The 68,426-nt window shown below is 34.0% G+C and overlaps 4 protein-coding genes and 3 long non-coding RNA genes across 18 annotated transcripts; 4 read left to right on the top strand and 3 right to left on the bottom strand.

Moving 5' to 3' along the window:
- Positions 1 to 24,996: 24,996 nt before the first annotated feature.
- On the top strand, positions 24,997 to 26,613 carry LOC150034551 (uncharacterized). The gene is made up of 2 exons (XR_016531447.1): positions 24,997 to 25,785; positions 25,866 to 26,613. It is a non-coding gene; the product is annotated as an uncharacterized LOC150034551 (long non-coding RNA).
- A 10,077-nt stretch (positions 26,614 to 36,690) lies between these two features.
- Positions 36,691 to 42,356, bottom strand: LOC120083544 (heparanase-like protein 1). Of its 3 annotated transcripts, XM_039039341.2 has the most exons (11): positions 41,849 to 42,356; positions 41,385 to 41,529; positions 40,496 to 40,754; positions 40,374 to 40,410; positions 40,106 to 40,289; positions 39,261 to 39,409; positions 38,948 to 39,181; positions 38,273 to 38,462; positions 38,043 to 38,168; positions 37,824 to 37,923; positions 36,691 to 37,280 (listed from the first exon to the last, which is right to left on the bottom strand). In XM_039039341.2, exons 3-11 carry the CDS (start codon positions 40,703 to 40,705, stop codon positions 36,900 to 36,902), a joined length of 1,611 nt encoding a protein of 536 aa, XP_038895269.1. In that variant the 5' UTR covers positions 40,706 to 40,754; positions 41,385 to 41,529; positions 41,849 to 42,356; the 3' UTR covers positions 36,691 to 36,899. The 3 variants fall into 3 exon arrangements, with proteins under 3 accessions (XP_038895269.1, XP_090172592.1, XP_090172593.1); XM_090316466.1 differs by lacking the exon at positions 41,849 to 42,356 and having other exon boundaries at positions 41,385 to 41,592; XM_090316467.1 differs by lacking the exons at positions 41,385 to 41,529; positions 41,849 to 42,356 and adding an exon at positions 41,170 to 41,274.
- A 3,832-nt stretch (positions 42,357 to 46,188) lies between these two features.
- On the top strand, positions 46,189 to 48,160 carry LOC120082729 (uncharacterized). The gene is made up of 6 exons (XM_039038007.2): positions 46,189 to 46,335; positions 46,592 to 46,686; positions 46,847 to 47,113; positions 47,193 to 47,334; positions 47,485 to 47,566; positions 47,641 to 48,160. Exons 1-6 carry the CDS (start codon positions 46,310 to 46,312, stop codon positions 47,839 to 47,841), a joined length of 813 nt encoding a protein of 270 aa, XP_038893935.1. The 5' UTR covers positions 46,189 to 46,309; the 3' UTR covers positions 47,842 to 48,160.
- Positions 47,115 to 48,290, bottom strand: LOC150034550 (uncharacterized). The gene is made up of 2 exons (XR_016531358.1): positions 48,156 to 48,290; positions 47,115 to 47,733 (listed from the first exon to the last, which is right to left on the bottom strand). It is a non-coding gene; the product is annotated as an uncharacterized LOC150034550 (long non-coding RNA).
- A 2,022-nt stretch (positions 48,291 to 50,312) lies between these two features.
- Positions 50,313 to 51,572, bottom strand: LOC120082730 (uncharacterized). Its single transcript, XR_016531357.1, has 3 exons — positions 51,431 to 51,572; positions 51,221 to 51,259; positions 50,313 to 50,450 (listed from the first exon to the last, which is right to left on the bottom strand). It is a non-coding gene; the product is annotated as an uncharacterized LOC120082730 (long non-coding RNA).
- Positions 51,141 to 55,504, top strand: LOC120082727 (transcription factor PIF7-like). 3 transcript variants are annotated; one of them, XM_039038004.2, is made up of 6 exons: positions 51,141 to 51,582; positions 52,274 to 52,778; positions 53,809 to 53,907; positions 54,084 to 54,149; positions 54,683 to 55,066; positions 55,151 to 55,504. In XM_039038004.2, exons 1-6 carry the CDS (start codon positions 51,389 to 51,391, stop codon positions 55,262 to 55,264), a joined length of 1,362 nt encoding a protein of 453 aa, XP_038893932.1. In that variant the 5' UTR covers positions 51,141 to 51,388; the 3' UTR covers positions 55,265 to 55,504. The 3 variants fall into 3 exon arrangements, with proteins under 3 accessions (XP_038893932.1, XP_038893934.1, XP_038893933.1); XM_039038006.2 differs by lacking the exon at positions 51,141 to 51,582 and adding an exon at positions 51,585 to 51,841; XM_039038005.2 differs by lacking the exon at positions 51,141 to 51,582 and adding an exon at positions 51,622 to 52,146.
- Positions 55,505 to 57,923: 2,419 nt separating this feature from the next.
- On the top strand, positions 57,924 to 66,050 carry LOC120082748 (uncharacterized). 8 transcript variants are annotated; one of them, XR_016531069.1, is made up of 5 exons: positions 57,944 to 58,222; positions 58,344 to 58,425; positions 62,343 to 62,382; positions 62,503 to 62,657; positions 62,778 to 62,965. XR_016531069.1 is itself a non-coding variant. In XM_090316082.1 (4 exons), exons 3-4 carry the CDS (start codon positions 65,103 to 65,105, stop codon positions 65,971 to 65,973), a joined length of 795 nt encoding a protein of 264 aa, XP_090172208.1. In that variant the 5' UTR covers positions 57,924 to 58,222; positions 58,344 to 58,425; positions 65,025 to 65,102; the 3' UTR covers positions 65,974 to 66,050. The 8 variants fall into 8 exon arrangements, 3 of the variants coding, with proteins under 3 accessions (XP_090172208.1, XP_090172209.1, XP_090172210.1); XM_090316082.1 differs by lacking the exons at positions 62,343 to 62,382; positions 62,503 to 62,657; positions 62,778 to 62,965 and adding exons at positions 65,025 to 65,417; positions 65,494 to 66,050 and having other exon boundaries at positions 57,924 to 58,222; XR_005483264.2 differs by lacking the exon at positions 62,343 to 62,382 and having other exon boundaries at positions 62,508 to 62,657.
- The last annotated feature ends 2,376 nt before the right edge of the window (positions 66,051 to 68,426 follow it).

Here is a 68,426-nt window from a genome sequence, read left to right as displayed (position 1 = left end):
TTCAAACTACTGCTGCTTATGGAGATTATCGAGTAATCAAAGATAAAAAAGAAGATTTGGAATTCACGACCAACTACTACCAATATTAGTGTTTATTAGAGTTGAATATAAATGGGGCGTGGCCAAGTGGTAAGACAACGGGTTATGGTCCCGCTATCCTCTTCGGATAATTTGTCCAACCCAAAGATAGCTATAATGTCTTGCAGTTCTTTATAACGTTGTAAGGCTTGTTTAATTCTTTGTACAGTTCCATAATGTTCTTCACTAGCAATTCGAGGTTGTAGCATAGCGAAGGATGAATCTAAAAGATCTACTACTGAACAGATACCTTTGTCAGCTAATCCTCTTGATAGTACGGTAGTAGCATCCAAATGTGCAAATGTGTTGGCAGAAGCAGGATTGGTCAAATCTCAATTCTAACCATCCGTTAGGTTGCAACCAAAGTCCTATATTGACTACATAAAATTAAGGAACATCTATGGTAGATAAATCCAAACAACTATTTCTAATTAATGGTATGAGGTCATTTGGGTGAAAAAAAAAAAAACAAAGTCACCAAAATGAATAATATCAAACCATTGTAGAGATATTAAGAGAGTCGTTATCCTTAACCTAAGCATCAAAATTCAATCTAGTATTGGCCTAATAATAGTTTTCTATATGGGATCAAAGTACGAATTAATAAACATAGTTTTTGTTTTCTAAAAAATTAATTTTAGAATTTCAGCTAAAACCTAACAAGTTAAAAAGAATGAAAAAGGAGTTAGTGAACTGATTTGAGATTTTATAAGTACAGATTTTGAAATAAACTTGTTAATAAGTAGTACCTTTTATATTCAATAGGTATCATATAAATTGAAAATACATATATATGTATCTAACTTGTAGACATATCACATTAGGGTAACCATTACAATTTAAACAATATGACGTTGTTCAATGTGCAACAAATATTAAAGTAGTAAATTTTTCTCATCGTCCAGGATAAAATTACTGACTTAAGTTAAATTTAAATAAAAAATTTGAAAATTAATTTTCTTGATGGATCAAATAATATAAAAACCATTTTAGACATTCTTAATTTTAAAACTTTAGGGATGAAAAGGACTAGAAAGTAATTTTTCTATGAATTAAACATTTAGAGTAATATTATTTTAACCCAAAAAAAGTATGTAGGGGCATAAAGGTAATTTGATAAAAAAATTAATACTAAAAATGGATTTCAGAAAACAGATTGTATTAATTGTAAATCTTACCATAGTTATGCTCAAATAACCGATACAAAATTATGGTTTCGTGTTTCGTGTGAGGATGGAGGAGTTGCAAAAGCTAAGTCAGACCATCGGATTAATGTTATGTGGCAATAGCTTGGCTAGCTGCGACTCCGCGTGAAGTCATAATCTGAATGATCCATGTTTATTACTTTATCGACAATGTATGACATCATTAGTCTCGTCTCATAAGATTCGACTCTTTGAATACTTCAAGATTTATTATTTCATTGATAATGTATGCTTGCACTTGGATCATATTTATTTCCATTTTCATCATAAACATTCAATCGATCATCTTCCCACTAACTTGTTTTTCCTCTTAATTAGCCATTAGACTCTCCATCTCTCTATTTTAAGCACTCTTTATTTGGTGCCTACTCCATTATAACCACTATAATAAAGAGGTGTGTAAATTTTTAGAAACACACCTCTCACATTTTGAGAATAAAAAGGGCTCTCTCCTTTACTCCTAAGTTCTTTTGTGTTCTTGTTCTTGTTGCTTTTATAATAATTTAGTTTCATAACACGCTATCATCGCGAAGCTTTACCCTTTTCATGTTGAGCTAAAGGTAGGGATTCTTTTTTACTTATTATTCATGGCAATCGTCTTATGTACGTTCCATATATATGGCCGTATATATATAATATACCTAATATATACCCTGTGTATTGAACATTGATAATATATAGCCTATATGTGACTTAGTATGACCAACTTGTTTTTATTTTACATGTTACGATTAGTATCTCTTATTTGTTTGTGATGATATGATGCATGAATTAATTGTTTATGATAAGTCTAATTTTAGATTTTGAGCACGGTATACTGAATTCAAATGCTCTTATTCATTTTTTTATCCTCATGAATTGTTTGATGGATTTAAACCATTTGATACGTATATAATGTTGAAATTGTTATATTGCAATATATTTTATACATACCATGTATTTATATTGCAATTAATATGTTTGCATACGAAGTATCCACTAATTAGATTCATTTATATTTAATGTTGTTAAAATAAAATTTGACTATAAGGGAACTTTGTCTAAGGATAGTTCTATTTAGGCCTGTATTAAGTTGATCAAAAGAGATTACCTCTACTTGAAAATTAACTTGGGAGTTGAATTGATCAAATTTTATTTTATTTTATTTATGATCATATGATGGTTAGTTGAATTTCTTCTGAAAATTATTTATTAATCATTTATATATTTCATATAGAGAGAATGTATACACATTTTTATAGTTGCTTTATGGTAAAGTTTAAAAGATATGTTCTCCTAATTACCACTTCTAATTTTTCATTAGATGAACTTGAAATTGCATAAATAAATAAAAGCTCATTTCGATAAGAAGCACTTGAAGTGTGTTATTTTATATAAAGAATGACTCAGTTTAATTATATTGACCAGTAGTTACATGGTTTTAAAGCATAAACTAATGAACATATAACAAATAAGACATATTATGTTGTTCATATATAAAAAATGCTCTTGTAGTAGCAAGATCAAGAAAATTGTTTAATATTTTGATGAGTAATATCATGTATTCATAACATAATGAGCAACTTATAAAAATCATAAATCTCGATCAATAGCTAGATATATCATTTCTTGAAGTGAATCATATAATATTTAATAATTTTGTTTGAGATTGATGTCATGATTACAATAGAGAAAGAGGTATTTACACATCTCATAGTAATTATAGATCACTCAAATTTTCAAGAAAGCCACATACGTAACTGAAAAGCATCTAAAAATGGCTTTTATTACCTTCAAATTTAGAACTAATATTACTAGTTTTGTTTAGTTGACGTGGTTTATTGAGTAATTTCAAGAAACTAAGCATCAGGAGCAATTTATGCGAAAATGATAAAAAAAAAAAAAAAAAAAAAGTTTAAGGCAAAACTCCAATTTTAAGCAATTACGGGTTGGCTATAGGAGTGTACATGGGTTGGATTGGGTTGGGTTGAGGGTATTTTTTGGACCAACCTGAAAATCTGAGTTGGTTTGATTGATAACCCAAATGACCCAAATAAAGTTTCCAACCCAACCCTTAAAATTCGAGTTGGATTGGGTTGGGTTGTCGAGCTATAACTTTCTTTTTATTTTTAATGAAAAATATGTAAATTTATATATAATACATGACTAATAACTAAAATCTCATAAAATTAAGATGCTAAATACAAATATCTATGATATTTATTGTAAACTTTAAACAAAGATAAATATCATAATAATTTTAAAAAAATATTAAAAATTCAAAAATTAATCAATACAAAGAAATCAAACTTTAAACAAAGAGGAATATATATATATATATATATACAAAATTTGCATTGGGTTGAGTCAATCCAATTTTTAACCAACCCACAACCCAACTCAACCCAATAAAAATAGAAAAATTCAACCCAACCCAATCCAAAAACAAAACTAACTCAACCCAACCCTTACATTTTTGGTTGGGTAGTCCGGGTTGTTCGGGTTGTCAGGTTATTTGAACACCCCTATTGGCTATGGAATTAGGAAGAAACTAAGGACCCAAGATCAAGAAAAGAGACAAATTTGGAAGGCAATTTGAAGGGGCCAGCGATGGAAGAACGTTGCAACACTGCTCCCTGACACTGTAGACCCGAGAGTAAGTTGGAACAGGGCAACGTTGAAACGTTACGACTTTGACCCGGGTGGCATGATGCCAGCGTCGCAACGCTTCGAGTATACTATAAATAAGAACGTGCGTCGCCAGATCTGGATGGAGGGAAAAAAAGAGAAAAAATGAGCGCCGACTTTGAGAGATTTTAGTCTGTACAAGAGCCGAATTAGAGTGATTCTATTTGTTTTTGGTTGAAGACTCAAGATTTTGATTGAGAGTTGATCCAAGATCTTTCTTGGTCGATCGTGATGGGAAGATTGATCGTTATTGTGCAGTTTTGTTGAAGAATAAACCGAGATTCGTGGCGAGAGTCGAGGAGATCATGATTGGGATTCAGACCTATTGAAGGGAGATCGTTCTTCTACGTTTAATTTACTTTTTTCTATAATTGAATTTTGTTATCGAAATCATGTGTGACTAAACTCTTTTATTCTAAGGTGTTTGTGGATTTTAAGGAAGTTACTTTGAATATTGAATTTACAACGATTGATTTTACATGGATTTCTAAATTATTTGTGTTTAATGCTTTTGATTAACTGGTCATTAATTGAATGAACTTAAGTTAATTAGATGTCTCGAGAGAAAGTTTAATTCATTGGACTCAATAATTTAGATTGTTATTTAAAATTGCATGAGAATGAATTTAGAATAATAAGGGGTGCAATTGAAGGGTCTTAATGTTGTAACTATTCAAGCGATAGAAGTGTTTCAGGTCGATGGGTAGTTATTAGGATGGTTTGAGCTCGAGAGACGATTTCCTAATTTTAGAACTTCTAGCCTCAATCTATCAATTTCAATCAATTGCATGTCGTATTCATTGTATTTCCTAAATGAAACAACACTCTAGAATTGTTGTTCTCTGAATTTTTCTTGTGTGTGATTGAATTCTTGTTAGTCATAGTTATAGATGAAAATCATCTTTTATTTGCCTGAATAAAATTGACAAGGAACTGTGATAGCTAAGTTTAAGAAAATTTTTCTCACACTGGTCCCTGAGGACGATACCCTATTTGGGATTTATTACTTCGATTGTGTATGCTTGCACATACACCACATAAGTAACATAATGTTTAAAAGGAAAGTTCCATGCTTTAGATGTAATATAAATGAGGTGTATGTCTTGTACTTGTCATACATTTATTTATTTATTAAAATGCCTCCATTAATGAAATTGGAACAATATATGTTGAAGCAAACTTTGAAAATCTCTTGAAGAGATAAATTAATCTTGAAAAGATGAAATATTTAGATATTACAAATTCATTTAAGTCTCCTGAAGAGAAAATGAACATCATAGTAGAAACAACAAATGTTATTTGAGATCAGGGAAATGTCTAATATTTTGTTATGTTTTATTGCATATTTACTTGTTCAAGACTATGTTACATTTTCTATTATGTTTATTACTAGGGCTCATTACTTATTATTGTTATTATTTTTTTCATGGAGAAACATGAATATTTCTCAAATTTTGGTGATTCTAAGATGAACAACAAAGATTTTTGTTTGGCAGATAGTGTAACGATGTACACTATACTAAAAACCATAAAATATTTCTCAAAATTGACAATGATGAAAGAAAAAGTCAATGAAATATTAGGTCCTACAGACTTGATTGAAGGCTTTGAAAAAAAAAATATAATTTTACTTAGAGGAACAAAATCTACAATTGATAATGCTTTGTTCTCTAATAAGTCAAAAAGAAATTTACTAAGTTTTAAGAATATACGTTCTAATAGTTATCATATAGAAACTGGTAGTGTGAATAATGTAGAGTATCTCTATATTATATTAACTGTCTCACATGAAAAATGTATATTAGAAAAATTGTCTACTTTTTTCTTTTGGATTATATTATATTCACATTAGTGCTATCGAAGCTTATGCAACTACCAACCTGAAGTTCATCAATCCAAATATATTTTCTATTTGGCATGATCGATTAGGTCATCCTGGGTCAATAATGATGAGAAAAATTATTGAAATTCACATGGACATCTGTTGAAGAACTAGAAGATTCTTCAATCCAATGAATTTTCTTGTACTGCTTGCTTCAAAGGAAAATTAATTATTAGACCTTCACCAGCTAAAATTGGGATTGAATCCCCTACATTTTTTGAACGAATACATGGTGATATTTTTGGGTCTATTATTTTATATAGTAGACCACTTAGATATTTTATGGTTCTTGATAAAATATAGAAGAGGAAAAGAGAATAACAATACACAGTTACGTGGAAACCCTAGTATAGGGAGAAAAACCACGGTATAGAATCTTTCTTATTAGTTAATCTGATACACAGAGTACATAGAGACATAACATATAAATAGACTCTAGGAAACCCTAGAGGCCTACAAAATTACATAAATGCCCCTAGGTTAATAATCCTTTTTTCAACACTCCCCCTCAAGTTGGGGCATAGATATCAACAAGACCCAACTTGCTTATACAATAGTCAAAGCTCTGTCTTAGTAACCCCTTTGTAAGCACATCTGCAACTTGCTGATTTGAAGGAATAAAGGGATGCATATATTTCCACTGTCCAGTCTCTCCTTAATGAAATGTCTGTCAATCTCTACGTGTTTAGTTCTGTCATGTTGAACCGGTTATTTGTAATAATGGCAACTTTGTTGTCACAAAACAATTTCATTGGAAGCTCATTATCTTGTTGGAGATCAGATAACACTTTTTTCAACCAGATTTCTTCACATATCCCTAGACTCATGGTCCCATACTCAACCTCAGCACTACTTCTAGCAACGACCCCTTGTTTCTTACTTCTCTAGGTGACTAGATTACCCCAGACAAACGTACAATACCCAGATGTCGACTTTCTGTCAACAACAAAACCTGCCCAGTCAGAATCAATGTAGGTTTCAATAGATCGTTTATCGGACTTTCTGAACATCAGTCCCTTGCCAGGGGTTCCTTTCAGGTACCGAAGGATACGCTCAACCACTTTCATATGATTCTCAAAAGAAGCCTGCATAAACTGACTGACAACACCTACTACACAAGAAATATCTGGCCTTGTGTGGGACAAGTAGATCAACTTTCCGACTAACCGCTGATACCTCTCTTTATTAACAGGAACTCTATCATTTTTCTCACTGAGCTTCGCATTGTACTCTACAGGTGTGTCAACAGGTTTACACCCAGTCATGTTTGTTTCTTTTAGTAAGTCCAGAATGTATTTTCGTTGAGAAATTGAGATACCTTCCTTTAATCGAGCCACTTCCATTCCAAGAAAGTATCTTAGCTTACCAAGGTCTTTAATTTCAAACTCTTCGGCCATCTTTGTTTTGAGCCTCATAATCTCAGTATCATCATCCCCAGATAGAAAAATATCATCAACGTAGACAATAAGAACAACTATCTTCCTTGATCTCGACCTTTTTGTAAATAGATGTGATTAGAATGCCCCTGAACATACCCCTGTGCTTTCACAAAGTTTGTGAATCTGTCAAACCAGGCCCTTGGAGATTGTTTCAACCCATATAGCGACTTTCTCAGTCTGCACACCCTATTTTTGAACTGACTCTCGAACCTAGGAGGAGGACCCATATAGACTTCCTCTTCAAGCTCCCCATTCAGAAATGCATTTTTAACATCAAATTGGTATAGAGACCAATCCTTATTTACGACAACCTACAAAAGCACTCGGATAGTGTTTAATTTGGCCACGGGATAAAAGGTTTCAGAGTGGTCCACTCCATAGGTCTGAGTAAAGCCTCTTACAACATGCTTAGTCTTGTACCGGTCGATCGTCTCATCTGACTTGTATTTTATAGTAAACACCCATTTGCATCCAACTGTCTTGTTCCTTTCAGGTAAAACCACCTATTCCCAAGTTCCATTCTTCTCGAGAGCTCTCATTTCTTCTATAACAGTAGACCGCCATTCTGGTTTTTCCATCACAACACTTATGTTATTTGGAACCATCACAATGTCCAGACTGGTAGTGAAAGCTTTGAACTCAGGTGCCAGATTGCTATACGTCATGTAACTGTGCATAGGATATTTAGTACATGAACGAGTTTCTTTCCTCAGAGCTATAGGAAGATCGAGCGAGGCATCACGATCCTTCAACTCTCTAGACTTCTCACCATGATCGGTTATCTGTGTATCAGGAATTTCAATAGTATCCTCCACATCATCATTAACTGGTATAATTTCATTCACAGCTGTCTCCTTTTCTACCATATTTTCAGTATTACCAATTCCTTCGCTCTTATCCTGCCTGCAATTGTCAGTCTTCATACACACATCAACATCATTAGTTTCAGGAATACACGTTCCTGGATTTGATGGCGGATCTGATTCATGTATTGGAGTCGGCGGTTCTGGTTCGACAGGTGATACTACTTCTTTCCTGAGATTCTTCCTATAGTAAGTTATCCAAGGAAATTGGTTGGTAAGAAGGATCGGGTCTTCATTCTCAGAACTGGGACCATGCGAAATATGAATAGGAGCTGACTTTAAGGGAATAACATAAGAGGACCAGTTAGTCTCTTCACTCATGTTCTCCCCTTGAAAATGACTAACAGGGAAGAACGGCTGATCCTCGAGAAAGGTGACGTCCATTGAGACATAGTATTTATGAGATGATGAATGATAGCACTTATACCCACGTTGATGAAGTGGATACCCAACAAAGACACACTTTTAAGCACGAGGAGTAAATTTTTTGTGGTTTGAACCATGTGAATGAACAAAGGCAATGCAACCAAAGACCCGAAGGGGAACATTGGAGATTCGAGTGGTTGGGAAGGACTCTTTAAATAGATCCAATGGGAGTATGAAGGTTAAGGACACGAGAGGGCATCTGATTAATGAGATGGGCGGCAGTAAGAATGACATCCTCTCATAAATATGACAAAAGAGTGGCAGATAACATAAGAGACCGGGCTACTTCCACCAGATGACGATTTTTCCACTTAGCTATTCCATTCTATTGCGAAGTATAAGCACATGAGCTCTGGTGGACAATCCCTTTAGAGACAAGAAAATCCCTGAAGAAGGTGTTGAAGAACTCTCGCCCATTATCACTCCGTAAAATTTCAATCTTCGCATTGAACTGAATCTCGACAGTTGTATAAAATTGTTGGAAGATGGATGATACCTCATATTTGTCAGTGAGGAGAAAGGCCTGTAAAGCAAGTGTGGTCGTCTATAAACGTGACGAACCAACGTTTACCAGTAGAAGTGGTAACTGGTGAAGGGCCCCAAACATCATTATGAACCAGAGTAAAAGAACTTGAAGGTTTATAAGGCTGAGACCGAAAAGGAACACGAATTTGTTTGGCACAAATACACACATCACAATTTAAAAAGGGAGTATTAACATTACGAAATAAATGCGGAAACAAATACTTCATATATTGAAAATTTGGATGTCCTAAACGAAAATGCCACAACATAAAGTCACTTTCAGAAATAGAAAAATTTAATGACATAAAACCAGTTCGATGATCATCTTTAGAGGAAGCATCTTCAGAAAAGAAATAGAGTCCCCTATCGTGTCGGACAGTGCCAATCGTCATCCCCGATTTCAGATCCTGAAACACAACGGAGTCAAATGAGAAAATCGCCAAAACGAAGTCAGGTGAGAAAATCACCTTACACTTTAGATCCCTTGTAATTTTACTGACAGATAACAGATTATAAGATATTTTAGGCACATGCAAAGTATCATGCAAAACTAAACCGTCAAACGGAAAGATATGACCTTTCCTTACAACTAGGACAAAGGAACCGTCTGCAATTTCGAATACGCTCATTTCCAACACTCGGGTTGTAAGAAATAAACAGATCTGAAGAACTGGTAAGATGATCTGTGGCCCCTGAGTCCACAATCCAAGGATTTTACCATTGATACTAACAAGGCCAAATGAAGGAAAATTACTTGATTGTGTAATATCACTCACCTCAACCATACTTAAACTGTTCTTACTGTCGACTGAAGACTGCTTCTGAGTATGTTTATCTATTGAGTCACTCACTAGGGCATGACCAGTGTTTGATTTGTCATGAGACTGTCGTCGTCTACTGTTTGGAGGTCTCCCGTGTAATTTCCAAAACTGGTCCTTTGTGTGTCAGGGCTTCTTACAGTGCTCACACACAAGAGGGGATTTTTTATCGCCATCAACACTAGGTGAATTTGCAATGAAAGCAACTGCATCAGTTGTAGTAATAGGGTTATTCATGGCGCATGATCGATCCTCTTCCAGCCATATTTTGGAGCAAACTTCTCTAAGAGAAGGTGTAGAACGTTGGTCCAATATTCGACTACGGACACCATCGAATTTAGTATCTAACCCTGCCAAGAAAACATACACACTATCTTCTTTTTCAAGTTTCAAGTATTGAGCCCCGTCTTGCACGCAGTTTTAGACTCTCTCGACACAGATCCATCTCTTGCCAAAGCATTGATAATTTGTTAAAATAGGATTTAACATCCATGGACCCTTGTTTGCATTCATGGACCTGCTTGTGAAGCGTATATAGCTGAGAAGCATTCTGTCTCTTTGAGTACAAATCTCATGCAGCCTCCCAGATATCCTTGGCGGTTCCAGCATACAACAATGGTCTGCATATTTGTGGTTCCATACTATTTATTCACAAGGACAGAACGTAACAGCGAATATTCCTCTTTCCAGATCCGTTCTCTGCCTGGTACCGGCTTTGGAATCTCCCCCATCAAGTACCCAAATTTGTGAGCCCTTCCAAGGCCATTCTGATCGATTGCGACCAGAAGAAATAATTCTGCCCATTTAATTTTTCTCCTATAAGAAATCCTGCAGAGTTGCCTATCGAGCCAGATAAATAAGAAGCATTTGGCAAAATAGAGAACGAATTTACCGGATTCTTCGAGTAGACTGGTTGAATCAGTTGAGGATTTGCACCAAAAATCGTATCCAAGTCTGAAATTTGTTGTTGGAGATAAGCCAACCGCTGTCGAATGTCATCTAGGCATTGGGTCGTGTCACATCCCACCCCAGATTACCCTCTAAACCTGGATAGAATGGTGACTGCAGCAGTTACCAACCCTTTTGCTGGTACTTACCGCCTAACTATCCCATGAACCTTTACTCAAATCCTGAATACATACATATCATCAATATACCAACATATTAACTCGAAACTTAACACATTTACATTACAGGGTTTCGCAACATTTTCATACATGAATATTACAACTTATGAGCCCCATCTAGTATACTAGTCACTAGACAGACACATGTGTACTAACTAACATAGGTCTTTAATTACGCTTCCTTCAACCTGTTTCTTTGAGTGGCAGAGCAGCAACAGAATAGTCTTTTAGGAATTGACCACTACCTGAAAGAAAACATTTGAAAACGTGAGCTAGAAGCCCAGTGAGTGACTTAATAAAAATATAAATCTCATGCTCAAAATCGGAAGCTTGAAACTATAATACTGAAACTAAAGTATACCAAGCAAACGTGTACATAAAACCTTTAAACCACCATTAAACATCATTATTCCTTAGTTGAGAATGAGCATACATCGCTCTAGCTCTCAACGTCTGTTACCGGCCAAAAGATCCATACTTCGGACTCCTTTTGCTGGTGTATAGCCTAGGAGACCCATATTTCGGCCTCTCATTCGGAACTACCTACGACACATGGAGTTTTCTATATACCGTCAACACCTTAGGTACATTTATTCAAATACCTTCCTTACCTTCAGTATCTGGCTCACTTAAGCTATCAAGTTCTCGAATATAGCATATAAAACTCTTTAGGATACCTATCCTACCTTTAGTATCCCTTTTCATTATGTTTAGGAATACCAACGCATGTATTTTGACAATCTTAGGTATTTAAAACATAGTACATCAAGCTTCATTCAACCTTAGCTTTAACCCTAATGCATGCTTCATACTTTGTAAAATAAGTTGACTTAAATCATGTTGAACTAGCTTGTAAAAACTATTAGCATGCATTAGATATGGAAAATATACTTGGAAAACTCATACATTAGTAACATCATGCGTTGATAAACATTCATAAGCATTAGCAATTCCAAACTATCCTTCTAGCCTAGGAGAAGATATGACTGGCCTTATCCTTAGTTGAGAGTGAACTATTAGATCTAACCCTCAATGTCAACCTTGGTAGGGAGAACCCTTTTACTCAATCCCTCGACGTCGTATTACCTACGTGCATGTGGTTATAACTGAGTACCGTCATACCTTAGGTACTTGACTAGGATACCTTCTCATTGTCCTTCAGTATCCTTAGGATACCTTCTCATTGTCCTTCATTATCCGTCATATAACTAGTCATAAACATTTAGTTGAAAGGATACCTTCTCATTGTCCTTCAGTATCCATTATATAACTAGTCATAAACATTTAGTTGAAAGGATACCTTCTCATTGTCCTTCAGTATCCGTCATAAACATTTAGTTGAACACTAAGGCTTAGTGCTCAAATCATCATACTAGTTCATCCATCATACTGGTTCATCATAAAAATGGAGTTACTTAAACATACTGATAGTATTTAGACAAGATAACATATCTAAATCATGTAAATTCCATGGAAAACATGCTTTACTTAACATGAGAAACAGTTTCACAAATATATTGCTTGGCAATCCATTTAAACACTTAGCATGGGAAATATCTTCAAGAAATCATAGCTTCTAAATCATTAAAACAGTAAGTCATCACATAGTCACTCACAGTTCGTTGGCCTCTTAACAGGTTATACGCCTCTCCTAGGTTTTCTTGGCCTGAAAGGACATAATTCCCGGTTAAACTACTCAGAATTCTTAGTAAAATACCTCAAATAGTTCATTTACTAAAGGAACTTTCATCAACAAAGACAGCTTTACTAGCGAGATCCTCCTCATGAGCGAGATCAAGCTTTTCCTGGCAACTGTCATCCTAGCGATACTAACCTTACCAACGAGATTTAACCAATTTCTAGTGAGATTCCCTTCTAGAGCGAGATCCTCATCACAAAATTAGCGAGATTTCCTTCATTAGCGAGATCCTCAGCACAAAATTAGCGAGATTTCCTTCATTAGTGAGATCCTCTTTCTCCATATGAGCTGTTTGCTTGTTCTTCCCAAGCAGCTGTTTGCTTGTTCTTCCCAAGCAGCTGTCTGCTTATGTACAGCTTCTCTGTTACAACTTCAAAAATTCATAACTCAAAATCCAGCCCTCTTTTGAAGAAACTTCCTTCTACAAACATGTTTATAATTGAGTTAACAACATTACCTTAAAATTTCAGCTCAAAATTCCTCGTTGTTTAATTTAGAGATTCAAAATTTCATCATTGGCCCCAATTTAAGCAGCTGCCTACTTGTTCAACAATTTCCAGTTCAAACTTCAAAATTATATAACTCGATTTCCAGGCCTCATCTTAAAAAGTTTCATTCTACAATATTTCCTCAAATTTTTAGCTCAAAACGCTTTGTAATTCGTCTTGGAGCTTCAATTCTTCACTGATGGCCTAGATTCACCCGAGAAACGAACCCTTCGTCTTTATTTTGCCCTTCCGGCCTTATTCCGACAAGTTTTCCTTTCAGCAACCCAGCCACAAAAAATAGACACACACAGCTTTCGAATGCCACTGAAATTACACAAATAGCCTAAGTAGTTTGTCCAAACCGACCCAATGAACTCGACCTTCTTGCTTATATTACTGCCCAAAATCCAGCATGAACTCTCCTTGTGCCACCTGGCCCACTATTGGTGGTGAAGAGCTAGATTTAGCAAATTTCCTTTTGCTAACTTCACTCACAATATTACTTCAACACCACACCTCATTAGATGACATGGTCTCATTCATATGCTTATTATGCATTCCATCATCATGCATGACCTTCCTTAGCCTAGCCGAGTTTTGTCCTACTTTTACACTTAGCTACCCAAGAGTCTATTTCTTCTTGCTTACATCTTCTACCCTTCCTAAGACATGGCTTCATTTAGCTCATTAGAAGACATCACATTACTTACTCTTACTTGAAGTAATTAGGGTTCGAGTTTTATAGGTCGAGCCACGAGTAGCTGGAAAAGAAGTAGCCACTGACGGCTGGAAAGATGTTGTCGACGGTTGCAGGTGGTGCTTGTATCTGCCTGGCGCACGAGGTGGAATCAACTGGTTTGAGTGGCTGAATGGGTCTATCGACTCCTGATTTGACTAGCTGAAAGGCTCAAACGAATCACTAGGTGCGGACGGCAACACCCCATTGCCACGGCGATTGATCAGACCTGGCACGGAGGACTCGAATGGTGCGATCGGCGCGGACGACAACAACTCATGGTTGGACTCGATCGGCTTCATCTCCGTCCAACTGTCGAAGGCAGTGCCGCTCTGGTTTTGGTCTCAGATCGTGGCTTCTGTCTGGCACAGCGGCTCCCATCGACTACGGTTCCCCATTGACGGTTGGCCCCAACTCTCCATCGACTGTAATTAAATGGCAGAAATCAGCTCTAGTAGGGCTGTTTGAAGATATTCCTGCACGGTCGCTCGAATGGTTGTCTTCATGTCAAAACTTGAAGTTCCATCGGCTAAAGAAGACTGTGATTGGTTCTCTTCCATAACGGCTAGGGTTTCATCGCCTAGTTCTAATACCATGATAAAATATAGAAGAGAAAAAGAGAATAACAACATACAATTACGTGGAAACCCTATTACAGGAAGAAAAACCACGGTATAGAATTCTTTCTTATTAGTTAATCTGATACATAGAGTACACAGGGACATAACATATAAATAAACAGTAGGAAACCCTAGGGGCCTACAAAATTACATAAATTCCCCTAGGTTAATAACCCTATTTTCAACAGTTCTAATTATGCACCCAATAGATGGTCACATGTATGCTTATTATTAAGTTGAAATCTTGCATTTACAAGACTACTGGCTCAAGTAATTAAGTTAAGAGCACAATTTCTTGATTATGAAATTAAGAAAATTCGTCTTAATAATGTTAGTGAATGTACGTCCCAAGTATTCAATGATTATTGTATGTCAATTGGGTTAAGTGTTGAACATTCTGTAGCTTATGTTCATACACAAAATGGTTTAATAGAATCATTTAAAAAATGTGTACAATTAATTGCTAGACCAATGCTTATGAGTGCAAAGCTTCCAATATTTGTATGGGGTCACAATTTTGCATGCATCAACACTTATACGAATTAGGCCAGCAACTTATCATAAATATTCATCAATACAATTAGCATATGGCCAGAGCTTAACATTTCCCATCTGTGAATTTTTTGATGTGCATTATATGTTCCAAATACTCCACCACAACGTACTAAGATGGGTCCTCAAAGGAGGTTAGGAATATATGTTGGATTTGATTCCCCATCAATCATTAGATATCTTGAACCCCTGCCAGGTGATGTATTTATTGCACGTTTTGCTAATTTTCATTTTGAGACAAATTTTCCAATATTAGGGGGAGGAATTCATAAGTTGGAAAAAGAAATTATATAAAACACGTCTTCACTGTCTCATTTAGATCTCCGTATAAATCAAAGTGAACTGGAAGTTTAAAAGATAATTAATATGTAAACTATAGTAATCAAATACCAGATGCATTTATATATGTTAAGAAAGTGACTAGGCTACATATACCAGCTGGAAATGTACCCTCTACAATTGATATCCTAAAGCAACAAGCTGTCATAACTAATGAGTCAGCAACACGCCTGAAGTAGGGTAGACTAGTGAGTTCTAAAGATAAAAACCCTCGAAAAAGAAAATTGGTCAATAACTCGATTGAGAATGTGGATATTCTAGACGAAATCCAAAATTTGACTCCTCATAAGGATATTGAAGAAGACCAAACAATTAAGAATAATAATGAGATTTCGATAAATTATGTCATTACAGAAAAAAGATGGAACTGAACTAATATAATTGTGGACAACATTTTTGCTTATAATGTTGCTTATGATATTATTTCTGAAATTAATGATTATGAGTCGAAAGCTGTCAAAGAATGTTGAAATCTAAAATTGTATTCTATCAAATTATAGAGATCCTTATATGGATTAAACCTGTCAATATATTTATATGGATATTTAGATTATGATATTTACATGAAAATCCTTGAAGGAATAAAGTTACCAGAATCATATAATTAAAATGCTAGAGAATTGTATTCTATCAAATTATAAAGATCCTTATACGGATTAAAATACTAGACAAATGTGGTATAATCATCAAAGTGAATACTTGGTGAAAGAAGGGTATAAAAATAACCTTATTTATCCATGTGTTTTTATAAAGAAATCACAGTTAGGATTTGTTATTATCTCTATATATGTTGATAACTTGAATATAATTGGAGCTCTTAAAGAGCTCTCAAAAGAAATAAAATATCTTTAAAAAAAAAATTGAGATGAAAGATCTTGAAAAAACAAAATTTTGTCTCCTCCAAATTGAACACTTAGAAGATAGGATATTTATTCATCAATCAACTTATATAAAAGATTTTGAAAAGGTTTTACATGGATAAAACACACCCATTGAACATTCCAATGGTAGTTCGATCATTGGATGTGAAAAAGGACATATTTGGACCTCGATAAGAGAATGAAGAACTACTTGGTTTTGAAGTACTATATCTTGTTGTAATAGATGCATTCATATATCTTGCTAATAATACACGACCTAATATAACATTTTCAGTGAATTTATTAACTTGAAATAGTTCTTCTCCAACAAAAAGACATCATAATGGAATTAAACATGTACTCCAATATTTTTCGAGGGACGATTGATATGGGTTTATTTTTTTCCAAACAAATCGAATTTTGATTTAGTTGGTTATGCAGATGCAGGTTATTTATCTGATTCACATAAGGCTAGATCTCAAACAAGTTATATGTATACATATGGAGGAACAACTATATCATGACGATTCATAAAGAAAACCATTACAGCTACCTCTACAAATTATGCGAAGGTTTTTGCAATTCTTAAGGCTAGTGGAGAATGCTTATGGTTGAGACCAATGACTCAACACATTCATGAAATATGTGGTTTGTCTTCTAACAAAAATCTTCCAACAGTGTTATATGAAGACAATACAACATGCATAGCTCAGATCAGGGGAGAATATATTAACGAAGATAGAACAAAGCCACCAAAGCTCTTCTACACCCATGGTCTTGAAGAAAATGAAGAGATCATTGTTCAACAAATTTCTTCCAAGGATAAATTGGTTGACTTATTCACGAAAGCATCATCCATCGCACCATTCAAGAAGTTGGTGTACAAAAATAGAATGCGACGACTCAGATATCTTAAGTGATGTCTTTATGAGGGGGAGAAAAACATTGCACTCTTTTTTCCTTTACTAGGCAAGGTTTTTAATGAGGCAGTTGTTAATGTACATATGCTATGTACTCTTTTTCCTTCATTAGGATTTTTTCCATTGGGTTTTCCCTAATAAGATTTTAGTGAAGAAGGTAACTTATACACAATGGAAATCTAAAAGGGAGTGTTGTAAATATCATGACTTTTATTAGATTTTCATTTAGTTACATAGTCTTCCTACTAACTTGTTCTTCCTTTTAATTAGCCATTAGACTCTCCAACTCTCTATTTTGAGCACTATTTATTTGGTGCCTACTCCATTGTAAACACTATAAAGAGGTGCGTAAACCTTTTAAAAACACACCTCTCACATTTTGAAAATAAAAAGAGCTCTCCTTTACTTTCCATTTCTTTTGTGTTATTCTTGTTCTTATTGTTTTTATAATATTCTAGTTTCATATTAGAGACAGATTTCTGAAAGCTATTTAACTTTCTCCTTTTATTTATATTTTGATTTTTTAAATGAACTAAAATTAGAAAAATTTAAAATTTGATTGATTAGAAAGAGTAAGTAAAAAAATTAATGGTAAATGCGACTTTAATTTTTAGAAACAATGTTAGCCTTTTTATTCTTTAGTATAAAATTTCATCCATTTTCAAGGGTTTATATTCAAAGCCAAAGCATCGTAAAATATTGATTAATTCTTAATACTAATGTGAAACGTTTTGATTTACAAATATATATATATATATATATATATATATATATATATATATATATATATAGAAACTATCAATAAATATTATATAAATCTTTGTCCAAAATTTCATTAGAAATAATTTTTAAAAAAATTGCAAGGATGGCCTGTAATTTGATCATATTAAAGGCAAGATAAATCATATATCGAAATTTGAACTCCAAAAGAAGAAATATATGTCATTTATCATTTGAACAATGTTTATTGTCATTTATTGGTATTGGACTTATTTTTAATTAATTTGAATAAATAGTGTCTTATGTATTTATTTTCACATCATTTTTATCAATTAAATTTTAATGTCATCCAAGCATGATTTGTTTCTCAAAATTTTGATTTTTTTTTTTTTTGTTTTTATTAAACAAACTTAATTTATTTGGAGTAAAAAGAAAAAAAAAAGTATGAAAAGAGAAAATTTCTTAAATTGTGGTTAGGTTGGCCAAAAGCTGGCACTCTTTTTTGGACTTAGATAAGTATAGTATCGCTTTTAAATCGAAAATTTTAGGTAATAAAAAAAATGAACAAATGTAGAAGTATTTTGGTTTTTATAAACGGGGAGTGATTAGGTTGGCCAAAATCAGGTTAATTGGAGAAATAAGATGGTTTTTGAAGTTAATTAGGAAAAAATTGTTGATTTCAAACTATTTATGAAAAATGGGCAAAAATTTTGTCTTTTATCAAGAGACGCATATTACCATTTTTTTTATATAATATAAAAAGAACAAAAATTGATAAAGATGAGACTTTTTTTTTATAAGTTTTTAATTCTTTTAACCATGAAATTAACAATAGAAATTTTTAATTCTTTTAACATGAATAATAGAAATTTTAATTCTTTTAAAATAAAATTAATCATCTCATTAGCCTCGTTTTTTATAGTGATAATAGTGTTACTCATTTTAATTCGATATACACAATAACCTTACTTTGATTAAGATTCTCTATTCTTTGATTAACTTAATATACTCGATATTAATTTTAATAATGTTCACTCCATTTAATTACAAACCATTGTTATTGTGTTATATATATATATATAAAAGATAGTGTTCAATATTTATGAAGTATATACTTTGTTCCAAAAATATTTTTTCCATATATATACTATTTTTTTTAAACGATTATAGTTAATATTTATGAAATTTGTACTTTATTCTAAAAGTAATCTTAAAACTTTTAAAAGCTCCACTAATACCTTTAAACCAACCAAAAAAAGTATATATTTCAAAAATACCTTCACCAACTTTGTTTTTTTTTTTTTTTCTAATTGTTAGGAACTTATGAAAAAAAATAGATATTAATTTTCAATAGTTGCATTAATAATTTTTAAGGCTTTTTGGTTACAAATACAATGTTCTTTTTCATTACCAGAAGAAGATCGTCTATTACGCCTAAATCAATCTTGTTGAGTCACATAGTGTCTAGGATCACTATGGTCTATAAAGTTAAAACCTCATCATTAGTGATAAAGCTCATCCTAAGTCTTTTTCCCTAGTCCCCACAAAATAAGCCCTATTTTTGGCAATTTTCCAGTAAACTCCCACTTCACATGTCCTAGCCTCCGTTTCAACCGTTAGTATTGCCGCCACCGTCATCTTTCTTCCAATCCTGGCGTCATAGCTTCTGGTTTGGAAAATTTCACAAAATGACCCAAAACCCAAAAACTTTTCTACCAATGACCTCTTCCTAAAAACTTTTCTACCACTGACCTTTTGTCCATGCGAAATTCCAAAATTACCCCCAATTTTAAAAAAACCTTCAGACCGTTTGGTAAACACGTGTATCTACGAATACTTTACAACGATAGGGTCTCCCTTCATTTCGTTCATTTCCTGCTCAAAGCATTTCTCTTCGAAACGTTTTCTCTCAATTTTGCTCCCGTTTTTTCACCGAAGTCGAGCACTCCTCACAGGTTTCTCGCTGGTCGTCTTTACGCACTTGCCACTGTCGTTGTGATCTGAAAGGTATGAGATTCTTTTCCTTGAAGAATCCATGTTGATATTTGAGGTTTGACTATCTTTTAGGGTTTAATCGTGTGTTCGTTCGTAATCGATCGTTGAGAGAATACTAACCGATCAGATAGAGAATACTAAGTGAGCATTTAGAGAATATTAAGCGAGCGATTAGATATTACTAAACGATCGAATAGAGATTACTAAGCGATCATATAGAGAATACAGACGATTGAATCGTTTAGGTTTATATCTTGCGATCGTTTAGCTAACTGTTACGCAATCGTTTAGATATCTATTACGTGATCGTTTGGCTAACTGTTATGCGATCATTTAGACATTTGTTATGCAATCGTTTAGCTAATTGTTACACAATCGTTTAGACATCTGTTATGCGATGGTTTAGTTAACTGTTATGCAATAGTTTTTGTTATGAAATCATTTATTGTTTGTTATACGATTGTTTAGATTTTGTTATGTGATTGTTTAGTTTTTGTTATGAGATTACTTAGTTTTTGTTATGCGATTACTTACTAATTCTTGTAATGTACACAATTGTCAGATTGGTAAGATGGCCGACCCTGCTGAGAATATTTTCCTACTATAGTCGCTCCAAGTCCACAAAATTGCCCCTGTTATTAAGAAAAAGTTGACAGAAGAACATAGAGACTGTATAGGAAAATGACCTTTGGTCCTTTGTTGGATATAGATTTTGTTTTCAATGGACAACTTTTGCACCGCTTTCTGCTAAAGGAGGTAGTAGATGCGAACCCAAACGTTATTTAATTCAACATTTTAGGGAAGAAGGTAACATTCTCCCAAGAGGATTTTAACCTGATAACTGGATTGTGGCCAACCAAGGAAACAGTGAAAAGAGAAATAAGTGGTGGAAGGCTGTGAGAACTCATTCTTAGACCCAATGAACCAAATGGAAAGGATAGTTCTTACAAGGATGTGGAGATCACCTTCGATAATTTCAATTTTACTAATGACGAAGATGTTGTTAAGGTTGCATTGGTATTGTTCATTGAAACGGTGATGATTGGAAAATATAAGAAAACCCAGTTCGATAGCAATATATTTAGGATTGTCGATGACCACGATGTCTTCGTACATTATGACCGGTCTTCCTTCTTCTATGGACATACATTGAATAGCATGAAGACTATCATTCGCGGGAAGAAGGAGGCATATGATTCAAAGAAAGCAAAAGGTGATCACCATGCCTCACATTACTGTATAAAGGGATTCGTACTTTCTTTCCAGGTATGTACTTTTGTTTTTAATTCACTTTAATATACATTGAACCTGTGTGTTATATACGTGTAACAAAGTTTCCATATCGTGGATTTGGACTTATGAAATTTTATCCACATCAAGTAAGTTTATAGCCACCAAAGTCAATAAGGATGAAATTCTTAGAATTCTTAGATGGACTTGTTCTCGTGCTCCATCTTATAAATCATTGAACAATAAAGTTTTCCACCTAAAAAAGTAAGTAACCGATCACTTCTGACTTGCTCATTTGTTTATAGTTTCATGCATTTTGACTTGCTCATTTGTTTATGTACAGACTATTATTGTGTCGAGACTTATACCTAGTATAGAGGAGTTAAGGTACAAGAAGGACCGACTTGAAGGACTTAATGTGGTTTCTGTTGTTGGAGAAAGGAGGATTGAAGGGGTTGAAAACTCCATCGACACTTGCGAGTCCTTTAAGGGGCACGAAGAGCATGAACCCCATGTAGAAAGCTCTGTAAATGTGCAATGTATAGAGCTAGAACCACATATGCTAGTTCAGATTAACCAAACAGAGCCGAAACTATGTAAGCAACAAAAGTCCTCCAAACATCATCATTCCAAATCGTATAAGATTCTTAGGGAGGGAATAAAAGTTCGGAAAGATTTGGCAAAATTGACTACCATGGTCCGTCAGATGACAGATACATTTACTGTCCAACATCATCTAATGGGTCAACAACTGAATGGGATAAAGATGATGGTCCATCGTTAGTGTAAGGTATGTATTTTCTAGAAGATCGCATAGATTGTCTAAACGATCATTTATATTTTCTAGACGATCATATATATTGCTTAAATGATCGTTTATATTTTCTAGACGATCATCCATATTGTCTAGACGATTGTTTACATTTTCTAGACGATCGTTTACATTTTCTAGATGATCGTCCATATTGTCTAGACGATTGTTTACATTTTCTAGACGATCGTTCATATTGTCTAGATGATCATTTACATTTTTTAGACGATCTTTTAGATTTTCTAGGCGATTGTTTATATTTCATAGATGATCGTATAGAGTTTCTAAATGATCTTTTACATATTCTTAGACGATCGATCATCTCCCTTGACAGAATAGTTCGTTTGATTTGTTCAGGATAGTAATAATACAAGGATTCATCATGATGAGGGACCTCGTGATGATAATAATGGTGATGGTCACAATAATCAAGAACCTCATAATGATGATGATCCCCCATAGACCGATGCACAAGTCCCCCTCACACCCACCAAGAAACCCACAGTGAATAACCAGCTAAGACGATCAGTGAGCAGTTCAAAACTATCAACGATCAGGATCCAATATCTGAGTTGGAGCTGGTTTTGGGAATGTCAACTGAAGCATTTAGTGTTAGGGTCCATTTCAATTCGGGGACGTCAACTGAAAAAGATGCCATTAAAGTCGAAGTACGACTATTGCATGAATTAATATTCTTAAAATTGTATTGCCACTAACTTATAATTTAAATATAGGAAATAAATGGCCAAGAGTGCCGAAAAAGGAAAAAATCAGTCAAGTTCACACCTGAGTGTTTCAAAAGGGAGAAGAAGTTTAAAACTCAGCCCCAATCTTCTCAGTCCCAACATTCTTAGCCCCAATCTTCTCAGCCCCATTCACCTCCAAGATCTTCTCAGCCCCAATCTGAAGAAGCTAAACCACCTATAGTGGCACTGAAATCGGCAACTAGTGTTATCAATCTCAACCCCTTGGTCCCTGTACTTGAGTTCCCCATAAGGACCGTTCGTTCCTATGACCCATGCTTCCTAGTTCCTGGTGTTCTGTGGAATGCATACAATAAATGGAAAAGTCATCCTAAAACAAAAAACGAAGAGCGGACGGTAGTATATACATTCAGGGCTAATGATTTATTCAAAATGCTTGAGCAAAACACGTGGGTGCTTGGAGATGTGAGTATTTTTGTTAATTCATTAACCAAGATTGATCGTTCAAAAAATTCTATACGATCGTTCAGAAAATTCTAATTGATCGTATAGAAGTTTCTAAACGATTGATTAGAATAGAGTTCTAATAAACGATCGATCATAATTTTCTAAACGATCACTTAGAAACTTCTAAACGATCGTTTAGAAAATTCTAAGTGTTCGATTAGAAGTTTCTAAACGAACAATTAGAATTAGAATTCTAATAAACTATCGATTATATTTTTCTAAACAGTCACTTAGAAACTTCTAAACGATCGTTTAGAAAATTATGAACGATCAATTAGAAGTTTCTAAACGATTAGTAATTTTTAAGCTCAACTTATACTTTTCTTTGTTGTATCAGACTATGGATCTTCTTTTAAGTCACGTGCATCAGAAGTTGCACTCGACACCTGACCTCTGTACAATTCGATTCACGGTCATTGATTCGAGCTTCACGGTATGGAAATTTCACATATCTGTTGAAACTACTCTTAACTCAAGCATGTATTTACATCTTGCCTTTCCCAGGATGCTTTGATAGAGCCAGAGTGTTTTTCTTCTAAGATCCGGCCAAACGGTATTGAAATAGAGGATGAAAAAGTGGTAGGCTGGTTGGATCAAGAAGCACACATGAGGTTTTGGGCGGAGTCTCCCTTCTTCCTTAACTATGTATTTGGGCCAATCAATATCAAACAACACTGGCTTATGCTTGCCATCGATCTAAAGGGTACACAATCTTTGTATTCGACTCCATGCCGAACTACATCGGTGGCGACATAGTTGAGGGTCATCTGATGCTCGTGGCCAGAGCAATACCATCCAAGTTGATTTCTGTCGGATTCGACAAATAACATAAGAAGTTCAAGTACGGGCAATGGGAAGTTAGAAGATCGAATGTGACCCTCCAAGAGGGCAAGTCTCTGGATTGTGGAATATTTTATGCTAAATTTATAGAATATTGTATAACTGGGATTGATAGAGTTAACTTAACACAGGTGAGTATGGGATTGTATAGGAAACAATATGTTGCCCATTTGTGAGAAAATAAATATTTATGGTAATATTTTTTGTGATAAATTTGTGTTAAATATGTAGAATATAATTGGTGTTGTACATTTAACTAAGCAAATAAATAGCTAAGAAAATAAATAACTAAACAATCGCGCAAAACTAAGTAAAAGATCATTTAAGATTATGTGCAAGATCGTTTAAGAATATGTAAATGATCGTCTAGAAAATCTAAACAACCGTTTAGAAAATTCTAATCGATCGTTTACACGATCGTGTAATACTACCTAAACAATCGCGCATAATTAGCTAAACGATCGTACATAATTAACCGAGCGATCACACACAAATAACTAAGCGATCACTTACAAATAACTAAGCAATCACGTACATTTAACTATGCAAATAAATAACTAAGAAATCACACAAAACTAAGTAAAATATCATTTAAGATTATGTGCAAGATCGTTTAAGAATATGTAAATGATCATCTAGAAATAACTAAGCGATCGCCCAAAAAAATAACTAAGCGATCGCATACAAATAACTAAGCGATCACCCAAAAAAATTACATATCGTTCAATCTAGATGAGCCAGTTCTGCATTTTTTCTCGATTTATTACTGTTCCAAACCTTATCTCGATTATCTTGGTCATCAATTACTATTATTCCTCCTAAGTTTTTTGGACTTTGTTCTTCTCCTCTCTTTCGCTTTTAGTTTATTTCTTTCTTTCACTTTTGTATTGATATATGTATTTTTGTATATGTTTCTATTATTTCGTGATGTGCCCTGTTCTTGATTTATACTAATTTCTTTATGTCCTGGTTTTTAGGATTGTAATCCTTTTGTGGGTAAAAATTTACTTCCTCTTTTGCGTTTTGAGAAAATAGGGTTAGATAAAAGTTAACAATAAGATTAGAGAAGAAAGATAGGGTTAGATAAAGTTAAAAAGAATAAGATTTTACATCTTTTTTCTTTTTGTACCTTTATACAAACCTGGAATCAGTACCCAACATTTTTCAAAAGAAGTATGCTTTGGTACGTGATTTATCGATTTTCAAGAAGGTTGTTATTTCAGTGAATGCAGGACTAGTAAAACAGAATGAGCGAGGCTGCGAGCAAGAAATTTAGGATATTAAGCGGGAAGTTAAATGTGGTAATATTACTCCTGATACTTCACTCATTAGACTCTCTGATGAAGCTCTTGATGAGTAGAAGCATAGCATCAGAATTGCCGATGAAAAGGTTCCCCTTGTTGTTCAGGCATATGATTTGGTTTGTCGAAGTGTCTTTGAAACTCTTTTTAAGTAGTGGTTGTTAACAGATTGTGTGGGTATTTTTGAACTGAGGCATAAGATAGTAGCACAACTTCAACAATATTTTTTCTTTTTAATTATCTGTAACTTAACTTGTGATAATGTTTTATGTGAGCTTTCTTTTGTTACTTCACTAGAAAAAGGATGGGCCTTCTTCTTATTGTTTATATTTTTTGACCTCTTCTGTTTATTTGTATTGTGTGCTTCACGTAGATACCCACATACAACAACTTGACCAATATCTGAAGAATTTTGATGAAAAGTCTCGTTAAGGTAATATATTTGTTTCTACATGGAATCCAATTATATATATATATATATATATAAATTAACTGTGTAACGTCTCCTTGTAGTAATCAATGGCCGCTTGGATTGCTCTCTTGCGTTCTTCCGTTGACAATATGTACGATGAGTCGCAACCTTGTACGCCTCCTTACGGGAGCTCGCCGGAGTCGCTCGGCGATGAAGACTGGTAGCACCAGATTTTCAGCTGCATTTTTGTGAAAAATTTCTTGATCAACTACATCCTTCTAACACGCGGCGGCTTGGAACCAGCAACATGCGGCGACTTGGAACCAGCAACACGCAGCGGCTTGGAATCGGCGCCACGATTCTTCGGCTCTTTTCTGAAGAATTTGGAAACAAAAAAGCATTTTTGGTGTGGGAGATGGGTAGCGGCGAAAGAGGTAGGGCGGGTGGGTTATTTTGGGAGGAGCTGTCGGTGGAGTCACGAGAGTCGGTGGTGGGGGCAGAGTTGGCGGAGGAGGATGTACTGGAGAAAGAGTGAAGATCAATGTCATAACCAAACTTGAGAGCAGCCATCATAGAGATGATAATCACCGGAATCATCTTGACCTCGAATTCAACTGTGGCCAGAGACATGGGCAATGCTACTGCCGACATAGTAATAGAATAAAGAGACAAATCAAATAATCAAGGGAGAGTGAGATTTTGAGATAGGTTTGAATAGGTTTTATAGACTAAGAATGGAATTGGAGATATTAAAATTAAACCTATCATCAATATATTTATGCTTCATTCTCTCGTCTGATTAAATTGTATCATATAAATTTGAGGCAATTTATGATTGATTAGCTGAAATGGTGGTGATGATGGCTTGTTTGGAGTTTTTGTCTAAGGATTCCACCTTGGTAAGATGCAATTTCATTTTGCACTGCAAATTCATATAATTTCAGTACCGTTATTCCTCCCCCTGCATGCAAACTCATATGAATTCATATATATGGTAAGTGTTGACCAATATTTTTCTATCAGAATTTTGAAATTTGTATCGATTTGATCATTAAGTTTTCAAATTTTTAAAGACAACATGATAAATAACAAAATTTAATTATGAATTTTGAAAAATGATTAAATTTGTTTGTTATAGTAAAAATGGAAAAACGTATTACCTTAATATTAAACAAAATTACTAAAGGATGAAAATATCCAAATATATTTAAATCTCAACCCACTAAAATAGTTAATTTAAATCTTAAATTAAAATTAAATTCCAAAACAAGATAAAAGATCATTATTTCAATCTTGAATTAAAATTAAATTTGCAAACAAGATAAAAATGAATTAATTTATAGTATTTTTGGAACCTTTTGCGTGTAAATATTCTTAAATATTTTTTTTATATATTTAAAGAGACCCCGATTTTAATAAGTTTTGGAAGAATTGGAAAATTTCACAAAATGATCCAAAAACTAAAAACTTTTATACCAATGACCTATTCTTAAAAACTTTTTTATCACTGACCTTTTGCCCATGCGAAATTTCAAAATTAGCCCCAGTTTTAAAAATCTTTCAGACCAAAGCCTTTCATCTTCTTCCTTCAACCATTCAATGTGTATTCAGTACAACACCAACATTCCATCAAAGCATTTATTCCTAACTAATATTCTACCAATAGCATTTAATAATATTGGTTGTACCAGAATGAAAGGTCACTCTTAGTATTTACTTTCTGTTGAACTCCCCACGAAATTCTCCCATTGTTCTCTCGAAGTGTTCTCTTAGAGTTTCAGTCCAACATCTTCGTTGATCGCTTTCATCGTCAGATTCAGAAACGGAGACAATGTAAGTTATATTTTATAATATTTCTTGTTCCAGATCACTATCATAATAACATTTAGTACTAAATGAACGAACGTATAGTAATATATACACAATCATTCATTACAATATAGTGTCGTTTAGCATTACTAGACAATCATATACTAAGTTGTAAACGATTGTGTAATAATTTATAAACGAACGTGCAATCATTTATAAACAATCGTGTAGTAATTTATAAACGATCATGTAGTAATTTATAAACAATCGTATACTTAGTATTGTATATGTGATCGTATATAAATTTCTTAACGATCATTTATATAGTACTACACGATCATTTATAAATATTGCATGATTATTTATAACTTAGTATATGATCGTTTATAACTTAGTATATGATTGTTCGTATATATATAAGCGGTTGGTCATAAATTACAATATTTTCTTAAGATTTGCTTATCCCATTGTAGATCAATGATGCTACTTCACATCTTTGTATGATTTGGTGGGAATTGAGATGAGTTTGGAAGGAATTATGTTGGAGGTCATATGAAAGGTCTGAAATTCAGAAATGATATAACATTTAGTGAATTAGTGAGTATGATGTGGCAACGACTAAATATTGATCCGGATATGTTTGATATACACATCAAATGTTGTTATAATTTATTGGTCCCAGCTCCTTCGATCGACATGATCAACGATGAAGACCTTAACTTTTTTTAGAAGGCAGCGATGCATACCAAATGCCATTATTTGTATCAATTCCACCTTGCGAAAGTCATGGAGTACATAGAGACAATATGTACTAGCATTGTAATCCAACCGATCAACCCATTTCAACCAGTCAAAACTTGGGAATGACCGAAGTGAAGCTTGGTTTGGTCACAATAGTGAGCCCAGATGTACTTCATAGTTCGATACTGAACATGGATATGGACAATCTTCAGGATCACAAACTTCTCCGACACTTTACATCTATATTCCAACCCCACCTATTCCCATCCCACCAGTTGTGATTGATAGAACTCATAAAATTAGATAACCAATGAGCGGATGCAGATCGTTCCAAACCCCATTGTGAAAGAATACAAACATTTACAGTCAAATAGGATCATTTATGCATCAAAGTATTGGGAAAGTCCTAGAACTCATAGTTCGTGTTAAACATTCTATTTATCAATAATAACAAATTGTTAATTTTGCATTCTATTATGAAAATCCAATAAACATATCCATGGCTATAGTCTGAATTCTGTAACTTTATGTAGTGACATAAACAAGATCAAGTTAACAGTATATAGCCTAAATGGTCTAATAAGTATATGGATGAAATTGGGTATCTCATCCTGGTAACACTATCGGATGCGGCCCACTTTATAGTTGTTATAAGAAGTTGTAAAGTGCTACAAATGATGTGATCCACAGATCGTTCATGTTGAGATATGTGAGTGGGAGCATCCTATGCAATGAGTTTGCATATAGACTGGACCACGAAAATAGTCACTTTTCTTTATAACGACCGTTTACTGTTAAAATTAACTATTTCATTTATTAAATAACCTAGGTTAACTCGATCTTAATCCTGAGCTAGCTATGAACTTCTGTTTGTTCGAGATTATCCTTTGATCTGCAAACGGTGAAAATAGTCCAACAACATTGCTCAATAAGCCTCCCATTCTGGGGATAAGACCGAATGAATAGTAAGGACATATCCCTGCAAGATGGAATTCACTCCTACTCGATTTAGGGTTAGCAAATAGGTTGTTCTCTTAAGTACTGATTCCAGGTCTTGAACAATTGAGGCCCTGCCTTCTCATGATAGAGAAAGGATTTGATTCATAGGTGTTATGAATCAAAATATTCATTAGAGGATCAGTGGGAACTTAAGGAAGAAGATGTATTCACAGGGGTAAAACGATTATATTTACTCGGCTATGATTACGAACAACTTGTGAATGATCGACTTACTGATTATGGTTATATAAAGTGGACATAATATATCTACAGTGAGAGTAGTTCAACTATGGACTATAGTGGAATGACCCATTAGTTAACGAATAGGGATTAGATCGATCTAATGAGTTTAGCCGATTAATCTTGAATCGTTGGAGCCCATGATCTGTAGGTTCGCAAGGTCCCCCTATTAGCTTGTAAATGGATAAACTTCAGAGTAGCTTGATAAGTTAATTTGAAACATTCAAATTAGAACAAAATGTTCAAATAACTTGTACATATTAAAACCAACTGAAGCGAGAGCCATTTTAAATATAAAGATGTTTAAAACGGCTAAGACTCATAATAAAAAGCGAAAAATTTCTCTTAATGCCTATCTTTGGCAGTTTAGGCTTGGTCACATTAATCTCAACAGGATTGAGTGATTGGTAAAAAACGATCATCTAAATCAGTTAGAAGAGAGTTCCTTACCTCCATGTGAATCATGTCTTGAGGAAAAAATGACAAAAATATCTTTTTCTGAATACTGACATGATCGACGATGAAGACCTTAACTTTTTTTTAGAAGGCAGTGATGCATACCAAATGCCATTATTTGTATCAATTCCACCTTGCGAAAGTCATGGAGTACACAGAGACAATATGTACCAGCATTGTAATCCAACCGATCAACCCATTTCAACCAGTCAAAACTTGGGGATGACCGAAGTGAAGCTTGGTTTGGTCACAATAGTGAACCCAGATGTACTTCATAGTTCGATACTAAACATGGATATGGACAATCTTCAGGATCACAAACTTCTTCGACACCTTACATCGATGTTCCAACCCTACCTATTCCCATCCCACCAGTTGTGATTGATAGAACTCATAAAATTAGATAACCAATGAGCGGAAGCAGATTGTTCCAAACCCCATTGTGAAAGAATACAAACATTTACAATCAAATAGGATCATTTATGCATCAAAGTGTTGGGAATGTCCTAAAACTCACAATTCGTGTTAAACATTCTATTTATCAATAATAACAAATTGTTGATTTTGCATTCTATTATGAAAATCCAATAAACATATCCATGTCTATAGTCTGAATACTGTAACTTTATGTAGTGACATAAACAAGATCAAGTTAACAGTATATAGCCTAAATGGTCTAATAAGTATATGGATGAAATTGGGTATCTCATCCTAGTAACACTATCGGATGCGCCCACTTTGTAGTTGTTATAAGAAGTTGTAAAGTGCTACAAATGATGTAATCCACAGATCGTTCATGTTGAGATATGTGAGTGGGGGCATCTTATGCAATGAGTTTGCATATAGACTGGACCACGAAAATAGTCACTTTTCTTTATAACGACCGTTTACTGTTAAAATTGACTATTTCATTTATTAAATAACCTAGGTTAACTAAATCTTAATCTGAGCTAGCTATGAACTTCTGTTTGTTCGAGATTATCTGTTGATCTGCAAATGGTGAGAGTAGTCCAACAACATTGCTCAATAAGCCTCCCATTTTGGGATAAGACCGGATGAATAGTTGGGGACATAGCCCTGCAAGATGGAATTTACTCCTACCCAATTTAGGGTTAGTTAGATAGGTTGTTCTCTTAAGTACTGATTCCAGGTCTTGAACAATCGAGGCTCTACCTTCTCATGATAGAGAAAGGATTTGATTCGTAGGTGTTATGAATCAAAATATTCATTAAAGGATCAGTGGGAACTTAAGGAAGAAGATGTATTCACAGGGGTAAAACGATTATATTGACTCGGCTATGATTATGAACAACTTGTGAATGATCAACTTACTGATTATGGTTATATAAAGTGAACATAATATATCTACAGTGAGAGGAGTTCAACTATGGGCTATAATGGAGTGACCCATTAGTTAACGAATGGGGGTTAGGTCGATCTAATGAGTTTAGCCGATTAATCTCGGATGAGCCCATGATCTGTAGGTCCACGAGGTCCCCCTACTAGCTCGTAAATGGATAAGCTTTAGAATAGTTTGATAAGTTAATTTGAAACGTTCAAATTAGAATTAAACGGAATAGAAGAATTTATATTTAAATATGATTTAAATATATGAAGATGAGTTTGTGTAAAAATTAATTTAATATTTGATATTAAATTAATTAAATAATTATTAATTTTATTAGAAAATTAATTTATGAAATTGATTTTATAAAATTAATAAAATTTTCAGTTTTTGAAAATCATTTGATTTTATGAAAATTTAAAAGTTGAAAACATGCACAAATGGAAAAACAAGTTTTTCCATTACCCATCTTCTACTTGCTCACACAAACACCATTTCCTCCTCTTCATTTACTCTAAGCATGAGCTACAACTCATGTAGTGTCTATGAAGCACAGACATAGATACGGCTACACGATACGGATACGTCTAAGGATACGTTAGTTTTTTATATTTTTTAAAAATATATATTTCTGAAAAATGAAGATACTGATATGTTGAATATACATTTTTTTCTTCAAAAAATATATGATATAGATAAATTTAGCATAAAAGTTAATAACAATAGCAAAAAATAGAATACAAACACTGAAATATAATACAAAAAAAGCAACACCTAAAATGTTAAAGTACAATAGTTAATAAAATGCAATAGAAAAGTGACTCATATTACAAAGAAGAAGATTAGAGGGAGAAGTATGAAAATAAACGAATAATTTCTTCATTGAATTGCCGAAGATATCCAAATGGTTTATATTTTGATGGACTTTGTGGGGACTCATATGTAAAGATGGAGATTATACAATTCTAGTCTAGGGTTTAGTTCGTTATTTATTATTTTTTTCTTTTAGTTTTGGACTCGAGTAGTGAGCTTTTTAAATAGGTTGCCTAATTTTAGATTAGGAAAGATTAGATGAGTTACTTGTTTTTTTCTTTAAAGAAAATTACGCATAGAAATAGATACGTCAAATCACGTGTCAGATATAGAAAGTATCTGAAAATATAGATACGTCAAATCACATGTCAGATACGTATCTGGGAAGTATCTAGAAGTATCAGTATCCGATACGTGTCTGATACTAATTATTTGCCTCACATGAAGTATCTGTGCTTCATAGTGTAGTGTTCTTCTTTGCATGTTCACTTACAATAAATAAAGAAGATTGGAGTGAATTTGAGGCATGCATTCAATAGAAATTTTAAAGAAAAATTCAGGTTGAAGAAGAGTTCTTCAAACAATGCTGGTGCAGCTCTGGTTTTCCATTTCTTCAAGCTGTTCTTGAGTCCCAAAACTTGTTCCAAAGCTCCAAGAAGATAGTGGGGAAGATCTTGAGGTGGTTCACGGTGTTCTTTGGAGAAGAAAACTTCTGCTGATCAAGATCTTGAAGAGTTCTACAAAGGTAACCCTCTTTTATCAGATGAACACGCTTTAGTTTCTGCCAAAATTAGTGAATTTGAATGCTTACTGATCCTTGTTGCTTCTGCTGCATGTTGATACACTCTTACACAAAGACTAAATTACAACATTCTTTGAAATTAAACACAAAAAATCGAGTACAATACCTTTGAAGAACCCTTTTCTTCTAGTATTTCTCTCGATCGAACACTAATGCATCCACCAGCACGAACGCAACGATCAAACCAGAAAATAGTGCGAACTGGAAAATCCTCGATCACAATCGAGTATAACTCGATCCTTGACCCTCGAAAGAAACTCGGCGCTACCACGAGGCTACCTTGGTATTCTCGATGTGAGAATCCAGAAGGTGTGGACTCTGTATGGATTTGGGTAGAGGGATGGAGGAACTAGACGATCGAGTAGGCAACAGAAGGAATAAACATATCATATAGACTTGAGTACTCGATCGTTTAGTAATGAGTAACTATCGTATAGTAAACTCGATGACAATCGTTTACTCTCTCGAATAGTAATCTGATTATTTTTTGGCCGTGTAGCATGTGGAATGACAAAATGAAAACTATTTTCAACTTTATCCCACCGGTTGCCATAAACTATCTAAAACCACCCACTAAGGTGGTTATTTGGAGAAAACGAAATCAATTATTTCATAATTAACTTATTATAAATAAATATAATAACTAATTTATCATATTATATTTATAACCTATAATTTTAATATTACGTCATATGCAACATATAAACCATAGTTCTTTTTTCTCTTTTATGGCATCTAATATAAATCATATTTATATTAGTTCCTCCAATCAAATAATGTATCAAATACATCAAATCAATTATATCATATATAATTGAATCAATTTAATTATATCATATATAATCAAATTCCCTCTTGTTAATTTGAACACATTTCAAACTAACCCAAAAACTGATTCTCAACATGAATCCATTGAGCTACCAAGGGACCTTATGGACCTGTAGTTTGAAGCTCCAACAATATGTGAATAACTGACTAAACTCTTTAATCACGATATCCACCATCCGTTAACTGCCGGACACTCCACTAAAGACCGACAACTGCACTCTTCGTACTACAGATGTATTTATATGTCCATCGAGTATAACCAATCGATAGTACGATGACCCTTCACAAATCGCTCGTAAGTACAGCTAGCCAATTTTATCTTTTTACCCCTTTTTGCTTGTCGATGATTATCCATTCTAATTTCAAGAGAACATGTATGTTCGCTTGAATATTTAGTCACTTTGAAGGAATCACTTCATTTCATTCTTTTCGCACGGACCCTCCATTTGCATTCCTCCACCGAACACTGGACAGTTAGGAAGCTCTTTGTTGAATTTTTTACATGGTAGTCAAAATTCTTTCTTATTGCAAGCATCGATAATTTAACTGAAAAATCATATTTCGAAAATTAAATTTGATCAACCTTTATATCCTCGTCACTCAGATAGTCATGAGGTATTGTGATGAGGTCGTCATACGATGGGCCCTCTGATGGTCTGGGTATATCTACAAATGGTTGGGTTGGAATGATGGAATGCATTTGAACCGAAGGCATCACAACTGGTGGGACGGGAGCGGGTGGGGTTGGAACATAGATGTAAGGTGTTGGAGAAGTTTTTGATTCTGAAGATTGTCCATATCTATGTTCAATATCGAACTGTGAAGTACATTTGGGTTCACTGTTGTGACCAAACCAAGCTTCACTTCGATCATCCCCCAAGTTTTGACTGGTTGAAATGAGTTGATCGGTTGGATTGCAATGCTGGTACATATTTTTTGTGTGTACTCTATAACTTTTGCAAGGTGTAACTGATACAAATAACGGCATCCGGGATGCATCACTGCCTTATAAAAAAAAAAGTTAAGTTCTTCATCGTCAATTATGTCGATCAGGGGAGTTGGAACCAATAAATTGTAATAACATTTCATGTGTATATCAAACATATCCGGATCGATACTCAGTCGTTAGCGCATCATACTCACTAATTCACTGAATGTTATATCATTTCTAACTTTCAAACCTTTCATATGACCTCCAACATAATTCCTTAGGGACTCATTCCAATTCCCACCAAATTGTATAAAGATGTGAAGTAGCATTATTGATCTACAATGAGATAACCAAATCTTAAGCAAATATTGTAATTTATGACCGACCGTTTATATATACACACACAATCGTATACTAAGTTATAAACGATCGTATACTAAGTTTTAAATGATCGTATAGTAATTTATAAACGATCGTGTAGTACTATATAAACAATCGTTCAGAAATTTATATATGATCGCATATACAATACTAAGTATACGATCATTTATAAATTACTACGCGATCATTTATAAATTACTACATGTCGTTTATAAATTACTATACGATCGTTTATAAATGACTGCACGATCATTCATAAATTATTACATGATCGTTTACAACTTAGTATACAATCATCTAGTAATGCTAAACGACACTTATATTGTAATGAACGATTGTATATATATTACTATACGATCGTTCATTTAATGCTAAATGACACTTATTATGATAGCGATATGGGACAAGAAATATTGTAGAATATCACTTACATTGTCTCTACTTCTGAATCTGACGATGAAAGCGATCAACGAAAATGTTGGACTGAAACTATGAGAAAACACTCCGAGAGAACAATGAGAGAATTTTGTGGGTAGTTCAACAGAAAGTGAATATTGAGAGTCACCTTCCATTCCATTAATACCAATCTTATTAAATGCTATTGGTAGAATATTAGTTGGGAATAAATGCTTTGGTAGAATGTTGGTGTTGTATTAAATACATATTGAATGGTTGAAGGAAGAAGATGGAGGCTTTGGTCCGAAGGATTTTTAAAACTGAGGGTAATTTTGAAATTTTGCAGGAGTAAAAGGTCAGTGATAAAAAAGTTTTTAAGAAGAGGTCATTAGTAGAAAAATTTTTTGTTTTTGGATCATTTTGTGAAATTTTTTTCCCTGGTTTTTCAGGAATTTTTACCCTCGCTCTTGTTCTTACTAGTATACTTCTAGTTCTAATCTCCATCACTGTCTTCTCAATAACCTAATATAGCAACGGAAAAACATCCTTGTGGCAAATTGGGATTGGGACCTGATTTGTGTTTGGTTGTTTCGATTCAATTTTGATTTGTTGCGTGTAGTCTTAAGACTTCGATCATCTATATATCTCTTTGGCCCTAACCGAAAATTCCTACGAATTTTCCAGCATCTTTCTTGTATAATCAGAGAATCAGAAAACAAGTAATCCAGTTTATTTCTCTTTCGATTCCTAGCTTGTATGAGTTATCTTGCTCGATTATATTTGTATATTCGTATATTTGTTTTCCAAGGATGAAAAAGATGGCGCAGAGGCGGAAAAGCAAGAACATAGTAAATTCAGAGCTTCCCCCCGATATTCTTCTACAAATATTGTTGAAACTCTCCTTTTCCAATTTACTCACTTGCAGGCTGGGGTTTAAAGCTTGGGCAACTTGTATTTCAATTTACTCCTTTTGATTACCCAAATTTCTCTTAGTCGTAGTCATAATCGCCTTCAATGTGTGAACTTGGATCATAAACATTGAAAGGAATGAATATTGTTGGGTCATTTAAGTTGCATTCTACATGGTCCTCCTCCACTACTATAATTGCCACTACATGGAGCTTCCAAGAGGGCGTCAGTATTTCTCATTCCTTTTGATCTTGTATGATCCCAAGACTGGAAAGCTGGAGAAAGTTCAAATTTTTAAGAAAGAAATGTACCAGGTATGTAACACAATACAAATTCTATTGTGATTGTCTACCCACACACTAAATGAAGAGACAGTTGCTTGGCAATGACACATATTATATAACTTACAATTTGACAAAACAAACCTGAAAATTGTGCAACAAATAAAAAAGAGAGGGAGACCTTTACTACTTTTTGTAAGCAGATCATTTGCAAATTGGAGCTTCAAAATTTGGGAAGACTATGAAAGCAATGGACAATGGAGCTATAAGTATTGGAGAGTTTACATCATTAAGAACAGGGTTTAGTTGTGGAATGTCTCCATCTTCAGTCAGCTCTAATGGGACATCATTTAGAACCATGGTTTGGCTTTGAAGGTAACCATCTTTTGGAGTCAAGTGGTATTCTTCTCTTGATATGGACAAATCTGATGCCTTGTTTCCAACCCAACTTACTGTTTTCTTAATACCTTGCATGAAAGAGCTCCCTTTGTAAATCCTCCTCAGCTTGATAGTTAAGCTGTTCTGAACATTTACTACGAAACGTGTCTGATTGCTTAAATTAATAAACAGTGCAGTCACACCAGCCTGCAACAAGTTGACTTCAATAGTAACCACAATTTATATTGAAAATTCATCTGTAATTCAGAGGATATAAACAGAAAACAAGAAAGAATCTTAACCGTGGAGATACGAGAACAGGATGAGGAAAACAACAATGATTCAATTGCATCCATCCTAAGACCTTGCGTCTTTTGTGAAATAATTGAAACTCAATGACGATCATTGGGATAGGTGTGTAGTTGCTGAAAGCATGGTATATACAATGATTTTGTACATGATTGGGCATCAAGAGAATAATAGTTATTTGAACCATATTTTGTTAGGATTATCAAAATTCATGATCCGAGGAGATTTGGGGTGGTGGAAAAATGGATGCGGTAGGGATTAGAAAATTTACCCATTTGACAACTTAGGCATGTGTTTACATATACAAGCTCACAAGATAAACCAGTGACAATTCTCAAATATAAGATAAGCAGTATGTATCACATTGTAAAAATTTCCATAGTTTGTCTCTAGTTATGATTCATAATAACTTGGTAGATAGAAAAAGTAGTGAAGTCTTACCCTTTCTTTTGAGCAATGAGCATAAGAGCGTAAAAAGGGAGATGCATCACTATTGACAGCAAGAACACCCGTTCCCATAAGCCGATGCCATAGAAGTGCACTAGTCATAAAAGAAAAACATTTCAGGATCTGATGGGCTGAAAATGAAGGCAAAAAGACTGACAAAATCCTTCCATCACTTTCCAAGACAAGAAAAATTTTCAATTTCTATATTCTTGCCTGTAGAAATCTGGGTTTGGCACAAATGTGCCGGTGTTTAGAAGACCATAATTTCCACCAATTAGTGTTTGTCTGCAGTAGACCTTTGTTCTGTACTTGGCTGCCATACCCAGCTGATCTAGGTACCTAAGTGATGCATCAAACACAAGAAAGAAACATGGCTTTGTCACACTTCATTTTCTGGGAAAACGAAACCACGAGTTGGAAATACTAGTTATACCAAAAATTACCAAAAACTGTTGACAAATGTGTTAGATACACTACGGCCACCACTGTTGTACGCCCCACCAGATTCCCCAACCCATGCAGAAGCCCATGGACCATATGTTTGGATGGTTTGATCAAGTTTGCTGAATGTTTCTGATACTCTGCTAAGGTATTGTGGATCAAGTATTTTTTTCACTAGATTGGGATCAACACCTAGAGTCCAGGGAATAAGATATAAAAGGATGAAATTTAGAAGACAACAAAAGTTGCAGTGGCAAGTGTTTATGATCCCCTAGTGAAAAGGTCGAAAGATTACTTAAAAATGAAGCCTACAGATACTTATCAAGAATGTTCAACATGCTGTCTTCCACTAGTTCATTTATTGATTGAAAATCAAGCTTACAGTCACTAGAGTAATCTAGACAACATGGTCATGCTCAAACTCTCCTCACATTGGAAATTGTTAACAGGTTTCAGGTTCTGAAAAAGCTTTCGCAAAGCTCAGTAACTTTCCAACCGGTGACATGAAGACGAGTATTATAAAATTTTATTACTAATCATCCTTTCAAATTCTTTTTCAAAGAGGCTGGTCCTTTACCATGAGATGTATTAAAAAAAAAAAAAAAAAAAAAAAAAAAAAAAAAAAAACGAAAAGTAAAAAGGAAGTAAAACCAGATGTTGGTTCCATATTAGCACACCTGGACCCAAGTTATATATATGATGGGTGACGATATTGACTACATTTGATCCTGAAACCTGGAGAAGTTTTGCATACCAATCCTGCTCATAAAATCCTCCAGGTGCTATAAGTGATGGTTTTGGGCTGGAATCTTGGTAGAGCTCGTTGATGATGCTCTTGAGTTGAATAAGGTCTTTTCCATACTGTACAGAATCAACACTAGCACCAACACCACTTCCACTCAATTCATTACCTACAATGGCAAAAAATCATTAACTTGGTTTCGGGTAACAAACTTGATAAAAACAGTGCAGACAGTTTACGGTATATACCAAATTCCCATGACTCGATCAAATATCCCTTGGAAATGGTGTACTTCATAAAATCGCGAGCATTACTAGAGTCCCAATTTCCTCCCCACTGAATTCTACCAATCTTGTGCCTCCCATAAAGGGCATTCAAGCCAAATGTCACAATGGCTCTGAAATCATAAGATATTAGAGAAGAATGAGATGCAAAAGCACGTAATCAAACGTTCAACTGTTTGCTGAAATAAGGAGGTTATTATACTTTCTTGTCTACAGAAAGTTCTATGAAGTCTGAACCAGACTGTAAGAATACAATGCTTGGGGAGCGTGCCATGCTAGCGTATTAGTTGAAGAGAGAAAATGTTGAAATGATTATATCCCAATCAAACAACACCAAGTGCATCCACAACCAGCATACTCATGACAGGAAAAATTGAGAATTTTGAATGAAACTTTAAGAAAACTGAATCAATTAAAATTTCCCTACTGTGTAATTCAAGAAAAGCATCAATTGTTTGGACAAGAATACCAATTTACCATCTTCAAAAAAAGAATAACAATTTACCTATAAGCCTTAAAAAAAACCAAATCCTTTATGCATAACAGCATAAGAGCCCTCACTTCCTTGTAACTCTAACGGAATCAATCAAAATACTACATATATATTAATTGAACATTTGTATGATATCATTAAGAAAGTAACTCCTGTATGCATAAGTTTCCCTTAAGTAGATACCCATTGTGAAGGACATTTAACTTTTGATCAAAAATCAAGGACAGGGACTCGGGGGAAGTTGGTCAAGTCATGTGAGGAAACAGTTTAAGGGAGCTGGTAAAGATTATAGGGATGCAAAATGAACAAACCTTACCCTGTCCTGGAGAATAAATGGTTTAGCTCATCCCACCGATTCATGTGTAAACATCCCTTTGAGAAACCAAATAACCCTGAGCTTATCTTTTGAAATGGACGGCAGGGGGTTTTCAAGCCTTCGACATCATACGATACTTGGTCTTGCAAAGAGCCACCAATTCTGATCCTTAAATTATGGAAAGCTATTTCCAAAAGAATGAGAACATCGATATTATTTGGTGCAAGAAATAATCAATAGTGTCCACTTGAAAAGATCAGAAACAAACCTTGAATTGCCTTGGAAAGAAGCGGATGAGATAGGTTCTGCATAAGAAGATTGATACACCATTAACATAAAATCGAGATCTAACAAATCAACTAATAGGCAATTCACAATGACAATCATTACCAAATTAATGACGGATGAGTACCCCCATGGACATTGGTTGTAATCACACTTATCATGAGGCCACCAATCCAAGGTAGCACAGATAAAATTATAGTCAGTTTCTGCAACTTTCTCAGTAGAATTGATTATAATTCTGGCATGTTCTATATCTTGAGCCCAGATAGCAGGTATAGAAACTACAAAGAGAAGCAAGCAGAATTTGACATCCATTGCTTGGGCAATCGATACGGTCTCTCACCAGCTCAACAAAACATACCGACTGACAAGAATCAAGAACAGATATAATAGTCATTTAAACTTCGAAAGATTAGCACAACAAAAAGACTTAAACTACACTACACTCCTGTGGTGTTGCAGATCTGAAAAGGAGTAAAAACTTTGGACTACATTTGAAAAGGAGACAGTAATTTCAAATGTTAACTATGGGGAAAAAGAAATTGAGGTGGGATATGATTTAATCATTCACGCTATCAAGAAATTGAGAGAGCCAGTTTGACCAAACAGAAGCAATGATTAAAGACCACTTTCAGCTGAGATATAACCCGGATTAACAACAAAATCACTGAAAAGCATAAAACAGACTCAAAAGGCTTGATCCGAATACGAATTGAAACTCAAAGAATTATATGTTTATCCAGAATGTTGATGCTTTTAACAATACAGTATTCGAATACCCTTGCCCTTTTCTACAACACCAGAATAACAACAACAGGAAAAGTAAACCAGCAATGCCTTCGTATTTGCTACACTATACATTCAAGAATTTAATTGATCTCCATGCTCACACTTTCAGATACCTTTTAATAAAAACCATTGACAAAATAATAATAATAATAATAATAATAATAATAGAAAACAAAAAACCACCAAAGCAGATAGAGAACCCCACCTCAAATTGGAGGCATTCGTCAATAATACAAGCAAATGAAGTGGAGATGGCCTCTGAAGCAATTGCCACACCTTGAAGTCGAGAATTTTTAGCTAAACCACCAGACTTTCCTATTCCTATCTTGGACTTTAGGCCACTCCAACAACTAGGAAAACCAAATTGCACGCCATGGGTAAGCCTTTGATACACCCACCCAGGTTAATAGTTCAACATAAATAAACAGAAGCATCAAACTAAATATGAATTCTGAAGGGTATGTGTGCTAAATGCCAAAAACTAAAAAGATGGGCATCTTTTTAGTCAAAAACTAGTTACAGTTTCACAACTAATGATAAAATACAAAGAAGATATAGTGACATAAGAGTAATATAATATCAGGGTTGTTGAGATTTCAGAATGTATGATGAAATGGGTTAGAAGAAAAGTTTGCATTCGAAAGTAAAAGTAAAGGGAAAGGCCTTCACCAAATCCTTGGTTCCTGAGAAGAATAGTTTCTTAATTCTTCAGGAAAAATGCCCATTTGGGCTATTCTTCACATGATCTTTGAAAGTGTTGACGATGGTTTTTCACTTTAGTTTTAGCAATGAAGAAGCTTCATAGCGTACTGAGATGGATAAAATGAAGATTTGGTAAGAGATTGCAATCGGTGGGCGATGGTGGGTCTTACGTCATCTCATCGCAATCCGTGAGTGCTCTCGAATAGTCTCGTTCAAAAAGTAATACCCATCGAAAGAAATATAAGTTCCATCACTCAATCTCCATTTCCCTGCCATCATACAAATAAAACAAGAGATTTCCATTTTCCCACCATATTTTCTTCTACTTTCCACTGCTCCATAACTGAATCTCAAGAAACCATATAGTTAAGGAATGTGATCATTTATGTACCAAAGGGGCGTAGCTCATCTAGTCGGCTAGATATCGATCATCAAGAGATCTTAATTCGAATTTAAAGACTTTTTTTTTCACCATAGTCATCTATGTTCATGACCTTGTTCTTAAATTTCTTTTTCATTTTAGTTAAACAAAATGTGGGATTGGTTTATTCCTTTTAGAAATCAAAACTCTTGTAGATTTCATTTTTAAATACAATAATTTAGAGGTAAAGAGATTCAAAGTTTCGATCTTTTAATGAAAAATGTATGTCAATTAAATTATGCTCACATTGGTTATGACTATTATCCCTACATTGGAAAAAAATTTAAGGTAAAATATATTTTAGTTTTGAGCTTTAGAATTTATGTCTATTTGGTCTATGAGTTTTAAGTGACACTTTAGTCTCTATAATTTAAAAAAGCGATTATAAATAGTTAAACCGGCTATTAGTTGACTAAGAAAAAAAATGACAACATATTATTGAGTTGGGAACTTTAAATGATTTGAAATGATTTTATATTGTTTATATATCATTTTACATTACTTTTTCTCTTTTCCTCTCCGCACTCTCTTCTCTCTCATTTACTTAATAAGAATCATTCATTAAAAATAAGGAATGTCATTATTCTCACGTGAAAACTATTGAGAGAATTATTAAAGGCATTGTCTCTAGAAAAATACAATTTTCTCTCCTTGATTAGTTGTAATTGTAAGAGGATAGACACAAGAAAAGTGCGTTTTTCCATTTTTCAAAAGTTGGTAAATGGATAATAGGAGCCCAATAAAAAATTGAAAAATCAAAAAATCAAATTAATCAAAACTAATTTAATGGTCTAGTTTCGCGTTTTAGTTTAGAATTGGAAATCTTGATTTGTATTTGGAGAAAACAAAAAATTATTGGTTCAGATCGTTTTTTATTAGAAAAACTAATAAAAATCGAACCAATCTAATGGTACATATACTCTTAAAAATAAACTAAGTTTTAGTATTATGGTACGTGTATATTTATTCTTTAGAAAAAAATATCAATCATTATGAAGTGTATGTTTTTTATTTAAAATAGTGCCAAGAAAAAGATTGGAGTGATTATGGATGTGGCAACCGATTGAATTTTTCTAAAAAATTTAGGTAGAAGAAGATGTTCTTCATTTGGGTTGTTGTAGTGAGCTTCCTCCAAATTCCCTTTAATTTTAGCTTATTTTGAGTTTCAGAACTCAATCTAGAGTGGTTATTTTGAGTTTCGCGTTTTATGTTTATGCCAAAATTAATCAATTAGAGTGCTTATTGATCCTGTTCGCTTTCGCTGTGTGTTGGTACCTCTCCAACAGTTGGTAAAATATAAAAAAAAATGTCAAATTTTAATTTATAAAAAAATAAAAGAAATAGACCTAATTTTAACCTTAACAAAAGTGACCAATTCAAAACAAAGTGGTAATAAAAATAAAAATTGGAAGAAAAAAAACACATTAAAAAATCGAGAACCAAACTGATAATAAACGGACTCAAATAAAACTAATTCAACGATTTTATCACCTACCGTTTAGAAGCTTATATATATTTATCCCAGAAAAGAAAAAGAATAATAAAATTAAAAAAAAAACAAAAAAAAAAAGTTGAGTGAAGATTTTTCTCAACAAAGAGAAAAGGGAGAAAAAACAAAGTTGAGTGTTGATAGAAATAGAATATTACTTTTATTTCTGTTTTCCCCATTGTTGTGCCAAATGGAGTTTTAAAAGCTTAATTAAAGGTCAAACTTTATATTATGTATTAATAAGTATATATCAAATATAGGTTTGAATTATTTAAATATAAAAAGTAGTACTGATAGTCCAATTATTATCTTATCACAACCTATATAAAATAATTCTATGTAAAGGGGATGGTGGTGCTTTGAGAACTTGTGAGGTTAGCTAAATAAAGATCTTTGCCACATAAGAGATGCTGTTTCTTCCAAATATGGTTCATCTATGGTTGGAAAAAAAAAAGTTTGGTTTGTTTATGAGAGGTACAATAGTTTATCCAAATATTAATTGGACAAATGAATTTTGTTTACTTCTTAGTATTTTACTCCAATTAAACTGATAACAAACAAATAGTTTTGATATATTTCATGTAATCATATTATATGGTCTAGAAATATGGATATCCAATCCTTAGAAATTAATCAGAATGATGCAAACAGTAAATTCTACGTGCGTGTGTTAAAGGGTTTGATCTTTTTATTCCCAACAGAATAACTTCTTATCGTGTTACAACAGATATCTTGTCATATTAGCAAATTTATTCCATCTTAGTGTTTGTTTGTACCAATATCATGCTTATCCAAATGATTAAAAAATGTTTTTTTTTTCTTTTTCATTTAAAACAAACATTCTAAACATGATCTTAAGGGATTGTTTGATATTTATTGTTCGTTCAATGAACAATTATGGAACCTTACACATCATAGAATCTTCAAAGTGTAATGTGTTATATTTTGTGTATATATATATTCTTGAAATGATACCACAGGCAAACAATACCACGGACAGGCTTATTGTCTCACGGTCTTCAACAATCATCACTGTTCTAATGGGTTTTGTCTAGACTTTTATAATTAGATTCTAAGTACTCTGTTTTAAATTTAATATGAATTATTTGATAATTAGTTTGTTGAGAAAATTGATTAAAAAGCTTATTCTCAACGTATAAAATGATTTTTGTTCCACTTTTTAAAATTTAAGAATTTGACCTTTCTGTTCATCATCAAACAAATTTACAAAATTATTTTTATTTCTTCTTCTTTTAGTGCATCCAACTTTGAAGAGACCACACACTAGTTCCAACGAGTCCATATGAGCAACTCCGATGGTCGTCTTCTTCTTCTTTCCCTCTATTTAATTTTTGTAGAGGAAGACCAAGCACCAAAGTACGAGACCAAAGAACGAGAGTGTAAAAGCAAGAGTAAGAGAGCAAGACATGAGAGAAAGGAAGAGAGAAGAGCGATCTGTGAGAGGAAAGGAAGCGAGAGAGTGAGAATAAGAGAGTGAAAAGTCTATTCCGCATATGTGAAGTTTTTTTTTTTTTGGTAATTTTATCCAAATTTAATGTTAGCAAAGTGTAATAAAACCTCATTTTTCAAAAGTGGGGCAAATCTCATTTTTCCCTCAAATTTGGATAATCCATTCGCAAACCTGATTCTAATTTTCTCACTAATTATTTTCCAATAATTTCCAATCTTTTCAAAGAAAAATTTTGAATGCATATTCAGTTCTAACATAATAATAATAATAATAATGTCTTTTTAGTTTTAAAAATTTGGATTGAATTCTGAAAACATTACTAACAATTAGGTCTAAACAAAGAAACTCATATTTATAATCTTAATTTAGAAAAGTTAAATAGCTATCAAGACCTTCATAATTTAATATAATAAACACCATATCTCATTCATATGGATCAAATACTTATCTTACTATATCTCCATTCTTGCTAAAATGGGGCAAAACAGAATCCAAGAGAATAAACAAAGGCTAAAAAAACTCTAGAGGAGACTTCAACTATCAGGAAAAGTCTGCAATCCAAAAGAATGATAATTGCTTTTCTTGAATATACTTAACACCATTCCCTCTGGGAGGGACAAGGAATAACTGCAAGTATACCTTTAGAAAGAGATATTCTTGCAATCTGCAATGTCTTCCTTCCCAAAACTTGGCTGACTGCTTTTGAGATTATGAAACAAAGAACTTCAAAAAGATGGCTTTTTGCCCAGATGGGTTTTCAAGGGGGAATGATGGGCATGTTCAAAACAGCCACTTCTCAATTAAGGCTCATTATCAAATTACCAATTGTGTTTATGTGTGGGGAAGAAGAAGATGAAGAAGAAGAATATGCCTTGTTTCTGAATGGAGTTGTGTGTAAAGAAGGCATTTCCTATGCTTCACAACTTCCTTGTATAGAGATACATATAAACTTCAGAAACAATTTCAAAAATTTGAAAGGCATCAAAATCAAACACTGTTCATTGTGAAACTCTGTTGAGAAAATTATAAGTCTAGAGAATTCAGCACATGGAAACTTTGATTAGTCAAAGAAGGTATATTTTTTCTCTTTATCCCCATAGCCTACTTTGAATATTTGATGTATCTTCATCAGTTTTTCATCTGGTTCATCATTTACAACTTAAAAAGTTCTAAAAGGGAAAAGAAAATGACAACTATCATTGAGACAGAAAAGTAATCAAATCAAATCAAGAGCCATCAAGCTTAGGTTCTAGAAGGCCAACAGTTTTCTTCTTCTTGCCCTCTTTAATTTGAATACTGAAAGTAATATAGCTATTGCCTGCTTTGTAGAGTGAGTTTTTCGGATTCAGGACAACATAAAAAGGATGCTTCCATCAAACGTAGAGATGGAATTCCACAGAAAAAAACAAGATCCTTCAAAGAGGGTACTGATATGATATTTTCACTGCACAAAATTTAATCATTTGACAGAAACATAATGCAAAGTTTCCTTAGAAAACTGCTGCTATGACTTACAATCCCTTTGGTTTTCATCAATATGGTTGTAGTGCAAAAAACTTATTCTTCTTCCCCTCAATTGTCCAGATAAAAAGGAATCCAAGAAGTTAAAATGGTATTTTTCAAACCAAATGAATGAGGATTATGATTCAAGTGATATAGAGCTTGCCACTGCAGTAGCATCAGCTGCATTTGCAATTCGCTCTCAAGAAGAAACAGATTTACAATATCAGAAAAAGAAGAGGGAAAGCCTGGAAGCCTCAATATCAAAAGTTAAAAGCAGAAAAGATAACACACCTGCATTCGCTCCCAGCATAACAAAGCGATTGTCTAACAAGGAAACCACCAATCCTGGTAAATTTAAATATTGTGCTTAGAAATTTCTTATAACTTCTTGTCACAAAAAATATCATGTTCATGTTCACTACACCAGGTCAATCTTCAATAAAGAAGCCAATGGAACAGGAAAAGAAGGAATCAATGACTGGAATTCCCATACCGCCACCGAGACGAAGCCTTGTACCAACTAGAGCAGATGTGTGGGAAAGAAATAAGATGGAGAAGATTAATAAAAGGTATATACTAAGTGCTTTATCAGTTAATATTATAGCTGCTGCATCCATCAATCTTCAGGAGTTGACAAGTTCATGAAACTCTTGCACTAAAAGATTTCTCACCTGAAACTTGCTTATAGAGTTATTTTCTATGAGAATCTCATATTTCAGGTATCATAAGATAAAAGCTTCAATTCTTGTCTGGGAGAATGAGAGAAAAATGCGTGCGAAACTTCATATGGAAAAGAAAAAGGTCTTGCCTCACCTTTTGAATGTTTTCTTTATTATACATTTGAAGGTTTATTGAGAAAAATTCTGTTAACGAAGGTTGAATTGGAGCACAAAAAGGCATTGTTTCTGCAATATTACCAGGACAACATAGCACGAATTGACCAGATTGCGGGGGGAGCAAGAGCACAGCTGGAAGAGAAGAGAAAAAGGGAAGAGAATAAAGCAAGAGAAACAGCAAACAGAATCAGATCAACTGGACGACTTCCTGTGACTTGTTTCTGTCTCCAGTATCACTAAGAATGAGATTTGGCCTTGTGAACACAGAAACATGAAATCAAACAACTCCTATTTACTTACATTTCATCTAACCAGTTCTAATCCAAAATCAATATCAAGTCATTGTGCTGTGGTGTAAACTGTATCATATGTTTCTTTCTTTGTGGCCACAAACACTAAAACAATGATAGATTTGATTGAATTTACAGAGATTAACACAGCCTTAATCTTCTACAAATTTTACATGAAACAAATTAACCAAACATTTTATATTTTAAACAGCAATCCTGCAAAAGATAATTGAAGAAAAAATATGCAGGTAGAAAGTTTCTTACATATTTATTATTTCTGCCTTTCTTCATTTATACCCTCTCTGTGTTACGATCCTAACCCAATCCACCCTTTCTGAGATGGGTCTAGTTTCATCAGTGCTACATGAAAATCTCTCTCATTTTTATTACAACTTCCACTTTGTCCATTTGAACAACTATCTTGAAAGCTTAGGTAGTCCCATTTTATTAAATTTGCTTTCTCATGCTTCCAAGTGTTCAGACTTCACTCAAGTTTACAAAAATCTTAATGGCCTCTTCTCTAAACAAAGTTCATTAACATTGATAATTCTAATTTGAGCCAAAGGGAAGATGCATGAATCACGATATGAGATCCTGGCTTGAATTTTTCCACCAGTGATGTATAAGTCTATATTCTACTCATCCGCAAGTGCAAACAATTATGTTCTAGGATTTACAATGCATTTTAACTATTGATCCAACAGTACTAAACAAGTTAAATATGTAAAATCCTACGAGAAAGGAAATGAATATCTGGATTTTCAGACTTCATTTATTTAATTTTAAAAGTTACAGCCAGTCGTTTCATTTCTAGTCGTAAATTATATGTGATGAATCATGGAAAGGAAAATTGAATCAACAAAACTTAAAATCCCAGCCAAAATTCATAATAGATAGGTATGAACAGTTAAATTTCAGAAAGGAGAGCTGCAGATGACCAGGAAGAGTAGAATGATATCGTAAAATATTTCGAAGATTTAAAAGCAAAAGGCTGCTGGGATATGTTATTTTTCCCAAGTAATTCTAAATATTTACAACCAAATTTCAAAATTCTTCCAATGTGAAAATAAATCAAAATCTGAGAAGAACAACACACGGGGAGATTTTCTAATGGATGAACAAGCCTGTCTGTTAGGACAGAGAAACCATACTGTAAATTGCAACAGAGGGACCCCAACTACAAGGCCAGCTTCAGTGAAATAGACACTAAACTATGTCTGCCTAATCTGTCATTGGTTCAGTAACTTATTTCACAATCTTTTATATTTTTTTTACCAAGTGAAGGGTAATCCATGATGTCAGATCTGATTTTTCTATGAACTTATAACCAAAGTGAACCTCCATGCTTAGAAGTTAGAGGAAATATGGTGGTCATATCTTAAATTATCATTTTTAAATTTCTAACTAAAGCGAAAATCTAAAACAATTAAGCATAAATGAACCATAAGCATGCAATCATCTATCCAAGAATGGCAAAGTTCATGTAACTTCTCAGCTGCAATCTATGAAACTACTCCACATAAACTCTTCAAAATTTTGAAGCCAGAACTGAATATCACATAAGATAATTGGGTATATTTCATTTTTGGCTGGATCAGATCTCAGTCGTCCTCGCTGGATCAGTGATACATTATATATACAAATATGTGTTTAGGATACACCAAACTTGATTGGGGTTTGTTAAATTAACTTCCAAGCTCCCATCTAATCTATCATTTATGTCTTCAAGAAATCTTTCACTCATAAATATAGAATACATGTCCTTGTGGTTTTAAAAATTCTTCTACAACTCTAAATACATAAATGCTAATGCATTAATGCATTCAGTGACATCACATGTTTGCACCCAGATCATACATTCCGCTGTCGGATGATTTTACAATCTCCTATTGAGGCATTATATGTTTCTCAGCAGTGCAGTTCTAGCCAATAGCTGAATAAAAACTCAATAGAGAAAATTGATGACAATGACAACTTCTAATCAAACTTGGAAGAGAATAGAACCTGTGGTGTCAAGTTCAAACCTAGCATTTAGTCTATTTATTCACCCAACTTCATTAATGTTCCCAACCTACTTTGTTTTAATATATGTAGATTAATTTCATATAAAAAAAAATCCATCATAGAATTCCCGACTTCAACACTATTAGAGAACTAAAGAAACCATTCTCCAATAAATACGAAAAATGGGGAATAACAGTGAACTAAAATGATTGTTCTCAATCGTTCCTTTTAAAAGAGTACCTTGCAGAAGAATCATAAAGAAAGTTTATTGCCAAATTCAAGTGATCCAAATGAATCAGTTAGAAAAATGATTGAATGAACCATGTTTCTTTTATTATTTGTTTTCAGCTTCTCCTTTCTGAACAGAGGAATAAAAACATTATCCTATATTCATATGTATCTATACAATATAAACAGAGAACATAATGATTGTTCAGGACTTAGAAAAGGACAAGTTTTGGTTGAAGGCTTTCATTTCCCTCGAGTCTAGATGAATGGGATGCAATTGAATACATGATTTGATGCAAACTACTGTTATCTTCTTGAGGATTATTTCTACAAAGAAAAAGAAAAGCTTCAATTTTGACATAAATATGGTCCCTTTATCGATCAGGTCTATGGTTCCATTGAATTTGAGGGGTTGATAGGCTTTGGACCCTCATGAGAGACTTGCATGGCTACCATTGGATAAGTACAAAACTGACAATTGTATTATTAAATATATAACGTGGACATGATTTGAAGGAGTTTGTACGACTCCTACTATTGTGATAATGATTTGAAGTAAATTCCTATGCTATCAAATTAATTCACTTCGTATTCTCACACCCACCAGAAATGAAAAACTTCTCTTTCCACCATGCTATTCTTCTACCCACTTCATGAATAAAAAATTATTCTATTTACAGAATTTTTCTTTTCATATCCATGATAATTCGGACGTGCACCTCGACTAATTTCATGGGACAATTTGTCCGACCCTATAACATTTAGGTATAAAAGAACTCATAAGATATTATATTCCAAATAAGTGATCACAATGGATTTAACCCATCAAATTAAAGTTTAAAAACAGATGCATAGACTTGACCAGTTTCAAATTCTGTAATTAACCATCAAATTAAAAATTAGAAACAGATGCATAGAGTTACTTAAACTGTTCATCTCCTCTCATCTTATGGTATATTATTCCTTCTTTTCTCCCCTCAAAACCTACTTTGAAGAGGCCCTCTTTTACATTTTTTTTACACAAGTAGTGAATTTGACTAGTGGGTAGTGAAGGAAAAAGGGAAGAGCTAAACAAAATAAAAAGAAAGAAACCTTACCATAACTCAGCAATGAGAGACATCTCAGGTTTCTGCTTGCTGCCACAAATAAAATGGTTGTTGTAAAACCTCAAGTTCAGTGGCTATTATTAACACAAGAAAGGGACCAGGTGACAAGGATATAACAGTGTCCAAAGTTGAACCCTAAATCTCCTGTTCCATTTGTTTATGTGTTGCTTGAGAGAAAGAAAGAGAAAAAAGAGAGCCTACATGAGTCATTGTGTAGTTCCAAAATGGAATCTGAGCCACGAAAGACAAGAGCAAGTCGAAGAAGAGGAAGAAAAGAGATCCTTTCACGTGCCTGCTGAGAAGAATCATCACAGTACCACCACTAAACCTCTTGTCCCCTTCTACCAGCAAATGTAAATATCTCTTTTGTTTCTACAAATTTCAATTTCTTCATGGAAAAACTTTGAACGATTTCTGATGCAAAATAAAGAGACCCCCCCCCCCCCCCCCCAAAAAAAAAAAAAAAAAAAGCTTTGGCTGGCTTTATCAAGTTTCCTCTTGTTGATTATTACTCCATGACAGCTTCTTCTGCTTTGCTTTAATATTCAACTATTTGAAAACAAAAAGTTGCTTTTTTCTCCCCTCCCCTTCTGAAGTTTTTTTCCTTCTTATGTACGGTTCTTATCCATTTCAACCCCAACTTCTGATAGCAAGGACATTCTTATTCTTTTGTCAGTTTTTCCTTTTTAAATTTCAGACTCAAAATACTGCCTTTCTACTAATAATTTCTTTTGATTTTTTCCCTCTACTTTAATGGAATAATTTTGCTCTAGAAAACCCATTTCTCTCTCTCTCTCTTTTTTTTTTTTTTCTTTTTTGTTGTTGTTGTTGCAAGGCTAGAAAACCCTTTTCTCTTCTTTAAAAGCCATGAAAGTTGTATTACTTCAACTTAAACACATCTTAAGTACACCCATTTGGTATTTCTTACTCACTCTCTTGAACATCCATACAACTTATTGTCTTTTTTCTTCCTTTAAATCATTATCTCCACTAACCCATGTTACAAAGCTAGGAACTTTTTTTGATATTATGTGTCTTATTCAGGACAAAGCAAGGAGTTACAGAACTAACCTGGCAAAATGGGCAACTCGCTCTGAATGGGATTGATGGGCTGCAGCCAATAGTCCCACCAAAGCCCACATGGAACCGAACCAATGATACGTTGGAGTCCGTAGTCAATCAAGCCAAACTCCAAACCCAAGGCCCAAATCTGATCCAGCAAGGTGAGCCACTGGTCCATACTGGCCGCACCCTCGCACCCTCCGGCGCCAATGGGAAATGGGTTGAGAGAGGCAACCAAGAACCGCCGGCGAGGAAAAGAACACGATCGACTTCCGATTATGCTGGGAAAAATGTCAGCACAAGCAATAATAACAACAACAGCAACACTATACAAGTGGACTATGGCGATCACAGTGTGTGTGGAAGTGCGAGTGCAGCGTTTTGTAGGGATAATGACACTACTTTGATGACATGGGCTTCCTTTGATTCTCCTCGAAGCTTGAAAACCAAATCCATTGATGAAGATTCTGCTTGTCATGTTGAATCGGTAATGTTTTATTTTGTTGTTCAGTTAATTTTGAATCTCTAGGCAATTTTGTAAGAAAATTGTCATGAATATCCTCCAAAATTTTTCGTAATAGTTTTTCTCGGTCTTTGTGGCCAAGTATGGCCTCGAGATTGAAACACTAATTTATCGCACATCCAGCCTATCGATTCTTTGAGCTTGTAATATGTAATCTTCTTCAAATTTAAAGAAATTTTAAGATTTTTAATGATTGATTTTAATATTTACGATGAATCAAATTCTTCATTAGTTAAACAAACTATTTTAAAAAATACAATACTTATACCATACTTTTAGTAATTATGATGAATCAAATTTTACAAAAGATTTCGTGTGATTTGGGAAAGATTACCTACCATCTCTATCTTTTGGTTGAGATTCCACCGAAAAAAACTAAAAAAAATCAATAATTTGGATGTGTGATGAAAAAAAGATAAATTTGTATTCGAATTTCAGGGTGGATCTCAATCGAGAAGAATTGAAAAAAATATTTTAAGGAATGCTCTAAAAGGTGCTAGCTATAAAAGATGAAAACTTTATGAAGTTATTTAGTACAATTTCTCAATTTTGTTTTGTGACATTTTCTTAACTCAATGCTTTTTGGAGGTAGAGCTTCCAATAAAAGAATTGGATCTAACTGAATTTTGGGTATTTTCTTTATTGCACAGTCAAGCTACCAACTAGGATGTTCTTTGTCTCAAAAAATAAAAGAAGGAAGAAAAAAAACTGAGCTGTTCTTTTCCCTGGCTGCTGCTTTCATTACTATTGTGATTTGTATCATTGAGGATATGGATATACAAAACAGCAGCCATCTCCATAAGCTTTGTCACTGGATTAGTTATGTTTTTACAATTACTCTTTTGTCTGTTTCCAGCCTTAAGGTTTTCCGAAGTAATAGTAACTTATAATAATCACTGAATTGTTTATTAACACTACTGTTATTCTTAGTAAGTGGCAAGCTAGAAAAAGAGTGTAAAATGGTATGTACTAATACTAAATTTACATGCTTCAGGAAAATCAAGAGGAAGAACAAGATACGAAGCGTGTAGCGAATCGCGCTCATTCAGCTAGACGAAGTCGAGCAGCTGCTATACATAATCAATCAGAACGGGTAACAATCTGATCTCCTAACACTGGTTGTTATTTGGAAGTCTGCAGTATTCTTGAAAAGTTTACTGTGGAAGTGGTAGTATTTAAGAGCTAACTACATTATTTATCAAATAAAAAAAAACGATACAATACCATTGATTATGCTAACAAAATCCATGCTTTATATTATTTGCATAGAGGAGGAGAGACAGAATTAATGAGAAGATGAAAGCTCTGCAGAAGTTGGTGCCAAATGCAAGCAAGGTAAGCATGAATATCTTCTTTTCAACGATCATCGATATAAAGACTCGAGATTCTCAATGTACATGCTATTTAAATACTACTTGATATGAGGCTAACTATCTTAATTAAGAAGCATGGACACACTACATGGACACTTTAGTTTAGCTAGTGTGTCCATGTCCGACACTTGGACACTCCGACCTTTGTTGGATACGTATTGGACACTTGTTAGTGCAACAAATATGTTAAGTATGCATAGAACACTCCTTAAGTAGACTAAAAATGCATATATGTGACAACAATAATAAATTTTGAGTATAAAATACATCATACTAATTTTTTTTAAAATGGCATGTCGTCATGTTCATGTTGTGTCGTATCCATATTTGTGCTTCTTACATCTTAATCATTCACCTTTTAATATTGTTCAAAATTTTCAAATATCTTTGTATGTGAGTTTTGAGTCTTTGAACCATAGAGGTTTCATAGTGTTAAAGTGTCCCAAACTGCGGATTTAAGCTAATGTTGAACTGTATGACAATTGTTTAAGGCAGACTGATAAAGCTTCCATGCTTGATGAGGTGATTGAATACTTGAAGCAACTTCAAGCACAAGTTCAGTTCATGAGTGTGAGGAGTATGCAACAAATGATAATGCCTATAGGAATGCAGCAACAACTTCAAATGTCGCTTCTAGCGCGTATGGGCATGGGGGTCGGTCTAGGCATGGGAATGGGGATGCTTGACATGAGCGGTATAGCACGTTCGGCCCCGCAGGCGCTTCCTCCTCTCATCCATCCTACATCAGTTCCTGCTACACCTCCCGCATTTGTTCCGCCCCACTTCTTGTTACCCCCTGCAATTCCAAGGCAGGATCCAACACAAGCCAAGCCTGCCACCAATGGCTCTGTTGATCCATTTTCTGCCTTTCTAGCACAAGTATGGGACATTGGATTTTCAGGCCCTTCTTTTGTTTTTCTTGTATTCTTCTATATAAGTGATAATTTTATTTTTTTGGTGCAGACAATGAATATGGATATCTACAACAAAATGGCAGCATTCTATCGCCAACAAGTTAATCAGACAACAAATGCAATGAGCAGCCCAACACAGTCAAACAATGTGCAAGGAAATTAGTGCTTTTGAAGAAGGAACTCAAAGATTGGATAAGCACAGAAGCACTCAACTTTATTTGTTGATAAGTTCTATGTTTAGTTGACAAGGACTGAGCTTTGAAAAATATCTGTATTTCATGATTTATGAGTAATTATTGGTATTGGATTATGTACAAACATGATTTTGTATTATTACATATCAAATTTCTGATGGAATGTTCTTGTTTGAAATGAAAACGGGAGTGATGCCAAGATTTTTCTATTGTTTTTTTTTTCTCTTGTTCGTTGACTTCATATTTCATTTCGTTTGAGGAACAGGAAATCCATTCCATACTCTTAGATAACCTCTCAACTTTCTTTTTCTTCAAAGAGTACAGATTAGACGTAAAATATATGAACGTTTATAAATGGATTAGTTTCGGTTTCTCGAGCGATGAAAGTGTCTTCTGATCAATATGTCAATTGGTTCCCTAACACAAAAGTAGTTATTAAAGGAAGTAGAGATGTGTTAACTATTAAGGTAGACGGATATTGAATTCTATCACAAAAGCTATTAGATAACATACGATTGTTTTTCATTGTTATGTTATTTAAAATCTTTACATGATCTTTAGGAGTATTCAAAAAACTCGATGAACCAAAAAAATCGATCAACTCAACCCAATCCGTGCGGTTTTGGTTGGATTATCAACTCATTTGGTTTGGGTTGGGTTCAAATAAATGAAAATTTTATGGATTGGGTTGGTTCATAGGTTCACCTAATATAACTCAAACCAACCCGAATCAACTCGAATTTATTATTAACTTTAAAATTTGTTTTTTTATTACTCATAACACAATTATTTATACATATATTAATTTTAATTTTATTTAATTCCAATATTTTTTGAATAATTTATTCTTCAACAACTCTCAAAATTAGTTTCTTTGCACTTTAGAAAGAAAATTTTCACTATATAAATTGAAATTGTGTTGTTAATCTTAATTCAATATATGGAAATAATTAAATTAGATTTTTACATATTTGTGTTTTGCTTCTTTTTATAACACAATTTTAAATAAATAACCCGATTAACCGAACCAACCCAACCCTTAAAATTATTTTGGTTGAAAAAATTTACAACCCAAACAATTGGATTGAGTCTGAAAAGTTTTTAAATCCAACTCAAACCCAACCCATGAACACTCCTAATCTTCAGTAAAATATGTTATTCAAAGTCAATTATTTTTCACTATTTTGTATTTTTAAGGAGTAAATGAGGTGGTAGATTTTAGAAGTGCATGAGATTAACAAATCCTTAATCTAGTATTAAAAAAATTACATACACAAAAGACAGGTTAACTTCATAACTTTTAGGCTATACAAATCCAATCCATAGCCAATAATCAACTCTTTACTTCCATGTAAATAACAAATGGCAATATTGACCTTCAATAAACAAAAACAAATACCAAACATAGACTTGGTTTCATATAAACATGTAAGTCAAATAAATAACAAAAATATGGACATGTTTATCCTAAAGAAAGTAACATTTTCAACACGAGAAACGAAATTAAGGAAGAGTTGTCCTTGGTTTTGTTTGTTTCTCAACATCAAAGGCATACACACCATGTTATGCACATGGTCCATTGCATTTAATGACAAACCAAACTAGCTTTCTCCAAATTGGAATTTTCATCATTTCCCACATCCCCTATCCTTTTCAACTAGTTATACCAATCTCTATCTAAATGAATATGATTGGTTTTGACTTTGTCCCCTCCATTAAATACAATAATAGTCATGAGAGTGAATAAAATTATATTACAACAGTTAGCAAGTACATTAAATTCTTCCTAACAAATTCACTTCACTTCGACCCATAAGGGATTTTGATTATGGCTATGTTTATTACCCAAAGGACCACAAAAGAGGCTTCTTTTAAATATGGTAATGTAAAAGTAAAACCATGAGGACCAAAATGAAAGAAATTTGATGGATTTATTGCAACAACAAGTCTTATGAGAAATGAGATCTCATTATGCGGACTGTGGACAAGCTTTTCCTCTGTGTTATAGGCTGAAGGAAATGAAGTGGATATCTCAAGCAATTGCCACCACCTCAAGTCAAGAATTTTTCCTATTCCTATTTTGGAATTTAGGCCACTCCGACAATTAAGAAAACTAAGGAGTTGTTTGAGAGATTGAAACGTAACCAGGATTACTTGGAGTATTAGAATGCGTGAAATATCAAGGATAGAATAAAATAGAATCATGAAACGTGAAAACGGTGGAAAAGAGGGTTTGATTAAAAATTGGCAGAACGGAATGGGTTTAATATTACAAATCGTACCCAAAATGTTCAATCCAAACATGGATTTTGGATAACATTACAATCAAAACTCATTCTACTACGGACCCCAATGTGCACAATCATAATAGGGGTTTAAGCACTTCGGTTCAACTTTGTTTTTTGTACTCCAAAATCGAACCAACAATTAAACGGTTTTTTCCTGCCCCTCTGTCATAGGTCGGTCTTTGATACAGCCTGCCTGGCAAATATTTCAACACAAATAAGTAGCAACATCTATTGGGCCTTTCCACTTTCCACTCAGGCCCAAAACTGAAGAAGGTGCTCAAGATTGATGCTTTGGAGAAGGAAACAGGTGGTAAATAATCTACCACATTGATATTTATCTAGCCTTACACGTTTAGGGTCAAGATTTTCTTTCTCCACTAACACTTACAGATTGCAATCAATCTAGATCAATTTCATTTTGTATCAGTTTTGTACAGAGTTCAAACGAGACAGAGGAGGAAAAATGTGAGTGCTCTGTGAAGGTCTTTCTGTAAAAGAAGAAGATGAAGATAAGCTTTTGGGCTTGCATGTAGTGAAAAAAAAGGAAGAAGAAACATAGGAATTTAACGTGGTTCGACAACTAGAGGTCTACATCCATAGAAGGAGCTGAAGATTTTACAAAGTAGTCACTAACATAATGTAAAAGTTTATTTCAGACTGTTTATTTCTGGTTTCTTAACAAATCTCCACCTTGAAATTAATTTTTGCTTTTAGTCAACTCCCTTTTGCTAATCTTTTTCTTCTATCCTTTGTCTTGCAGTTCAATTCCGATAATGTCAAGACACTTCTGGAGTTTAAGTTGTGTAACAACTTTAGTCAGCATATCAGAGGCATTATCAGATGTATGTATCTTTAGTACTTCAATCTTCTTTTCTTCGATTTGTTCTCGAATGAAATGGTACTTATGTTTTGTACGATTATGATACTGTAGATGTTTGGATAGATGTATAGTACTTTGATTATGCAATGGATTTTTACTGTATTCTGTGTTATACCAAAGTCTAGTAGAAGATGTTTTAGCCATAGGCCCTCTTTCACAACTTCTAATAGGGCAATGAACTCTATCTCAGTGGTAGAAAGGGCTACCACTGATTGTAGTGAAGCCTTCTAACTTAGGACACAACTTCCATATAGGAAGATATATCCTAATAATGATCTTCTTCTCTCGAGATCCTCCTGTATAATCTAAGTCAACAAAGCCAAACAACTCTAGTTTTGTGTCAATGGCTTGTTGGTACAGTAGTCTGTCACCCTAGTGCCCTTTAGATACCTCAAAATCCATTTGGTAGTCTCCCAATGTCTTTTGCCTGGGTTGGCCACATACCTACTAACCAAACTAGTCGCATAGGCTATGTCTGGTCTTGTAGAGATCATCAGATACATAAGGCTTCCCACTTCTTGGGAGTAAGGTATTGTAGACATTAGTCTTTGATGCTCAATATCTGTTTCTTTAGCTGAATTCTCTATTAATAGTTTGAAATGTTGTGCAATTGGTGTGCTTACTGTTTTTGCTTCTTTCATATAGAACTTTTGAATCAATTTCTCACAATATTAATAGTCTAATTTATGTATAGTTTGTGAGTTGCTCTGTTTCTTGTAATACCAATGCCAAGTATCCTATTTGCATTTCCCATGTCTTTCATTTCAAACTCTGATTTTAAGAGATTTTTAACTTGTTTCAATTTTTTCATAGCACTTCCTGATAGTAGCATATCATCCACATAAAGAAGAAGATAGGTTTGCAAAAGTTTTAGTGTTAATGTAAACACAACTGTCATAGGAGCTCTTTAGGAACCCATTCTTTTGCATAAACTCATGAAACCTCCTATTCCAACACCTAGGAGACTGCTTTAGTCCATAGATGGACCTCTTAAGTAGACAGTAGTGATCTTCTTTCCTTTTGACTTGATAGTCTTTAGGTTGACACATATATATGGTTTCCTCTAGATAACCATGAAGGAAAGTTGTTTTTACATCAAGTTGGTCAAGCTCAAGGTTCGTTGTGCTACTATGAATAGAAGTAGTCTGATAGAGGTTTGTTTTACCACAGGAGAAAATATCTCGTTGTAGTAAACTCCTTGTCTTTGTGTAAACCCCTTAGCAACCAACCTAGCTTTATACCTAAGTTCTTGAATATTAGCGATACCTTCCTTAAACTTGTACGCCCATTTGGATGCTATAGGTTTGCACCCTTTAGGTAGAGGAACTAGGTCCCCCATATCATTTTTTATCAGGGACTTACTGCTTCTTCAATCATTCATTGCTTCTATCCACCTTCTTGCATTTGCATAATTTACTGCTTTTTCAAAATTAGAAGGTTTTGTATCATTGTTATGTTCTGAAGCATTTAGAGCTAGGTTGATGTAATCCTCATACCTTGAAGGTGGTACAATTATTCTCCTTTTCTATCTCTAGCCAAAGTATAATCCCTTTGGTTTAGTCCCTCTTACTTAGTGTTAGAGGCTGCCTCTTCTTCTTCTTCATGTTGAGGTACCTGGTCATTGGTATTATCAGAATGTGAGCTTGAGGGAACTGATGCAGGCATAAGTGAATGCTCCACCTCAATTGTATCTGTCTGCTCTTGAGGTGCTTGTTCAGGGGTGTTAGAGCTTTCTGCATAAACATTTCAGTCTCCCTAAAAATGACATCTCTGCTAGTTACATAATTTTTCTCAGTAGAATGCCATAGTCTGAAACCTTTCACTCCTTCAATAAACCCCAAAAACATGCATATGACAACTCGGGCATTTAACTTCCCCTTACTCTGATGCACAAAACCAATACACCCCAAAACCCTTAAGTTACTTAGATTAGGTGGGTGTTTGGTCCATTTTCCCTCAAGAATAGAAGATCTAGTGAAGCATGAGGGCATTTATTAAGTGTGTAAATTGTGTAGGAGGCTGCTTCAGCCTAAAATTTCTCTGATAGGATAGCATCAGATAAGAGACTCCTCACTCTTTCAAGTATAGTCTTGTTAAGCCTTTCTGCCACCCCATTTTATTGAGGTGTGTATCTCACTGTTCTGTGTCTGACTATTTCTTGTTGTCTACAAAAAACGTTGAATTCTTCTGCACAAAACTCAAGTCTATTATCTATTCTAAGGCATTTAATTTGACAACTAGTTTGTTTTTCAACCATAATCTTACATTCCTTAAATTTCTCAAAGACCATGTCTTTAGTTTTAAGAAAATATATTCTGCTTTTTCTAGAGAAATCATCAACAAAAGTTAAGAAATACCTGGTATCACTCAAGGATTGGAAAGGTGAGGGCCCTCATAAGGACTGAATGCACATAGTCAAGGATTGCTTTAGTTGTGTGCTAAGCCTTGGTAAAACTTTGCCTTGTTGCCTTCCCTATTACATAATGTTCATAAAAGGATAAGCCTTGATGAACCTCTTTAGGTAGGATTCCTTGTTTGGCTAAAGCTTGAAGGCCTTTGGCACTAATATGTGAGAGTTTTTTACCAAAGGTCTCCTTCAATAGGTTTTTTAGATGTTACAACTAAAGTCGACTGCAATTTTTTAACTCATTGAATTACATAAACACCATTTATTTTTACCCCTCCGAAGATTCTCTTAACATCCTTCAAAACTTCACAGTAGCCTCCTTTCCCTCTATATTCACTGCAATTGAGTCAATCATGCCTAATGAGATCAAATTTCTAACTTGGGCACATTTTTGGCATTTCTGAGTAGCTTCACGACCTATCTTCTAACTTTAGTGAAACCGAGCCAATGTCAACTACTGAACATGAGTGGTTATTACCCATGTATATTGAGCCTCCATCATTTCTTTATAAGTATTGAACCAATCCTTGTTAAGGGTCATATGAACATGACACCCTGAATCAAGAACCCAATCAAGGTTTTTAGCTGGTTCTTCAGTGTCTGCCCTTTGGTTTGAGGTGGTTAGGGCATCTGAGTAGAAGAATGAATCTTTCCCTGCTAAGGCTTCTCTTAAATGAGATTTTAATTAAATAATTGGAGAGAGAATTAATTAATTTGAGTTGTATTCAAATAATAATATTTAATTTCGATGAGATTCAAATTAAAGATTCTGCAGAAGATAAATATTTAAATATGATTTAAATATTTTAAACTATTTAGTATGAGATAATAGTTAGATAGTTATTTATTAATATTAGATATTATTAAATATTTAAATTAAAAAATCTCTACAAAGGGTTATCTTAATAAGATGAGGAAGTCATATAAATAGAGCCATTGGGAGTCCTCATAAAACACACTAATCTCTACGATAACTTTAAGAAAATTCTTCTTCTCATTCTCTTTATAATAAGGTCCATGTCAAAAATAAATGTCCAAGTCCTAAAGTCGTAAACAGGCACAAAGATAACAACTAACAACAATAAAACCCAACAATTATAAGGTCCATGTCATAAATTCTCAACAAAAAAAAGGAACTGAAGTTGGCAAAGTAACTAACAACATTCCAAGAAACTAAAAATTAGTTTTATCAACCAAAGACGTTTAACTTAAGGCAGCAACAACAACCACAAAATACAGGAAAGAAAATATCAATAAAGGGATAGGAAAATTCACAACCAAACAAGTATAGTTCATATTGATTGAATTAAATTCCATTTATGTTATGATTCTCTTTTAACAACATACATTCTGAGTATTATTGAAGACCGAAGTGCATGCTTATCTTAAAGAAAAGTACTAAAACAGTCCTTGCAAGCACACAAACCAAATCACGTTGGCTATAAGATCTACACTTCAATTTTATTTCACAGGATATTCCTTACAAGTAGCAATATTTACCTATTAAGACAGGTAAGCTTCATAGATTTTCACATGACCTTTAATATTAATATTGTTGTTTTCAAAACTTATTAGAAAAATATTGTTGTCTTGAAACTTATTAGAGAAATATTGTTGTTTTGGGAATTCGAGGCTAGAGGTCAAACGTTGAGAACTCGACGAACAAAGAAAAACTTGGAAACAATACATAAGCCAAAACTTCAACCCTCGACAAGGAAAATCTCGTGAATCTCGCTTAAGTTGTCGAAGGTTGAAGTTTCGACACACATTCACCCTCAGGATTGCAGGTTTATTACTTTTCTTTTTCCCTCATAGAGGAAATAAAGTAATGAGATGGTATACTATATGTATCTGTGTACTCGAGCTGCTTCTAACAACCTATGCATTTTGTTATCATTTCGAATTAGATGGAGGCTTATGGGATTGACGTGGGGGGTGGGGATGACTATATTTATGGGAGCAAACACCAGGCGGATATGAAGCACATGGATACAAATTATGCCTTGGAATGAAAGACAATTCCGAATTAGCTTTGTCTACGAACAAAAAAGTAAATCCATAATAAAAAAAATGTTTGTGATTATTCCAGAAGAAATGAAAGCTAGTAATCATTAATGGAAAAATAACAACAATAACAGAGAGAGCGAGATATTGAGAGAGAGCGAGATCTTAGGAGAGAGCGAGAGTGAGAGAGCAAGATCTTAGGAGAGAGCGAGAGTCTTCACTTTATTTAAACTTTCCATAGAAATATATATAAAAAAAGAGAAAAAAGAGCTAATAATCATACTATAATTGAATAATCATTAGACTATAATTGAATATATTAGATTATTATACTATAATTGAATAATCATTAGACAATAAATTGAATATATTAGATTATTATACTATAATTGAATAATCATTAGACAACAAATTGAATATATTAGATTATTATACTATAATTGAATAATCATTAGACAACAAATTGAATATATTAGATTATTATACTATAATTGAATAATCATTAGACAATAAATTGAATAAATTGAATATATTAGATTATTATACTATAAATTGAATATATTAAATTATAATAATGTAAAACTTTATTGATTACAAAAAAAAAAATGAATATACAATAGATTATTATAAAAAAAAAAAATTGAATATACAATAAATTATAATAAAAAAATTGAATATATAATAAAAAAAATTATTTATTATTCAATCCCTAACTATCTGGAGCCCGTCTTAGTAACGAAGGACACTTCCTTCGATTATGTCCTAACTGGTTACAAAATCCACATCGTTGTCGAGTAGCTGGTTCTGTCCAATCCATCTCGTTGTGATAACGTGAACTTTTTGGGTGTTAGTTTATGTTTATCGTGTCGGGTGTCAGTTTCAAATTCAAAAGTTCAACAAAGAAATTGAAGATATCAAAGGAATAAATCGGAGCTGTCTAAGTTTTTTTTACAACATTAGTTTAGAGCAATGGACTTGCACATGATGGAGGATTCAAATATGGGTGGATGACGTCAAATCTATCAGAGTGCATAAATGGAGTCCTCAAGGGAGCTCGAATGTTGCCTATAAATGCTCTTGCTCATATAACACTCTTCAAATGTTTGAACTATTTCGAGAAAAGAAGAGCAAAAATAAGGGATGCATTGGAGCGTCAAGATAAACCCAGGACCTGTTGATCCCGATGTTTTGTATGACCAGTCCATTCATCAATCATATGTTGTATGGCGAGATCGTACTACTGGAGAAATATATTGCAGACGTCGAGAGGCAGGATTTATTCAGTTGGACTGGCATCTGATCACAGCCTTGGTCAAGAGATGGAGGCCCGAGACGCATACATTCCATATGTCTATTAGAGAGTGCACTATCACTCTACATAATATAGAAGTGTTTTCGGGGTTACCTATTGACGATGAGCCGGTCACCGGAGTGATGTACGATGACTAGTTAAAAGTTTGTCAACTGTACCTCGGTGCGACCCCACCTGCCGACAAGATTAAAGGATCGAGGTTAAGTTTAATATGGTTAGGAACACAATTTCGTGAGCTCACAGATGATGCAGACAAGGAAACCGTCATAAGATATGCGCGAGCATATATACTATAAATGATGGGTGGAAGTCTGTTTTCAGATAAATCAAGTCATTTTGTTCACTTGATGTTCCTGCCACTATTAACTAACCTCCATGATGCGGGGCGGTATTCGTGGGGTGGAGCATGCTTGGCATGGTTGTATAGACAACTATGCAAAGCAACAAGACCTGAGGTTCGAGAGATAGTTGGGCCTCTCATACTTTTACAACTATGGGCTTGGGAGCAATTTCCAACAATGGCTCCACAACTACATCATGTTAATGACGCTCAGTTAGTTGGACGAGCCTACGGTTCTGGTATGTTGTTTTAATTCAATTTAATTTTTATATCATTGATCTAGTTAATTTAAATTCTAAATTATCAATTTAAAAATTTAGGTGGAGAGACAAAATTTGTGTGACTAGGACAGCCACACATGTAGTCAACCAGTATAGATACATGTTTGATCTGCTTCAACCTGAACAGTTACATTACACTAAACCTAATTGATTATTTTATTCATATTTTTATTGTATTTGTCTTTAATATTTTCTAATATAATATTTTGTGTTTCAGGTTATTTGGGAGCCGTACAAAATTATTGTACATACTTTGCCTAATTTTTGTACGAATGGTCAAAACATATAGCGGACGATGAGTCCTCTCATATGTTTTCACATTGGTGAGTGGCATCTTTCTGACAGGGTGATGAGACAATTCGGTTTTCAGCAGGATATCTCATCGCCTTGTAATACAGAACCCGTACTGCATGATATTGACCTAAGGACTGGAGATTGGTCAGAAAAAGTTGCACATTTGGTAGTGCGATGGTACTATCGTGCAAGGTTTATTGCAGTGGGGGTTTCTCTTGAACAGTTTGACACAGATGACACTCCAGAATATATTCATTGGTATAATAATATCACAAGGCGCTTCGTCACTCGTCCAGGAGCAGCTGTGGGTCATCTGGTAAATGAATGAATATTATCTAATTTTTTAATTTAAATTTATTTAAAATATTGTCTAATTGTTTTATAATTCACAGAGATCGAACAACAGTAGACTCCGTGAGGTTGCGAATGATTTGAACCAGGTTCTTGCTATATGTAGTGACAACCAAAGCTATATGGAGGAAATTCATTATATGTACGATATACCTATTGTTCCTCCACCAGCTCCTAGACATAGAGGACCTGTTCGAGAAGAGGATGAGTTTAATGAGGTTGCACATAATGTGGAAGAGTTGCCTCCTATGACGCAGACGCAGAGTCAAACTGATTATGTTAGTCCGATGATGATGATGCCAGCATTTAGTTCAGGACATTATGACTCAGAGGCTGGTCCTTCGTCTTCATACGTGCATGGACATGGTCGGGGTCGTGGAGAGCATAATGAATATTTATATTATGAAGCGCCTGCAGAGGTACCAGAGCAACATCAAGAAGAATCCGAGCAACCTCAAGTTCGAAGTCGACAACGACAACCAGCTCGAAATCGACGATGTCCGCCTTGTGGGACACATTGATTTTTGTAATTATTTTTATATAAATAAGATATTTAATTTACATTTTTTTTATTTTTATGAGTTATTATTTTTTTTAATTTATTCTTTTTAGAGTTTAAATAATATAATAATAAAATAATAAATATTTTTAGAATTTTTTTTATAAAATGGAAAATTAAAAAAAAAAAAGGATTAGAAAAAAAAAGGTGGAATGTGTAATAATTAAAAAGGAAAAAAAAAAGGAGAAATTTGTATGATATTCTCGCTCTCGCTCATGCTCTCGCTTAAAATCTTGCTCTCTCAAACTCTCGCTGTCTCTCATAATCTCGCTCTCGAATTTGATTGGAAAGTTCAGTGGCAAAAAGAATGAGATTCATTAGCGCATTATTTAGTCAGACTTGCTGAGATTACAGAATCCATTTGAAAACAACAATATTTTTCTAAAAAAAAAAAGGAAGGTCGAGGGTTGAAAATTCGACCTACTAGGTCGTGACTTATTTAAAACAACAATATTTTTACAAATAGTTTGAAAACAACAATATTTTCCTAAATAGTTTCTAAAAGTACAATATCCTTTTTATTTTTCCGATTTTCATGACAAGTCATGAATCCTTCTCGACGATTTCCATATACTCCATAGACATGTAAGCTTCATAGACCCACCCCAAATACATTTCTCTGCCGCTGTGGGGCTCCTTTTGGAATCCCCTCTGCCACCACTGTTGCTATCACTCCGGTTCGAATCCATCCACACAATTAGAATCCCAAACACACCCTTGGGCAAGTTGTTGGAAACGGCAAGATCTTCAGACGACGAACAACAAATGGTCAAAGAATAAAACCTACAAAATAGAAACTCGGTATAGGCTGAGTCGTGGAGCTCGCTCTCTTTAAGACGTTTCGCGGCTCTACCTAAGTGCGCAAGCAAGTCTGAAATATCACCACATCGTCTCCAGGATAAAACAACCAAAACAACCCGATCGAAAATACACCATTACTGACCGAAACACACACCCTTTCTAACTTACTGCTCAAAAAACGGAAAATAGAAGAGTAGGAAAGGAAAGGAGAACATTCGAATGGAAGTGAAGAAATTGTGTGAATGAACTGCTGGACGACTCACCGGGGAGGACTTTTCTTTTTCCGGTTTTAAAATTAAAAAAAAACTAATATTTTTATTAAAGAGATTAATAGTAATAACAATCACACGCGCCCGACCGGACGGCGGCATGTGTGAGACATCCACTGAACCCACATTGATCTATCTTCTCACTTCCTCCAAACACATGGGTATCCCTTAGGCCAAACCCAAAGCTCAAGGTTGAAGTATATAAGGGAGACTTCCAAAGTAAAGTTTTCCAATGTAGGATTCTCCAACCAAAGGTTGGTTCCCTCTTAATTTTTAAAACTAAAATTTTCACCCAACACGAGTGTTGTTGCACTCAAATTTGTGCATGCCCTTTCCCTCTTCTCCTTTTATTTCTTCCATTCCCATTCTTCCTTTTCCAACCTCCCTTGATTTTTTTTTACCAAATTTAATTATCAACCATGTTGTGATTTACCTATTCAGTTTCGAAAACTGCTCTTCTATAACCTAGCAAGGATGAACAAAAAGAAGAAAACTTAAACAACTGAATTTACTGATTTCCGTTTTCGTTTCTTGAATTTGATTTGTTTGGTCTTTAATCTCCACTTCATGGACACAAGAAAAAGAGAGGGAAAACAAAAATAAGAATAAATAGATACAAAAAAGAGGGAAAAAAAAAACCTTTCTTCACCCACGACAACTAGAAAACGGAAATCAATTGAAATCAAAATGAAAGAAAAGAAGATTGCAGTTACTGTAGATAATCATGGTATTGGATTTGGGGAAGAACAATACGAACAAAGAGATGAATGAATCCCTTCCCCTCTCTAAATTAAAAAATAAAATAAGTTGAATATGAAAAATGAGAATTGAAATCAAATAAAAAGGATAATGAATCTTCGTTACATGATATGAGGACCAAAAATGGAAGCTCCCATTGAACATAATAAAATCAGAGAGAGAAGAAATTGAAAGAGGAAAAGGTCAAAATCATATAGATGAAAAGCTTCCGCGACATTTTTTAGATTGGGCCACAACGACAGTGAAGGCAATCGAAGTGAGGGAGAGGAAGGAAACAGTGGGACTGGAAAAGAGAAGCTAAAGACTTAGGATTTGAGAGAAATAAGGAGGATAGAGAAACAGAGAGATTTTTGCAAGGAAGAGTGTGAGGAGATGAAATGTGAGGAGAAGGGAAGGGAAAAAATACGAAGGTTTAAGCGGAAACGAAAAAAACATAAGTGCGCACAATTTTTTTTAAAAAAAGCCAACCAACCGCCTTTTTTTTCACTCTTTAATAGCATGGTTTATAAAATGCTATGAAATAAAAAGCTATAAAAAGATATATTTCTGGTAGTATTTCTTAGTTTCTCAAATTTGGCACCTTTTT

This window comes from Benincasa hispida, chromosome 8 (assembly GCF_027475165.1).
Source record: "Benincasa hispida cultivar pf3 chromosome 8, pf3_genome.v1.1, whole genome shotgun sequence".
NCBI lineage: Eukaryota > Viridiplantae > Streptophyta > Magnoliopsida > Cucurbitales > Cucurbitaceae > Benincasa > Benincasa hispida.
Note: the sequence above shows the minus strand (reverse complement) of the source record. Positions and strands in the feature narration are given on the sequence as shown.

What these genes read in the sequence shown, in the direction of transcription:
- LOC120082729 (XM_039038007.2), top strand. Translation starts at nt 46,310, where the DNA reads ATGGAAACTTTGATTAGTCAAAGAAG. An exon ending in ACTTTGATTAGTCAAAGAAG is followed by an intron (nt 46,336 to 46,591) that starts GTATATTTTTTC and finishes CCTGCTTTGTAG; the next exon opens with AGTGAGTTTTTCGGATTCAG. An exon ending in CAAGGAAACCACCAATCCTG is followed by an intron (nt 47,114 to 47,192) that starts GTAAATTTAAAT and finishes TCACTACACCAG; the next exon opens with GTCAATCTTCAATAAAGAAG.
- LOC120082748 (XM_090316082.1), top strand. Translation starts at nt 65,103, where the DNA reads ATGAGTCCTCTCATATGTTTTCACATTGGTGAGTGGCATCTTTCTGAC. An exon ending in GAGCAGCTGTGGGTCATCTG is followed by an intron (nt 65,418 to 65,493) that starts GTAAATGAATGA and finishes TATAATTCACAG; the next exon opens with AGATCGAACAACAGTAGACT.
- LOC120083544 (XM_039039341.2), bottom strand. Translation starts at nt 40,705, where the DNA reads ATGGATGTCAAATTCTGCTTGCTTCTCTTTGTAGTTTCTATACCTGCT. An exon ending in CATTTATTCTCCAGGACAGG is followed by an intron (nt 39,410 to 40,105) that starts GTAAGGTTTGTT and finishes TTATGATTTCAG; the next exon opens with AGCCATTGTGACATTTGGCT. An exon ending in CCAAACCCAGATTTCTACAG is followed by an intron (nt 37,924 to 38,042) that starts GCAAGAATATAG and finishes TTTTATGACTAG; the next exon opens with TGCACTTCTATGGCATCGGC.
- LOC120082727 (XM_039038004.2), top strand. Translation starts at nt 51,389, where the DNA reads ATGTGTTGCTTGAGAGAAAGAAAGAGAAAAAAGAGAGCCTACATGAGT. An exon ending in GTCCCCTTCTACCAGCAAAT is followed by an intron (nt 51,583 to 52,273) that starts GTAAATATCTCT and finishes TGTCTTATTCAG; the next exon opens with GACAAAGCAAGGAGTTACAG. An exon ending in TACATAATCAATCAGAACGG is followed by an intron (nt 53,908 to 54,083) that starts GTAACAATCTGA and finishes TTATTTGCATAG; the next exon opens with AGGAGGAGAGACAGAATTAA.